This window comes from Panthera tigris, chromosome A1, assembly GCF_018350195.1.
Source record: "Panthera tigris isolate Pti1 chromosome A1, P.tigris_Pti1_mat1.1, whole genome shotgun sequence".
Lineage (NCBI taxonomy): Eukaryota > Metazoa > Chordata > Mammalia > Carnivora > Felidae > Panthera > Panthera tigris.
The window spans coordinates 38,960,514-39,032,602 of record NC_056660.1 but is presented as its reverse complement, the minus strand read 5'-3'; the positions used below and the strand labels follow the sequence as shown (position 1 = coordinate 39,032,602).

General features: G+C 34.1%; 1 long non-coding RNA gene across 1 annotated transcript; it reads right to left on the bottom strand.

Annotated features, from left to right (window-relative positions):
- Nucleotides 1–29,755: 29,755 nt before the first annotated feature.
- On the bottom strand, nt 29,756–59,125 carry LOC122236545. Its single transcript, XR_006214586.1, has 3 exons — nt 58,957–59,125; nt 40,767–40,883; nt 29,756–30,119 (listed from the first exon to the last, which is right to left on the bottom strand). It is a non-coding gene; the product is annotated as an uncharacterized LOC122236545 (long non-coding RNA).
- Between the last annotated feature and the right edge of the window lie 12,964 nt (nt 59,126–72,089).

The following is a 72,089-nucleotide window of genomic DNA, read 5'->3' as shown; positions in this document are numbered from 1 at the left end:
TCACTCTGTTAAGCATCCAACTTCAGCTCAGGTAATGATCTTGCAGTTAATGGGTTCAAGCCCCGTACCCGGCTCTGTGCTGTCAGCTCAGAGCCTGAAGCCTGCTTTGGATTCTGTGTCTCTCTCTCTGCCCCTCCCCTGCTCGAGCGCACTCTCCCTCTGTCTCAAAAATAAATAAACATTTAAAAACATTAAAAAATAAAAATAGCCTATCACTCTGTAATTTTGTTTATTTCCCTTTTCAAGCATGTCTTTTTCATTTAGCATATTTCATCTTAATTAGGAGAGGTGTTGAGAGCATAAAACTGGTTTTGCTCTTCTCAACCCAGCCCAAGTTCTTCTTCTTTTCTTTTTGACAACATTAAAACTCACCAGTGATGATTTTGAGCATGCTATTAACTGCCAAATTTTATTCTCTTTTTTTTAAAAAAAAATTACTACGTATATAATGTATGACTTTTTATATACAACCTAATGACTTTATATACAACCTAATGTTAGTGACTTTTATATACAACCTAATGCTATCTAGGAGAGATATAGTATCTCTTACTGAAGTTCATTTATTCATTCAGTCACTTATTGAAGTGCCTATTAAATAGAAAGACCAGTTATTCACATTTTCCTTTACTCTTACTTTAAAGCTACAGTAACTCATGTAGACCCAATGGTAATAGAAAATGAACCCTAAAGAATTATCTTTTCATATAGAAGATGAGAACCAAAGATTAAAACCTAGGGTTTAACTATCTCCCATTTATATTTAACATATTTCAATTTGTGTTAGCAATTATTTTATTTTATTATCACGTATTAATGATAGTATAATCACTATTATTAATAGCTATTATTACTTCTGCGATGACTGACAGTATGGGATTTGGCTAAAGTCACAAAAGCAATAGTAACAGTGGTAGGTTCACATTAGTCGAACCTCAAGATCTAACTCTAAATCTAATGCTTTTTGTATTATACCATAAAAACCTCAAATAATCACTTCTTTGTTACAGGTGCCCCTAAAATCTTATGAATTTATAAGGAAATGAGGAAAGTCTCATAGATGTAAAAGCATTTTTGATCTAACAAGGAGAATTGGGATTATGGAGAAATATCCTGCAGAATGAATGACAAGAGAAAAAAGCAGAGAATCAGGAAATTGCCAGATAGGTAGAGGAAATACCATATAATTCTCTTTAAATGGAATATTGAAAAATACCAGGAAGTAATGAGACACATATTGGGAAAGCAGGCTCGATAAAGAGTATGAGCATGGAGTATTTTATTTTTATTTTTTATTTATTTTTTAAAGTATTAAATTTATTTCATTAAATGTTGTAGAAGCTATTTTTCAACTATGATTAACAGCAAACACTATGATGTTCTTTTGATGTAGACTATATTAAAAAGTCAGAGTAAAATGAAACATTTCCAAAAGCTATACCTGATGTAAAATTCAGTTATGAAAGCAATAGCTTATTAGTGAATTTACTAATAACAACATAGGAAAGGATAACACCATAAGAAATATTTTTACATGATTGAAAGTATTAATAATGAAATAAAATAAAGAATGAGAAAAATATAAGAAAACAAGATTTGGGAGTTAAACGGAAAACTTCAATTCCAGAAGAGAAAAGACATTTCCATGCTTAGAAAGAAACTTATGTGAAGTGAATCTGATATTCAGCATTACCAATGGAGGAAAATATTTTGAAAAACTAATACAGAAATTCTCCAGGGAGAAAAAAAAGCAACATATTGATGAAATTCTTGGCTAATACTATGGTTTCTTACTAGAAAAAAAGGGTTCTTCATTATCATAAAGTTTTCATAATCTCATTTTACATATTTAATATTCTAATACTATTTTATTAGATTTTTATGCTTAAGCAATACGCATGAGAGTTTACATTTATACAACATCTGGTTATCTACATTGAATTACATCATTAATGGGCTTCTAAAAATTATTGACATGATATATCTATCCCATAAAGAAAAAGATTAAATCAGAACATTTAGAGATATTTTCAAAAGCTTCTTATGTGATGATCATGTTTAGGGAGAGCTGGGATACATGGCCATAAAAACTCTTCAGATTCAGCCAAGCAAATGAACTCATGGTCTTCCAATACAACTTAGTTGTTTTTTGTTTGTTTGTTTGTTTGTTTGTTTGTTTAGTTTGGTTTTTTCCAAGAGCCCCTCATACAAACAGGACACCATCTTTCATCTTGTTCTACAAGCCAGCCAGGGAGCTATTCATCATACTTCCCTTCTTTCACTTGAGCATGGAGTATGTTAAATAGCAGGCCAGGATTTTTTTCTAAATGTGTAGGGAAACCATTAACATTATTTGAAATCAAAAGAAAACAAAAGTAAGCTTAGAACCATGTTTCTAATAATTCATTTAGAGGTGAATTTAATTTAAATTGCAGGGGTGCCTGCATGGCTCAGTCGGTTAAGCATTGGACTCTTGAGTTCAGCTCAGGCCATGATCTCAGGGTTATGGGATTGAGCCCTGCATCGAACTCTGTGCTGACACTGTGGAGACTGCTTGGGGTTCTCTGTCTCCCTTTCTCTCTGTCCTTCCTCTGCTCGCACTCATGCTCTCTCTTTCTCCAAAAATAAACATTATAAATATATATTATATATATAATACATATATATATATAATATATATAATATATATGTTATATATTGGAATGGGAAAGGAAAAACACTAAAGATGTTGAGTTTAGGTAGTATGAGAAAAGTCCTGTGCTATGTAGTGATAACAGATATAGAAGAGCATGTCAATAGATGCACAAGATTAGTAATTGAGAAGAAGAAAATAACTCTGAATCTCTGTGCTTTGGAGAGTAGAAAAATGATGGGAACGCCAAGTGTAGGAAAATAGGAAGGAAGACAAATTTAGTTTGATACATATTGACTTTAAGACATTAGAGGACTATTCAAAAAAGAGATGATCACCAAGGACTTGGAAGTGTGCTAAGATATTGTGATTCCATTAATGTGTGAGTTCCTTAAGGGCATGACCTTTTTGTATTCTAAACAACAATCACAGAGTCTCAAAGTGATATGTGCCTAATACGTCTCTTATAGTATAGGTTCTAGACAGAACACAATCGACAAATAAGCACTACAACTGCTTCCTTTATGTCCTGTATATATTATACATGTTTCTACCTTAGCATCTATAATCTTACTGCTGTCATATATTTAAATAACTGTCTCTTCCTACTAAGTTATATATGCACTTTGAAGGCAGAGGACATTTCTGAGTCATTATGTTTCTTGCACATAATTTAATACTTGACACATAGAATACGCTTAATCAACTCTTAGTGAATAAATAAACGAATGAATGTCACATCAGAAAAACACCTGAGGTGTAGTAAACCTGACGTGGGGAACTGCACCACATTTTTAATTAGTATTGTTGTATACTGTCACAGTATGGAATGCCCAAGCTCTCTCGTATATGCATAAATAGATAAAACCGATTAGTCCTAACTTTTGTTTCCACTCCTCTTTGTTTCAGAAACAAGATTATTAGAATTAGGATTCTGATAATTAAGGATTACCAATGATTTTATGACTACTCTTACTTGTAAGAATAATTCTTTTTATCTGCCATTGCTTTTGAAAATTATGCTATCAAGCAAGATTACTCAGTTCTACTTTCCTTATTATAATTTTTTTCTAAATTATTATTTGGTGTTTGTGTACACAAGTCAATAACAGTTCCAACACTAAAAACATTAATTTTATTATCCAATACAAACTTTATTTTCACTTAACCTGACTGAAAATGAAACTAAAACTACATTTAAAATGTTAATGATCTTTGTCTATTTCCTAAACCTTTTTAGATCTCACTGAGAAAAGCATTAGTTTTGTCCTTTTTTCTTGGCTTATCAGCAGTTTTTTGAGTTCTTTACAGAAGCAGCAACAATGGAAAAAAATTCCAGTAACATATTAGCTGATATCTTCTCCAGATGGCAGTGACTCTATTAACAGCAGGAAAGCAAACTTAAGCACCCAGCTTGCATCCAATCCAATACAAAGATACTCTAAGAGAATATCTAAGTTGGGTCATCAATTAAATTCACTCTGAGGGGCCATTAAGGTATAATATATTGTCAGTTCAGCTAAATTACAGTCCTAAACAAAATCGGCTTCATTTGTCTTCTGTCTGTAGCTCCCCCTGTTGGCAATATCATGCTGTTTACCTACAGCAGATGGAATAATACCCAAGAGCAGTGGCGAGTAACTCATCATCGGCAAGGTCAAGCCATCTTCATATTTCTATCCAGATGCTTGTGGGTTCCAAGTTCTTATACCATCCCTCACAATTGAAATACATTGGTAATAAATAAATTCAGGGAAAGTATTGCCTCATTTAGAAGCTAGGTGAATTCTCTATCAGCATCTCTTATTTTTCAGATCAGCCCTTCATATAAATCTTCATGAAACATGTGTGCAGTTCATCTTTCAGAGTGTTAATGGCTAGCTGTGGCTTAAAATATTATATTGTGAGCATTTTATTCAAGAGCCACTGCAGTTGATTAATTCTCCAAAAAACTTTGTGGAAAGTTAGTAGGGATGAATTTAAATGTTGTTTGAATAAACTTCTCTTGTTTTTGCAGATAAATTCAAAAGATGAAACCAGGGATAGCTAACATATGAGATGATGCTTGAATTGTTAGAGCATTATGAAATACAAGATATTAATGTTTATTCTTCACCTCCTTGGTAATCTGCTAGATACCTAACTATTTAAAGAAAATGCATTGACAAACATCAGAGCTCAGAATCTGAACATTACACACAGTTCGCCATGCAAGGATAATTAAAAAGGAATTCTATTCTTAACTCACATCTGTCAAAGAACATTAAAAACATCTAATTCATAACCACAGCAATCCTTCTGAGTAGCTCCATTTCTTTTTTCCCCCAATTTTCTCATATATCACACCCTAAAGAACCTTTCATTTGCCAACTGTTCTTAGCAAATCCCTCAATTCTCAAGCATATGCTTCAAAATTTTGTGTAAATCTTATCTTTGTAAAGAAAAAAAAAAAGGTAGTTTTCTATCCCTCTTCTCCAGTTTATAAATTTGACTCACTGAATTAAGTTCCTTCTACCAAGACTGGTAGTAAGAACAGAGCCTACAGTGGTAACATTCTCTTTGTTAGGGAAAAATGGACACTTAAATGGTCAATTTAATACTTTATTCTGCTCACATGAATACATGTACTTTGGAATATTCTCTCAAGTTAAAGACAATCATGTTTAAACTTATTATCTTTGCCATTATGTTTATTAACTGAGGTGATAAAATATACCAAAGGATAAAACCTAATTGGATTTTGAAAGTTCTGTTTTCTTGAATTCTTATGCTTTATAAGAATTTTATTTTTAAGACTAGAAACGTTTGAATTTTTACCAAGCAAAATGTTTATAAGCCACTTGACATATCATTTATATCAAAGTCCACTCATTTAAAGTGTACATTTCAGTGGGTTTAAGTACATTTACAGAGTTGTGCAACCATGACCATATGAATTTTAGAAACTTAGTCTCCAAAAGAAATTTTGAACTCTTTATCAGTCATTCCCCATTTTCCCCCACCTCCACTATTTAGCAACCACTAATATACTTTCTATCTCTATAAATTTCCTATTCTGATCATGTCACATAAATGAAATTATTCAGTATGTGGCCTTTTTTGTCTGGCTTTTTAAATTTAGCATATTGCTTTCAAAGTTCATCTATATGGTAGAATATATCAGTATTTCATTTCTTTTTTTTATCACCTAATAATATTCCATTGTATAAATACACAATATTTTGTTAATCCATAAACATCTTAGGAAAAAAACAGGAATCAATGCTGGTGATCATGTGTTGAACAATAGCTTAGCTACAATTCAAAAAGTATAAGTGATAAAAGAGAAGACTGATTAATTGGACTTAATTAAAACTAAAACATACTGAGCTTCATAGATCACTATCAAAAAATGAAAATTTAATCCATAAAATGTGAGAAAATATTTGCAAATCATTTATCTGATAAGGGACTTGTATCTAGAATGTATTAAGAACTCTTACAACTCAATAATAATACAATATAATTTTAAAATTAGAAACACGATATGAGTAAACATATCTTCAAAGAAGACATATGGAAATACTCTCAACATCATTAGTTAATAGAGAAATGAGTAGCACCTGGGTGGCTCGGTCAGTTGAGCATCTGACTCTTGATTTCGGCTCAAGTCATGATCTCATGTTCATGGTGGGATTTAGCCCCATGTCAGACTCTGTGCTGAGTGTGGAGCTTCCTTGGGATTCTCCCTCTCCTCTCTTTGCCCTTCCCTCACTCACCCTCCCTCTTTCTCTCTCAAAATAAATAAATAAACATTAAAAAGAAATTAAAAAATAAAAAAATAGGTAAATGCAAACAATGAGTTACCACTTCACCCCTACTGAAAAGTCCATAATAAAAACATAGATAATAAAGTGTTGATCACGATGTGGAGTCATTGTAATTCTTATACACTGCTGGTGGGAATGTAAAATGGTGCAGCCATTCTGGATAACAGTTTAGCAGCTTCTCAAAATGTTCAACATAGAGTTACCATGACTTGCAAATTCCACTCCTAGAAATTCCACTCCTTGTGGCAACATGGATGGACTTAGAAGGTGTTATGCTAAATGAAACAGCAAAGACAAATACCATGGGATTTCCCTTGCATACGGAATCTAACAAAACAAAACAGAAACAGACTCTTCAATACAGAGAAGAAACTGGTAGTTGCCAAAGGAAAGGGGGTTGAGGGAATGGGCAAAATAGGTGAAGGGGATTAAGAGGTGCAAACTTTCAATTATAAAATAAGTAAGTCACAGGGATGAAAAGTACACCATAAAGAATATAGTCAGTAATATTGTAATAATGTTGCATGGTGATGGATGGTAACTAAATTTATCCTGGGGAACATTGCCTAGTGTATAGAATTGTTGTATCATTATGCTCTGAACACAAAACAAATGTATCATTGGTTAACTATACTTACATAATAAAAATTTAAAAAGTTTTCTAAAACAAATACATAATAGTTACTTTATCATAAAGCTAGCAAAATAAATCCTTTAAACCAATTTATTGTCTACATCCAAAGCTATTCTTCTACTCATTGGGTTTAGTTGGCACCCAGGTGGTTTATTATTGCTTCTCAAAATAAAGTAAAGGTACTTCATCAGTGTCAATCCCCTCTACATCTTTATCAAATGTCACTTCCCAAACCCTGCCTTGCCAGTATCTTTCTACAAACCCATGCATACATGCAAACATTCTGACATAATCATTATTGAGTATTCCATACAGAAATTACAATATATTTGCTTGTTTCCGTTCACCCTTTCTAAAATATGCATCCTCCCTTTTCACCCAAATATCCCTATGCATACCTCAAATATAACTTATTTTTCTTTTAAAAATTTATTGGTTCATATAGTCAAATTTTTTGAGTAACCTGTCTTGTTCCAGGATACAAATTTAGATGGAGGATACAACAGCTTAAAAGAAAGAAAGAAAGAAAGAAAGAAAGAAAGAAAGAAAGAAAGAAAGAAAGAAGTTATCTCTTCACAGAAATCAAATTCTAGTAATGCTAGATAATCCTCAGAGTACTTTGTCCATAAAGCAATATATGATCATACACATACACACACCCTGACACCAGAACCAGCACCCGCACCACTACCACCACCACTAAGCTTAGATATGACTCTCTTTATTTTTTTTAAGTTTTAATTTTATTTTTTTAAGTGGGTTCCTCACAACCACGAGATTAAGGTCACATGGTCTACCATGTGAGCCAGCCAGACACCCCTAGATATGATTGTCCTTAGATGAGTTCCTAGTATTTCATACTTCTTTCATCATGTCCTATATCACACTATAAATAATTTATTTGGTTACTTGTGCAAAAGAATGAGATGATAGAACTGAGACTTGATGGATGCCGAGGAATTTTCTAGAGTGAACTTGTATGGTGTCGGGTTCTTTCAGAAAATATACAGCAGCTGCACAATGCTCAAGTGGGAACAGATATTTCCATATAGTGCATCCTTATAAAACATTTGTTGATTTGGCTCCCTGATTTGATGTCATTAACTCAGTCAATAGCTCTGCAAGTCCTAAGTCTTCTTTCTGCATACAGATGACTCTTATGCTACCAAGTAACAGGTTTGATGCTCTACTTTTGAAATATTAACAAAGCTCTTTCGGAAAGAATACACACAATTTGCCACTTTTGCCAGGTTTCCAAGAGCTTTTAGGGAAGAGTTATTAATATGCCATTGCCATCCCTTGCCTTTGGCTAGAAGAGCATTAGAAAACTAAAAATATGTATCTGTAGACATTTTAATTGCTGAAAAAATGGATGTCTGAGCAACTGAAAAAAATCTATGTACTTAAAAATTTTTATATTCACATATGATGGATATCACCTCATCATGAATGTTTAGGCACTTAATGACCCAGATTTTTTCCACTTCATAAAATAGAATAAGTAATGTACATTTTCATAGTCCATTAATTCAGGTGACTCAGGTACCATTTAGTAAATTAATAGTTAAGTGCACTAAATTTGACATACTTACATAAAAGTAGATTTGATGAAATAAACATACATTTGAGTGCTGGCTATACTTATTACCTATCATGTTCTTACTTGATGTCTGTTCTATGAAATCTGTAGGTTTTTTGTGTGTGTGTTTTTTTTTTAATTTAAAAGGACAAGCGCCTCTCATCCTTTGTCTTACCAAAAACAAGACTAGACCAAATTCCAGAGAATAGAAAGACAATTATCTACCACAAAGCTTTACTTTATAATAGGGGGCAGGGATGATTTATCAGGTTAAAGAAGAGAATTCCACCTCAAATTGACTTAAAGCAAAACAAAACCAAAACCAATAAAAAAACAAAAACAAAACCGAAAAAAAACTAGGGTGTGGGAGAGGATTCATTGACTCACATAACTAAAAAATACTGATGTAGATTAGGTATAAATGAATCCAGGATTCCAACCATTTCATTATCATAGATCTCATTTTTCAGTTGTTCTGTGTCTGATGTGTTGACTTTAACCTGAGTTGGATTCTTCATGCCTAAGACCTATACATAGTTCCAAAGATAAGTGCTACCTCCTGTGGTATATCCTATTGTTTAGCAAAGTAAATGATAGGATCATGTTCTCCCTGATAATGTTAGCAAAGATAACTTCATGTTGAACAGAACTACTCATTGCAAGTGATTGTTGTATTCTCCTTTGATCAGATTATAGTCACCTCCTGGAAGGAGGTGTGAGAGTTACCTTAGCCAAACTACATAGGCTGAAAGTGGAGGAAGTGCAAGTTATCTACTAGAAAATGGATGCAGTATGGAAAAACTCAGAATTCTACCTCAAAGTCCAATATGCTATTAACATTTTAAGCTCACCCATACATAGAAAAAGAAATTATCCGTGTAATGATAAAAAACGACCCACTTTGACCCTTCTTTATCAAGTTGGGTGTCCACACTGACTGAGTTGAGTTTTGATGAATGTAAGTTTTGTACTTTGAATGCTTCCTTTCCTTCTTACCATTTGAAGTCACAAATGCCAACTGCTCTAGTTAGGAGTTCTATGTTAAGGGTTAAATTAAGGAGTAAATACTTGACACAGATTTCCTAAGCTAGGTAAGTAAAAGATTAAAGAATTAATTAAGATACCCCTGGCCCACAGTTTGAGGTAGGAATAAAGATGCTGCCAGTTTTATCCCTCACTCTTAGAAGGATCTGCTTATACGTAATTTGGTGAGCAATTTTTTGTTCTGCTGATATACCTTTACAGAGAATGCCCCATAAGAAGTGATAAATTCCATTTTTACTTCTTCAATATTGATATCAAGATTCCAAGGAGTAAAATATATTTGTCATGAATTCCAAGAAAAAAAAGGCTAAGAGATCAACAAAATATATCCAAAATATTTAATAAGTGAATTTCAATTGAGAAGAGGCTAAACATTTTACAACATTGGAAACAATTTTGTGCAGTTCATTGAAAACCTTTAAAAATGAGAAAAATATACAGATTTCTGTTACAAATTTTGGGAAGCTTTGGTGCCTACATGACATCTTTATGCTTCCCTCTGGTTTTGGCTACATAGCTACAGTTGACTGCTCAGTGCACACTGATTTGGACAGAGAAGTGAGTCTGTTTTCTGTCTCAGGGCTTTTTTCCAAACTTATACAGGAACTTGTTCAACATACATAGCTACAACCCTGAATGGGAGAAGAGTTAAATGTCTCTGAAGGAACATTTAGTAAAAGAGAGATGAGAGATGTTGGATGAGTATCTTTGCTTTGTGGATATGAGTACAATGGATGGAGTTTCTAAAAAACCAAATAGAAAACACCAATCACTAAGGGTTTAGAACAAAGCCATGCCTTTTACAATGGAGAAGAACCTAATTCTTGTAAAAGATTTCCTAAGTTTGTAATAGAGACAATACCTTCTCATTGGACCTCAAAGGATGGAACTAGCAAAAATGAGCTATGCATGTATTTTCTGATCCATCGAATCATAATTATCAGGCAATCATTGTAGCAAACCATTGTACCACGGAAATGATGCCTTTGTGGGGCGCCTGGGTGTCTCAGTCAGTTAAATGTCTGACTTCAACTCAGGTCATGATCTCACGGTTCGTGGCTTTGAGCCCCATGTCAGGCGCTGTGCTAACAGCTCAGAGCCTGGAGCCTGCTTCAGATTCTGTGTCTCCTTCTCTCTTTGCCCCTCCCCCACTCATGCTTTATCCCTGTCTCTCTCTCTCAAGAATAAACATTAAAAAAAAATGATGCATTTGGAATTGAAGCCAAGATTCAAAGGCAAAACATTTAAGTGATTTCAGTGACTAGCCCAGACCCCTTTGTAACTCACCCTTGTTACTTCCATGTATCCTTCAGCTCATTCCTTTAACCTTATGACTACAGTAGGCTAGCCAAGAAAACTAGGTTGGAATGAGCTACAGTTTTTACTTCTGCAGCTCATCTTGAGGCATTAATTGTTTTTATTTCTTCTTTCACCACCAATTCTAGATTTGGATGGCTGATAATGAGGGAAATCTAGACTGGGTGGGTGAAGGAAAAATGATGAATATCAATTACAGTTTCAGGAACAACAGCATAAGTAGGACTAACTTATTCATCTAGATTTTGATATTATCTGCATTTGAAATTGCAGCTAGGCAAAACTTGAAAAATGAATAACAGTGTGGACTTAGTATGGGTCATGAGACCATGTACACAAAGCTGGAGATGAACTCTAGCAAATGATTTGGTACAACTTTTCCATTCTCTTGGACCACTTCTGATTTCATCCATCAATGTGGAAAAGAGCTTGGTGCACTGACAAGTGATACCTAAAGCACTAATACAATGGATTGAATGTTTTCTGCCTCAAAGCTCCCCTCTGAAGTCCAAGATGCTGCTCAGTTTAAGCAGGCCCAACTCTGAAATGAGAAAGTTAACTCCAGGGACTATACTCAAATAATAGGAGAAGGGAGAAAAGGCACATATGCTCTAGCCTTTCATCCTTTGGAAGAAAGGATCAGGGAGGAGCTCTGCACATAACTCAGAGACCCTATGACAATGACTTTTGTAACATACATTTATTAACATTTTCTCCACCAGTACCTCACCCTACCTGTTCCATTTCCATATTCCTTCATTTTGTTTCACCCCACAAAGCAAATTCATGCAGCTAAGACAGTCTCAAGCTATTCTTTTGGGGGAATACAGAGAGTAATAGTATAATAATAGCTAGCATACATTATACTGTGATTGTCATTTCAAGCAATATTTTATTCTTGCTTGGAGAACACTGAAAGGGTAGGAAGAAATAGCTGCCTTAAATATGTGACTCTATCTTTAGTATTTTATAAACAGCCCAAATTCCCTGAAAGATTATGCATGATGGTTTGGAGGGAGTGGAGAAAGCAAAACACCCTGGGAAATGAACAGAAGTAAAGTTCTGAACCCTAGTATCTCAGTGGGTCTTGTGAAGAAAAGGGCTGTGGTATGACTTCAGAGAAGGTGTCTGTGTAGTAGGAGGGCATGGGTGTTTGTACTCAGTAAAGTTTCTCACTGGCCACGGAGAAGCAGAAAATTACTTGACATCAATGGAGCACTAAAGGTTTCCACAAAAGGTATTTTAGTAGTAATCATATTTGATGGATTAAAATTGCTTATAACAATTAAACATCCCATATTCTAGAAAGGAAAGTAGAAGTGGCTTCAATAATCAAAAATATGGATTTTTCCACATTATTATGCACAGGTGTTCTTAATCAGGATTATATTAATTTAAAGAAATTAAATATGAGTTTATAGATTGAGGTTCATCACGTTTAATGCTTTACTTGGATTAATTGATTTAGACTTCAAATAGTCTTAGTGGATTGTTGTTATTGATGCTTTCTGCGTGCCAGGCATTTTCTAGATCAGTACAGTCAATGCAGAATCATCAAAGGAAGGTATCTTCTATTTCACATAAGAATAAAAACCACAACAAAAGTGGGTAAACCTTTGAATATCAAATAATGTCTTTTTTAGAGTCCACATGATAAAATAGAATTTTTCAGTTCTAAGGGCCACATTTTTATATTTAAATATCTCTAAAATTGTAATGTCTGATAATAATTGATGACTTACCATACTTTATTTGACACTATTTTTAATAGTATTTTTTCTTAGAAGTACATAAACTATTAGTTTGTTTTACAACTGAAGTGGCTTAATTAGATAAAACAGAGAAAGACAAGATAAAACCACAAATAAATGGAGAAGAAGATGGAGAGAGAATATATAAATTAAGAAGATGAAAACTGATAAATGAAGGACAAAAGCATGAAGGTGAACACAACAAGAAAATATAGAGACCTTATCACTGGAAGGAAAGGAAGAAAGTAAAAGAAAGATAAAGGTATGAAAAAGGAGATGAAAGAAATCAATCCCACAAGAAATGGCACTCTTGTCAGTTACAGGTGGGAGAGATGTTTCATTTCAGACAGCAGGAAATGAAAGCTTGATAGGTCAAAGCTGTATGACCCTACCAAGAGTTTAAATTAAAAAAGTGACCATTTTGATAATAAAAGGAAAGTGAAATAATTTGTTTTATTTATGCTTAAGTCAAAGATCATTTTAGTGCTTCTATGTGCAATACATTTTCAGCAAAAAAAAAAAAATCAATATGTTAAAAATGAGATTTCATAGAACATATGCACAAACACTTAGGATAACTTTGCTGTATTAGATTGTACAGTTCTGAGGAGTTTGTTGTGAAATGTAAATTACTTTCCTTGATCTCTTTGGGTCTATCATGTAAACATTTGACACATATTACCTTTTGTGCCTTCTTAAGCTAAGGTAGTATAAACAGACTGAGACTTACCAAAGGGAGGAGAGAAAATCCAATGTATATTCATTCATGCATTTACTCATATACATTCTTAGTATATTCCCGTTACTATGCTAGGATCTGGATATTTAGAAATGAATTAGATACAGTTCTTGTCCTTAAATATTGTGAAGTTAAAAAAAAAAACAAAACTAGGAGAGATAGAAGTCAAGATCATTAGAGACAGTGATAAATGCTGTCACTGATATATGCACAGAGTAGTATGTTGGGGGAAAGGGCTGGGCAGGATGAAATTTCAAGACAAGAGTAGGAGGAGGCCAATCAGTGCAGGACTAAGAGGGCAACTGAAAAAGGGCAAATCTAATTCTATTTACATTTCAATGAAGATCAGGGTGACAATTATTAATGGGCCTTTAAGAATTCTTGTACCTTTGTTCTTTTCTATGTTATATTTACCATGGTTTTCACATAATTAGTTGTTTTTAAAAGAGTTTTGCAAAAACTGGTGGTGTTTTTTTCTTAAAGAGAAGGGAAGGACACAATTAGGAAGATATTTCAGGTGGACAAGTGCCACCTTTGACTTTCATTACCACATACATGTGTGTCTTAAGAGAAATATACTCTCTGCTCCTCAGGTACACAACACACACACACACACACACACACACACACACACACACACATTTATTTTCTGAGATTTTTGTGACGTTCCTTTGGGATCCTGGGAGCAGAAATATCTTCAGGTGTAATTATGCCCAGAATCAAAGACTATTGGAAAGATACACGTAAAAAGCATGGACGCATGTGAATATTTTCTGGTGCTAAAAAGTCATCCCTCCTGGTATGAAACTTGTGAAGATGTTATGTTACACCTCAAAAGGGACTTTGAATAATCTTCCTATTTTGAGGTATGTAACCTTAATTATATCCACAGTTGGGCTCAATCTAATTACATGAGATTAAAACAAAGATCTTGCTCCAGCTAGAGTCAAAAGATGTGACAAAAAGAAAATTCAGAGAGATTTCAAGTAGGAGAATGATTTGATACCCCTTTGTTATCTCTGAGACATAGGGGTCCATGAGTAAGAACCAGAGAAGGGCAATCAGAAGTTAAAGATGAACCCCAGGTGACAGCCAATGAAGAAATGAGGACTTCAGTTTTATATCTGAAAAGAATTAGATTCTGCCAACAACCTGAATAAGATTGGAAGGAGATTCATCCTCAGGGCCTCTAGATAAGAGCCTAGGCCAGCTGACACTTTCATTTTGACCCTGTCAGACTCTAGGCAAAGGAACCTGCCAAATTAATCTAGACTTCTGAACTACAGAACTGTGAGATAATAAATTTGTGTTTTTATGATCTGATTATGTTTTATAATAGCAATAAAAGCCTAATATAGCCTTAAAATCATGCTCCCCAAAGGAGGGCAGTGAATAGGTGTGGGTGTATGTATTCCACAGATTGTGTCCTTAATTGGCACAGTGCTCCAGAGTCCGTGTCATTGTCTGGCTTCCAGCTAGCTGCTGTAGGCAGCACTAATCTTTGCTCCATGAAATTGTGGCCTTGGAAGCAAAGTCACAGACCAAACAGCAATGCCATATATGCAAGGAAAACTACCTTAGCCACTTTGTTCAGAGAAAGGTCATTACCTTTACAGAATTTCATCTTCTGCCCGGAAAAAAAAAAAAAAAAAATCCTGAGTAAATGTGCTCACATTCCTTATGGTAGTTTGAAATATGCCCACACATTTTCTGAAACTCCCTTCAAAAAGAAGAAGCCTTCTTCTTTTGAGTGTAACTTGGACTTGATACTCACTTTCAAAAAATACATATATTGGAAGATAATAATAAAGTAAAAGTGTACAACTTTACAGACTAGGTCATAAAAGGCATCACACCTTCCTGTTTGTCCTTTCTTTTGGATCCCATGCTCTGGAGGAATGTGAGGCTACTCATATGCAGCAAGAGGCCCATGTAGCAAGGAACTCAGACCTCCTGTCAAGACCCTTGGGAGTGAAAGGAAACTTGAGCCCACGCAAGCTTATAGTTCACAGCAGCCCATCTCAAAGCCTGATTGCCACTCCATTAGACTCTCTGAAACAGTGAAAGACAGATGAGTCACTTCAGCTAAGCTACTTACGAGTTCTTGACCGAAAGAAAATTTGAGGTAGCAAAAGTTTGCTTTTTTAAAGGTTATGTTTGGGGCTGCTAAAGGTAAATAATATACCTACATAATCACAATTTCTATTTTTCAACCTCATATTTCATTCTGAATAAAATGACATCAAGTTGTTATTGGTATTTCATAATTTTTTATGTCCATATGAAGTGGAAAATACAAGATCAAATTATCCCAGTTTCTGTATCAGAGTGCTTATGACTTCCCATGTGCACTGCCATATTATATGCAAATAAAACCTGAAAAAATGATGTAAAGATCTGTTGGTTCAAAAAAGACTTTAGCATTTGTAATGTGATCCATCTTTCTTAAGTTGTTTGCTGTTTTTCCCCAAACTATGATATATGTGTATTAACTGCTATACACAAATCTCCACTTTCACTGATGCTAGTAGTTTGTAGAAAGAAAGTATGTAGAGCGAAAGAACAGGATCACTTACTACTTTAAATTAATATAGCTTAATGGAATTCAACAACTTTTTAAATCACATTGTTTTGCTATCCAGCGCCTAATATAAGAGTTTTATTATTTTATCTGAGTTATTTAAGGAATTCAAAAAGGACCTTTACGTAGATGCCAGCAAACGTAAGTGATAAAAGATAAGATTGGAACTCTGTCTGCTCCATGCAGGGTACAAACCAGGTAAAATGAGTAATAATTATGATATGTGACCTCATTTTTTATAAATCTTCCCCAGACATTGAAATATCATATAAAGGTCAATCATAGCAGCTACCATACTCATATTCTCTTAGCAAAGATGCTGCCCCACAGCAAGTTTTCTACCTGAGAGAAACTATTAGGGGCCACATTCCATCACATATGCTTTGGCCACAACTGAATGAATCCAGGAACCATAATCATAAGCCAGCCAGCACCAAATGAAGTGGTCTGGCATGAAAAGATTTATATCTTCAAGAGGGACAATGTTGGACACAGGGAGATCATCTCCTTTGGCAACTATAACTAGAAAATATGAAAGAGTCAAGCAATTCCTAATCAGAACAGACAGTGAGACTGGGTACATATGTAAAGCATGAAGCAGGAGAGGCAATGGTTGACAGTAAGTGGGCTTACGTTATGAGTATTTAGAAACTACAAATAAGCAAAAGCCAAAGGTCAGGAATCTATACAGGGTATCAGTGACAGATGTAGTAAAAAAAGAATAAGGGGACGAGAAATGCCAATGATGACAGAGATTTGCAAATTTCTAATGACAAAGAAATTATATAACGTAAAGTGATATTAAACACTTCCATTCCTGAGGGTATATTGTTATCTACATGCCAAGTTTTATTGCTATTGCTGTTAAGAGATTTTATGGCCATTGTGTCTACACATATTTTTAAAATACATCTGCATTACTTGAGTTAGACTAGGACTCTTTGGCTAGCAACCCTAAAATAAATGCAATACAATAACGTTTACTGAGTACAATCATTAGCTCTGTTTCTCTATATCCCCAAATGATGTGTGGATCTTCATGCATATATGTGTGCACAGACCAGTCCCCTTTTCTTTCCACCACATGTAATTATCCGAGTCATTATTTAGGTCCTTATGATGGAGAAGAGTATATAATTTCAAAAATACATTTTCACTACTTGGGAGAAATATATTAATAGTGTACTGATCAATCTCTATAAGGGCTTTCAAACTCTATGTTTAGAATATTCTAACAAGTATTTATTCAAAATATTGTGTGTGTCTGTGTATGTATGTATTTGAGTGAACATTGTGGGAAAATTTGGAACATTTAGATTCCTTTTGTGGTGGCAAAGTTATGCTTTAATTGATCTACTCACAAATATTGCTGAAGAGATATTATTCCTACAACAAACTAGAGTTCAGTGTACTAGATTTAAATCTGCTATAAATTTATCTACATGATCTTGGGCAATAATTCAATTTCCCTGAATCTAAAAAGAATAATTTGTAAGATTGGTTTGTAGGACTGTGCTGATTAATACATGGTGTTCTTATGAAAAACAAATATGGAGGTACTTCATAAATTTTAAAAGCACAGATATAAGACATTAGCATTGATGACACGCTACAAATGACCATCAGCATGCATACTTGCGAAGGAGTTTCTCACCTGCCATATGTAATGTCCACCTAACTCAGAACTAGGCAAGATGCTTCTACTAGGTACAATAATTCTATCACATCTCTATTCCCAATCTAGTTGCCTAATATATCATAGTATATAGAGTGGTATTATTTATTTCTATTTATTTTATGTTATTTTTTATATATTTATTTGTATAACAGCAGTTATTCATCTTATAAGTAGAATATTGTATTCAATAGAGAAATTGTTTTTCTTCTCTAAAAATAATTAATAAGGAATTTGTAAATTTGAGAAAATAATGTAAAATAACTTTTTTATTCAGTTTTAGTTTTATGATGTATTTATTTGTTTATAAATATATATTTAACAAATGTTTGGTGGCCAAACATGTCACATTTCCTTGTTTCAAGCTGATTTCAGTTAAAGAAGATAGAAATGTAATTACAGTGATATTGTAACTACATCAAGAGCTATAATAATCTATTGTCCTTGCTAACTTTCCATTTCCCTTTAGCCATATCATGTTCTTAGTTCTCTCTGTAAACAGATTAAATCCCTAATTCGGTAAACACCTTCAACTTTTCTGACCCTCTCCCATTTATCATATTTTCTATGCCAGAGACACCAACTAGTTCAGTATACATTTCTGCCTACTTCCATGCTAAATCTTCACCACCAAGCATGGCTGGAGAAAATCATATTGATTAGTTTCATTTTAAACTCATGATCTAACAATTAGGAGGACATAATGGAATTTTACCCCAATTTTCAGACCTCCAAAACTCCTGCTCCATTCTTACTCTTAGATGATGATCTTTATTCCAATCTTACTAAGAAGACCAAAATAATTTGAAGAGAACTTCCACAGTCCCCCATCACCAAATTCCCATCTCTGCCTCATCTATCGCTGAGGTACTTTTCCAGGTATCAGCAAAGGACAACCTCTTCTACACAAGAGATCCCATCTCCTCTTCCGATTAAAGGACATGCCTGAAGGAATTCTCAGCAACTTCTTCTATCTTTCCTAACAACATAAAAACCTTCTGTTATATCTCCACTATTTTTAAAGAGTCTTTTTCACCTTATTTCGGTATTTAGCTACTAAACGTTTTTTTTTATTACAGAAAAAATTCTTGGAACTACTTTACTTTGTATACTCTTTCTACGAGTATTCTTAGAGTATTCTAAGTATATCTAAGAGTATTATCTTTGAATCAATCAAATCAAGCTCTCATAATCATTACTTTGTCAAAAAATGCTCTTGTCAGGGTTTCCAGTGACCTTCATGTTGCCAAATCCAATAGTTAATTCTCTGCCTCCACCTTACCTGGTTTATCAGAAATATGTTATCACTCTCTTCTGCTAAAATTATTCTTTCACATGGTTTTGGAGACATATGCTTGCTCTGTCTTCCTTCTTTCTCAGTGATTACTTATCTTTTGTCATCTTTTTGGATTTCTCTCATCCCTCCTTGCAATCATTTTGATTTCTTCTATTTAAATGACCATATATATACGTATAACAATATGATACCACCAGCATTAAGTTCTTCCCTGATCACTCCCATCTTAAATATATAATTATCTATATAACATACTCACTTTGTTGTCTAATAGACATCTACACTTAACATGTCCAGAATTCAGCTGCCATTCTCCCTTCCCTATCAAACTGCTCTTCTTACAATCTTCCCTATCTTAGTTACTGACAAGGCCAGCCTTCCAGTTACTTTAAATAACAACCTCAGTTGACATTCTGGATATAGCCTTTTCCCTCAGAGCCTGCATTCACTCTATCAACATATGTTATAGGCCTTATCTCTAAAGCACTTCCCAAATCTGACCATTTTTCACCATCACACCTGCTACTTTCTTAATTTGAGCCACTCTCTTCTCTTGTCCAGATTATTACAATGGCCTCCTATTAATTTCCAGCTTCTTCCCTTACCTTTTCATTCTATTCTTAAACGTAGCTAGAGTGACTCTGACATAAAACAAGCCAACGAATGCCACTCCTTTGTCTTTATGTCCCCAATGCTTCTAATGTCACTAAGACTAAAGCAGAACTTCTTTAGCCTATTGTTCTTATTTTTCTGAAACTGAGTTTTATTATCTATAAAATTGGTGTCAATGATATACTTATTCCCTGAGGAAGCTGTGAGGATTAAATTAAGATTTTTTATTTATAAAACACATAGAAAGAAACAGTATTTGATGATTAACCCATTTTTATTATCTCATGTTTTTGCTCTGGCTCCCTATTTGGTCTGTGATATGTGTCTCAAGAATATCCTAATATTTCAGTATTTTCCTTTTGCTTTACAAACAGAGGCACAAAATAATTTCTACTTTTCCCTTAAGGCACTATTAGTGCAGTCAAACACATACCTGCATTCAAAATTTCAAGTCAAGGCAACTTCTTGTAGTGTTACTTGAGGTACTCACATACATTCTAGCAATGGTGCCTGTATTCATAATTACTTCTTATAATTCTGATTGATCAGAATCATGCCTAATAAATAAAGGGAAGTTTCCCTGCCATTTTAGCCAATCATGCCTCATTTGTACATGAGATTAGTCAGGCTGAATAGTGCAGTGAGGGAGTGAGACTTTTACTTAATTGACCAGTTAGAGAAATCGATTGGGAAAAGCAAAATGTGCTTTATAGTAATGAGGGAGCAATGGACATACAGGAATCTAAAGCAAATAGACAAAAAGATTAAGAATGAAGGAAGATTAACAAATATGGGGGTAAAGTAGATCAGAAAATACAAAGTGTTTTAAAAAAACAAAACAAGAACAATAACAACAAAAAAGATCATGCAAAACAGGAGAGGCAAAATCAGGGTAGATTTTGTCCTGTCCTGTAAGAAAATAGTAATACTAATTTTAATCATTGCTCATGAAGTGCAATTGAAGAAGAGACTTATGTACATGTGTCAATGTCAGAATAACCATAGAGACACGGTCAACATTAAAATGTTGCTTCTTGGTATACTGGCAGACACCTGTTGTCTCTGACTCTGGGAAAACAATTTAACTTAAGTCCATCCTTAAGATCATTCTTATGTCATATATATTCCACCAAAATTGAAATGGTATTCATTATGGAGATGGGTTTGGTAGCTTTCTTACTATATTAGTACAGTGAATCCATGTTGCCATTTTATTATTGGAGAGGAGATTTTTGGTAAAATTGTCATGATGTTTGCTTACTTACAAACTTCTTATTATAGTTAAATTTAGCCATGGAACCTTATTTTAGGAAAAAAGAATTTTTAATAGATTTTATTTAGTATCTGAGTGATATTTACATGTAAACAGTAGGATAAAATTAGTCATTACTAAGAATTAGAAATCATTAGTAAAGCAATGTAATCAATTAAAGAAAATCAATTTTCAATAAGTTATAAAAATATTTAAGATTATCATATCATAAATCTAAATTACCTTCCATATTTTAAGATCATTAGATTCTCTTTACCTATAGATAATAAAACTTCATGTATGAAATTCAATTTTTTAATTTCTCCAAATACATACACATATTCATATGAATATTATATTTATATCTGAATTGTCATCTTGGGATAAGGTTCCCTTTATTGATAGAGGTTAATAGGATGGAAGAAGGCCTAGTGTTTGAATATAGAAACAGCAACATAGATAAAAGACAACGCACATTTATTGAACATCCACTATCTACTAGGGATTGCATATTTCTTATAAATGTCCCACCTAATCAATGAGATGTGACATTTTTATCTATTAAAGAGATGACTAAAATGAGGTTTAGCAGTTGGGAGATGGATATAAAGTCACAATGGCATTAAGTTGGTATTTGAACCCAGACTATTATGACTCGTACATCTCTGCAATTAATATAAATTACACAGCTTCTAAGTTGCCCTTCTTGTACCTTCTAAAATGGTCTGGATCAAATTATTTTGGTTTTACCTCACAGCCTGCAAAATGTAAGAGGTTTTACACTCTGAAATTGCATTTAGAGGAAATACATATAGAAAGGCAAATATACCACATTAGTAAGCAAACACATCTTATTAGGCTCCAGCAGAAGCATAAGCAATTTTAGCCAGGTAGGCAAGAACTTGAAAAGCAGAATATTAAACCTGAATTTAAGTGAGCAAATAGCAAACATTTTATTGCAAAATTCATGGTAATAAAACCCAGAGGATTTGGTCTTTATCAATGGAGATCTTCTAAAGCAAAATGGAAAAAAATGTCATGTTTTTTCTGTTCTTGAAGAAGTGAGTATAGAGAACAAGGGATCATACTATGTGCAAAATAAGAACGGCCTGCAGACTATATCACCAGGAAAAACAACAACAACAACAACAAAACAAAAACAAAAACAAAAAAACACTGAACCAGCTGGCCCAAGGCCCTTCAAAGTTCTTGATGGCTTGGAGGTTAATAGGTTACTCGTGTGTGTGTGTGTGTGTGTGTGTGTGTGTGTGTGTGTATGTGCATGCACATACATGCACGGGAGAGAGAGACAGGGAGAAAGAGAGAGAGAGGAAGGGATCTGTCAAAAGGCCTGGGGTGTTTCATCACCAACTGTTGTGACCAGATTTCTGAGATTCAGAAATCTCAGTCTTCATCCATGTGCACTAAGCTACTTGTTCACATCAATGTTAAGGTTACCAAATCTTCATGTCTAGACCAGACCTCCTCTTCAGCTCCAAGTTGCTATTTCCAAATTGCTGGTACTGTCAATTCTCCTTGTGGATTTTTTATGTGTGTTATATTTGAACTAGAAATTGAAATAAAATAATTGATATATGTAGTAAAATAACAGTGTATTACTTTTCTGAGACAAATGACGTCTCCCCATATCTCTCACTTCAAGGAAATTATGAGAAAAGATGCACATCAAATATAGAAAATGTTAAGTATCAATCTTTGCCCTAAGAGTTTAGATCCTTTAAACTTTCAGGCAAACTTAACTGCAGAAATATAATTTTTACTTAGCTTTATTAAGTTGAATATAATGACTTCATTTCCTTGTTATTCAAAAGTGGCTGTTTTAGTTGCCATAAGAATAGAATAATAATTGAATGAAAAAAAGAAAAGAAAAGGAAGAAATAAATAGGCTAGATGTAATTTATCTAAAAGTCTTATAAACATTAATAAAGCACACAAGCTTGATAAAGAAAACCCCAGACACAGACATATTTTTCCTATCTTCACTGAGTGGAGAAAAAAAATAGGGTGAGATAAGCCTAATCTCCAGAAACAGGTTAAAAAAAGTCAATATTGCAGCTTGATAAATAGAGGGTAGAATTTTGAAAGGTTATGGAATCTTCTTTCTTTGAGGTCATTAGGAATAAGATTCTCATTCTCAGGGAGGACTCAGATTGTGTTTTATACTGAAGACAAGAGAAACACCAAGCAAAACTCAAGGTGACTTCCCATCCTATTTTTGTATTCCAAGGAATAATGCATTTATTTTTGAAACAATATTTATAATCAAATATAAGGAAGTCACAGAGACTGATCCAGCTGGCAATAGGGAGAAAATATTTCAATAATTCTTGTAAAGCAGCAGGGAAAGCAGGTTATTGTGTATGTGAGTAAGCAAGGGAAATAGTAGCCAGGCTTGATTATCCCCTGCCCCAAATGGACATGCCACTGCTATGAAGAAATTCCATCTAGTCTTCAAAATGAGTGTGAACTGAAGTAATGTAAAGAGGAGTTAGCCAAGCACAGCTAATCAAAATCCATCAGAGAGCGTTATACTTGGCATTGTGCTTTGTTCTGTATAGGATCAAATCAAATGAAACTTGTGCCTTACCCTACAAGGCTCCAGCCTCCATCTGTCAGTTACACTTTGGCCTGTTCTCCTGATATTAAAAAATAAAAATAAAAACAAACACAAACAAACAAAAAACACTTCAAGACTCAAAAGAGAGCACAAATTTTCTCTTAGGAAAGCACTGGTTGCTGGTTCAGTACAACTGATCCCATTCAGATAAGCATGGTCAAGACATAAGGAAAAGTATGGGGAAAATAGAAGATACAGAAAAATTCATCTTCCTTGTCAGAAACAAAAATGCACATGTGGCGCCTTCCTTTGCACAAAGGGGAATTAATTGCTTAGTACTGGATATCCATCAAGATTTTAATGAGATTTTGTTTATCTATTTGTCCTATCTTATAGATGATATAAAAAATTCCTGAAGCAGTGGCAATGCTAATGAGTTCATCACAACAATGCGCTGTTGCTTTAAGTATATCCAACACATCTCCCTATGATGACTCCTTCGCAATCTCACACAGGAGAATGGAATATTTTGTGACAAACTTGCATTGACGAGGACAAATTCTGAAGTGAACTTTGCTAATGGGGTTTCATCTCATGATGGATATGAAATGTGGGAGGTCAGCAACAGCATCTTAGTTGAAGGAGAACATAAGGACGCACTATTTATCCAGGTTCAAAATTCATGAACACAAGACATTCTATTTTCAATCATGATAAACTGTCAGCAGCAAACTCACAGAAGGGTATTTTCAAGTTTGTTCTTTCTGAATAGTCATTAAACTGACACACATATCACTTTGGTTTTGACATTTGAAAAACATATGATACCTTTATACCAGAGACTAATGAAGTTTAATTCACTATATTGCTGTTCATTCAGGTGTATTCAGTATTCAGCCTGTGTATATATCTGATGTATATATCTGATATACATCTGAGATATATATATATGTGTGCGTATATATATATACACACGCACATATATATATATATATCTCCACTCTCTCAGCTAAAGCACAGCAAGATCATAGCCACTAATGCACACAGGCCAGCTCACACTTCATGGCATAGTGCAAGCAGGGGCATAAACATCTATAAAGAGTCATAGAATTTTAGTGTCACAGTCTAATCAGAGCAAACTGCTTGACCTTTGTTTATCCTGGCATTGTAGCATGTTTGAGTATTACTGAATGACTGAGCCGATCAAGAAACCTAAATAAGAGGCTCTATGGTAGGTCAACCTTTATCCTGGGAGAGTGGCATACACACCTTTCAAGAAAAGAAAGAATGGCTAAGAGACGTTTAATAAAATGTTGTATCTAACACAAATGACCCTCAGATCCAGTTCTCATGCACTCATGTAGAAAGGCAAGAGGCCTACAAAAAGAGTTTAAAAAAAAAAAGTGAATGTTGGGATATTGAGAACCTCTGATTCTTATTATTTAATCCAACTGCAAGGCAGCAAGAGAATGCTCAGGGTTGCACTTTTAATGTAGGCTTTCAGTGACTTTACAAGACCATTCTTAGGCATTAGCAAGGTGTCAGCAGCTGCAGCACCTTTTCACTAGCCATTTCAGTTCAAAATATAGCGTTAAATTTCACTCTTGTGAAATTAAGCTGAAAAGGAGAATAGAGGATGCCAACTGGTAAAAAACCACTTAGATGATCAAACGATGATTTGGCAGAGGTGTGAAGGGAGCTCCAGTTCTCACAATTAACATCATATAAATCGCCTTTGTTTTCTATCATGAATGTTTGAGGGTCAAGATTAATAGTATCTCAGAAGCACAGATTACATAAAAATAAGAACATCAGGGGGCGCCTGGGCGGCTCAGTTGGTTAAACTTCCAACTCTTGATTTTGGCTCAGGTCATGACCTAATGGTTTCTGAGATCAACCCCGCATGGGGCTCTGCACTGACAGTGTAGAGCCTGATTGGGATTCTCTCTCCCTCTCTTCCTCTCCCTCCCTCAGAATAAATAAATTAATAAAAATAATAAAAAAGAAAAGAACAGCAAAGCCTACTACAGTTGTCAATGTGGAACCAGAATTTGGATGTTTTAACTCCCAGACTAATGTTTCCATCTTTTAGGTTCTCTGTCATTATCCAGAGGATACAAACACACATACTAAAGACCCCAGTTGGCCTGTAGGAGATGACATAAATGCCCTGTCCATAACCCTGTAGTCCACTTTGGCCAGTTCATGCATCTCTCTCTGTCTCCCTCTTTTCTGTCTAGAACACTAGATGCCTGCTCTCTCGGCCAGAGCGACAAAATGTGCTTGTAAATTACCAAGACCACCATCCAGCCAAGTTCTCTCTCCACCCTTTACCCTCCTAGTCTTTTACCTCTCAACCCACCCAAGTACCTGAATACTCAGACCGCTCAGACCTCAATGGTGTTTTACAGCATTCCCCAGAATTTCCCAATGGTATAAATAACATTCTTTTTTTGACTCCCTTCCTTTACCAGTTTTCCTTCCCACTTGCTCACCTCCTTAAGTGAGTTTCATGCAACTCCAAAATAATGTACATGCATTGACATTCTTTTCTCAGGGTCTCTTTTGGGGGAAACCCAGTCACAATGCTGTATGACTGTTTTCTTATTTTTTCATGGACTAGAATGTAGTGCAGAGCAAAACATACATGCTTATTGAAGGAATAAATGAATTATAATGATGTATATAAAATTAGGGCCTATTTTTTGAAGGAGGGTTGCCAGATTTTTATTTGTCTAGCTAAATAGCCCTAAATAAATAAATAAATAAATAAATAAATAAATAATAGGAGAAGATGATGCAGGCGAGTTTTGGTTTTTTTGGTGATGCTTCTTGTGACATCACTACAAATGTTTGAAACAAATCTGAAATATGTTTTTCTTTTGTTAAAGATTTTCTATAATATGGTGAGCACCCAACCATAAGCACAATATATGTTAGAAATTTTTAATGGGAATAAACAGCTTTGTTTGAAAGTGAGGATGGGTTCCCCATAAGGTTTCCATCTGTGTACACACAGAGATGCAGAAATAGTCCCAGATTTAATGAAGTGATTAAAGGGAAAGGATGCACTGGAATACATGATGATAGACAAAGTCAGCTTGTCATAGGGGTTCACTATGTTACTACCAAACTAATGACATGAAATGTCTCATTTACAAATGGAAAGAAGAGCTATTATGATCCATACAGCAAAAACAAAACAATAAATAAAAATTTAGATCTTTCATCTCCAGAAACAGATAGTGTAGTACTTGGATGTTAGCATGAGCTAGATTTCTCAAGATGGCTTCTTTTCATAACTTTTGGACCACCGCCTTAAGATGTAATCAGATATTAATGTCGCCATTAGACAAAAGAACATGTTTACCTCATCATGCTCTCATAGAAATACAGGGAATGTTTGTTTAGAAAATAAACTTAAGAAATACCAGATAACACACATTCTCAGCAATATCCAATAGTCTTAATGAATTAGACACATACCATTTGTGCATTATTATCACATAAACTCTGTACAACTAGACCTCTGATATATTTGACTTCCTCTAATGTTCACCCTCACAATGGAAATCCAGGCCATCTGTATAAAATGGCTAAAATCAGAATTTGTGTAGTAGAAAAATTTGGAATAACTCAAGCAATAAAGATTTCAGGTGAAAGTAGAGAGAGAATGAGAGAATATTACTGAAAGGAAGTTTGTGTGTGTATGTGTGCATTTCTATTCAAGGCAGCAGTAAATGCTCTCACTTTGCTTTAAAACTCTAAGGTAAAGTAATCATTTCCTCTTAATAAGTAATTCAAAGCTAATATTTGCCTTTATGATCTAAAATTAAATAATTTAGAATGCTTACTATCATTTTAAATCTATGTTTGAAAATTGCTTCATATTTTAATTGAGAAAGTGTCTGGAGATAGAGGAGGAAGAAAAAGAAGCTATGACATTCATATATGTGTTTCATTGTGGATATTTGAAAGAAATATGCCTTTCTAGTACCTATGAAGCATGCACGGGATACTTTGCTCCTGATACTACCTTGTAGGAAGAATCATACCTAAGAATTACCCAACATATTTGAGATTAGGAGATTTTTTGAATGTCTTTATTTTCAAAATGCACAAGAATGTCCTATACCTAGGTATCACAATAAAAGTATATTTCAGTAGTCTATGCCTTCATTTTGATATTTAATTTATCACAACAATGCTTTAGGAACTGAAAGAAAGACTGTGATTTTGGGGGAACTGAAAGGAAGACTGGGATTTCGGGGGAAATAGTGACCAAAACCAGTATTTTTGTACTAAGTAACATTTTACTAATAAAAACAGCTTATAATATATGGTGCCAAAACATTCTAAAAAACAGAGAAATTTTAAGTACATATTATTGAAAATTAATATTTAAGGCATACAAAATGACTTGTATGTAAAATAAATTACCCCAATCAAGCTAATTAACACATACATTACCTCATATAGTTACCTTTTTTAAAATACTGACATTTTGGGGCGCCTGGGTGGCTCAGTCGGTTAAGCGGCCGACTTCGGCTCAGGTCATGATCTCGTGGTCCGTGAGTTCGAGCCCCGCATCGGGCTCTGTGCTGACAGCTCAGAGCCTGGAGCCTGTTTCAGATTCTGTGTCTCCCTCTCTCTGACCCTCCCCCGTTCATGCTCTGTCTCTCTCTGTCTCAAAAATAAATAAACGTTAAAATTAAAAAAAAAATACTGACATTTTAAAACAGGCAAAATTCCTGCTTTCATGGAGCCTACAGCCTTGGGTATAAGAGAATACATATTTTCCTGGTCTTTTCTTCAGTGTCCAGTAATTTAATTGGGGTCCTGTTTGTGTTTTCCACATATCCACAGTAACCTTATACTCATGTCTGACCACTAGAAGAAAAGTACATTCTCAGTACTAACACAGAAAAATTTTCATTTGAATTATTAATAAGACCTATAGAGACAACTACCTAGCCAAGTCAGTGTTTGCAGATTGTGGAAATTTGAGACAGAGATATATCCTCAGTAGAACACAAGTCAAGGCTGGGGCGCCTGGGTGGCGCAGTCGGTTAAGCGTCCGACTTCAGCCAGGTCACGATCTCGCGGTCCGTGAGTTCGAGCCCCGCGTCAGGCTCTGGCCTGATGGCTCGGAGCCTGGAGCCTGTTTCCGATTCTGTGTCTCCCTCTCTCTCTGCCCCTCCCCCGTTCATGCTCTGTCTCTCTCTGTCCCAAAAATAAAAAACGTTGAAAAAAAATTAAAAAAAAAAAAAAAGAACAAAAGTCAAGGCAACATAGTGGGTCTAGTAAGAAGCCAGTTTACTTAAGAAACCTGAGGCCATCAAGTCTAATGAACTCTTCTAAACTATGGTATGCATCTCACTTGAATTACTACTTTGATTGAGTGGCATAAAATATCACAAAAGATTCAGAGCAGGGGGACTAAAGACTCAAACTAAGACATTTAAAGAGCAGTATTCACTTTTTAAGATCTAAGTAATTCAGCAAGTGTCAGGACAACCACAAATTTTGTAATTTCCCTCTGGCTTTCATTGAGGAAAATAAAACAATAGATTTATCCATAAAATAAGCTTTGTTCGGTTTTTTCAAGTGTATGTTATACTGGAAAGAAAATTTTGACACAGAGAAAACTGAATTCTAATAACTCTGAAAGCTGATAACATTTGGCAAGTAACTGAGCATCCCTAAAACCCACTGTCCTTACCTGTGATAAGGAAAACATATCTCATATACCTTTTCTTTTTTTTAAGGATTGGAGTCAGAAAGTACAAATATTCTAAACACTATGTGATATCCCATTGTGATCCAATAAATTTAAAAATACACATTAAAAGAGTGAGACTAATATAAATGATAGTCTTCATTTCCAATTTGAGTACCTAGCTACAGCTCATATCATTCTATCAATTCTATTATTCAGTTTTGTGACTTCAAAAGTGATTAAGATTTCTTATTCTGCTTAGGAAATTTGGGTGCTTCCCTGAGAAATAATGACTCAGTTAAGATCTGAAAGCAGAGTAGAAGAATGCCAAATGGAAGGGGCGAATTCATGCCAGGCAGATGTTAGACAATGTTCCTGTGTCAGAATGGAGTATGTAGGGAGTGATCAAGGACATAAGAGAGCCATTACTGTTGGAGCAGAGGAATCTGGGGGACGCTGGTGGAATGATCAGGTGTTAGATGTGAGTCAGTAAGGGGTAAGACTATGAGACATTCTCTAACCTCTGAATTAATTTTATTAGTTATGAAATCAAACTTCTTTCAAAAGATTTCATTGGCTGTAATATTTAGAATGGCTTGAGTTACAAAATATTCATTGGTATCGTGGAAAGAACTAGTGGTGATACAGCACAGTGGCTGGAAAATAAAGTACCAGATCATGACCAAAATCAGAAGTCAAAATGTGTCTCTCAGAATCAGTTAAATTTATGCTGCAGGAAAAAACAATATCAGAATCTCTGCAGCTTAACACAGCAGACGTAAAATTTTCATTTATGTTACAGAGCTATTACAGGTCAGCTGCATCTCGGTCCCTTGTCACCTTCACTTTGGGTCGTAGGTGATGGAGCTGCCTTTATCTGGAGTGCTGCTGGTAGTAGTCCTGGAAGGAGGAAATTGGCAGAGGGTATGTTGGCTCTTAAAGCTTCTGTTCTGCAATGACACATGTCATTTTCTCTCATATTTTATTGAGCAGGTCACAAAGTCAACACCGACATTAATGGGATGGGGAAGAATCAGGGAGAAGTACTGCAGGAAAGTGAATTGGAATAGACTAACAGTCTACCACATAGTAAGGATCTTAGTCTTTATGATGGAACCTATGGGGAACAAGTAAACAATCCCAAACAGAAATGCATTTTAAGGTAGTGCCTACACATAAAAGCATCAAAACTGAGTAAGGACTATACAGAGTCAGTATCTATTACTTAACAAACCACAACAAACCTATTATTCTGCTTTGTAGACTATGTACCTTAAGTGACATAATAGTTTCATATATAATTATGGGGTAGCAATTATGAATCAGGCATTCTCAGTGAACTGTCTGATTCACAATTGTCACCCCATTATTATAATTAACATTATCTAAGGATACATATATATCCTATATATCTCATCCCTTTAAACAAACAATGGAGGCTATATTTGCAGACTTTGTCTAGCTGGTGCCACCCTGCCTACTCTGTTGTTTTGGGCAAATGTAATGTAAACTGTACCTGTTTATCCTCTCACTTAAGTTTGTTCAGGCTACATCTCTTACTCGTCAGTGAAACTCTAGGTAGGCACTAGATGTTTCAGATTTCAAATTCCTCAAGCTTGAATTAAAACTTTTCTTAAGACTGCGAGGTGCCTGGGTGGCTCAGTTGGTTAAGCATACAACTTGATTTTGGCTCAGGTCATGATTCCATGGTTCATGAAACAGAGCCCCCCCCCCCCCCACCTTGGGCTCTGTGCTGACAGCCCAGAGCCTGCTTAGGATTCTCTCTCCCTCTCTCTCTGCCCCTCCCCAGCCCTCTCTTTTCTCTCTGTCTCCTTCTCTCTGAATAAATAAATATTAAAAAAACAAACACTTTTCTTAAGACTTTTTTTCTTTCATATCTCAAAATTCTTGAATTTCCATACATTTATATCAATGCATACATTTTATAGTAAAAAGTGTTAAGGATAAAACATTTCAGGGTGAGTCATTGCTCAAGGTCCCTGTGTACAGAGCTGCATAGTTTGTAAAGGTATTCACATTCTATCCATTATTTACTAATGGCATAATCAATGTGATTCAGCACCTAAGCAACTTTCAACACTTATTTTAAATATAAGTAAAAACTACTGTGAATATAATTACTGAGTCTAATGTAACTAGAATTTGTATTCACAATGACAACAGACATTAGTCATTATCTGCGAAAATCTCAGAGTTACCGTCTATCTACTCTTGTGTAGACAGACATTGATTCTGTTTTTGACAGGGTTCATGTAATGAGTCATTTATTGTATTTCAAACTTAACTGTACTGCCAGTGTAGGCAAGGAATGTGGTTGCACATGTTTACATCTGGGCCTACTGCTGAATCCAGAGCAGTGACATGCATATTAAAACAAAAACCACTCAAATTATTGAAAAGGGGAAGGATGTTTGATGCTCTTGCCATAACATAAGGAAGCCTATCAGCCAATGAGCGAGTTTATTAAATTGTGGTAATTCAATTAAAAACAAATTTTAAAATTCTATTATTTGTAGAATATTTTGGCTATGAGAAAACAAAAATGGAAGCTGCAACATTACAAATAGCAATAAATGATCAAAAAAGTTATTTTATGTGAATTTTAAAGTAAATTTTTTGTGTTTGTTTTTAGCCCAAATAGGAGGAATAATTTATCATCTATGTTTATCATTTAAATTTTCAAAAAGGGAGTTTGACTTTTCGTCAGATGTTGGGTGTAAATGGAGTGCTCTCATACAAGGTTGGGCACAGGTGAGTCTATGATTTGGTTAGACAGATTAATATGGGGGTAGCATCATGGTTGACCAAAGCAGTGGACACCAGGAGTCTACCTATGTGGGAGATCAGACTCTCATTTTAGTTCTTGGTTGGATCATTTTGTACTAAATTGTCCCAGTTCCTGGGAGGTAAGCACTAAATGCTTTGAGTTTCCCAAGTGATGGGAGTGTTATTCATGGAAGGTCTCTCTGACCATACCTGATAGACAGTTCATGCTAACAAGCTGACTCACAATGGACCCCTCAATAGTTATGCTAGGGAGATGATGTAGGGCAACAGCTGGCCTCACAAGACAGAATAACCTTAAGACTAGAGGATGGGTCTTAGGCCACAGGACATCTCTGGGGAAGGATGGGGTATTAGAGATTGAGTTTGACCATGTGGATAATGAATCAATATCCACTTGATGAAACCTCAATAAAAAACTCTCAAATTGAAGTTTCAGTGAGATTCTCGTGTTAGAAATGCTTCACACATATCGCCACACATCGATACATCGATACTTAGAAGAGTAAAGCATCCTTGAAGACAATGGAAGCTCCACATTTGGATACTTCCCAGAGTGCACCTTACACATCTCTTCCTTTGGCTCATTCTAATTTGTATTCTTTTACTATAATAAAACTGTAATCATTGGGTAAAACAGGACTTAAGCTCAAAGAAATTAGAAGTCTAATTACCGAAACTATGTTGCAAGACATGAGATTCAATGACAAGGCTTGGGTCACGTAGTTCGGATCTGACTGGTAATTTTATACTCTGAGGCCCACCTTCATTGCCCTTACCTCTGCTTGGTTGCTTGATTTCCGTATATTTTTTGGCCCATGCTATTTCAGATTTAGCTTTGCCTATGTAATGAAGTACGTTAATAAACCAACAGAGAGGATTCTCAGGGCAAAAATGGTGCAATATTTATATTTGTGGTTCAACAGTTAACAGAAAACTTAATTTTCTTATAAACTAGAAAGTCAGCTTATGTAATAGTCTACAGAATAGTTAAGAAAAAATATATTATGTTCTTCTGATGTCCTTTATATAAGCCAATGCTGGAAAACTATCACAAACACTTCATCAATACTAAATATAAATTAGGTTGTTATTACCCTGTAACTGGAAAGTTTTGTATGAAACCACATCTTTTTAATTATATGCATTTGAAGTCTATCTTTTAAGTATATAATATACATTTTTAAAAGTATATGCATATATTTTAAGTATATACATTGTGTACATTTGTATTAATAATATATAATTAAATTAATTTATATGCATTAAGTATATGCCTTTTAAGTATATGCATGTATTTTAACAACATGCATTTGAAATATAACTTGAGAAAATTTAAAGAGTAAATAGTAACATAATAATTAAATATGAAATATCATAGAAGTGTTTTCCAAGTTGATAATTTTATGAATAAAATGAAATATATTTGCTCTCATATATATATGTATATTTTCAATATATATACACATACAGATTCAGAGTTAAAGATGACTAAATTAGATATATCTTTAAGCATATGTGTATGGTATTATCATTTTATATTCTTTCATGAACTTTTCAATGTAAGGAGAAGTGTTTTCTCTGTGCTCTCTTCAAAATCTAATAAACGATCATTCTCATTGAAAACTAATACATATGTGGAGGTATAATTTATATGATACACAAAATATCAAAATCAGAAACATGTAAATCTTGTTTACAAGTATTGTTTTTAAGTAGGCATATAAAAATGTTGGCAAAGTGCTCCTAAGGAAACCGACCAAATGGATTACAAAGCAGACCATAGCGTACTCTAAACACATATTTCTGCAAAGCCAAAATCAAAAGTAGCAGTATTATTAGTATTTGAGATGAGGAAACATTCGAGTGTGTCCTGATGAATGCCAAGATTGAGCAGCTCACTGTCAAGGTACGTTTAGGTTTACTGGAGTAGAGGTACTGTAGCAAAATAACGGACTGTGTACGTAAAGACAATAGATTTAATTGAAGTATGCCAGCTGTGTGGCAGGTAATACAGTTCACGTATTAGTATATTCAGTTTCTTCAGAAGAGGCAACATTGTCCCTGAATGTGAAATAAAAATAGCTAATATGGCTTTTTAACCCCTGATCTTACTTCAAATGATTTTTAAATAGCTTGGGGAATGGCTCCACATACATATCTATATGAAAAATATGCTGAACATATAAAAAATAAGGATGCAACTGTAGAAGAATTATCATCTTATACACTGTTTACACAGAGTAAAAAATAGGTAAGAGTATAAAACTGTTTAAACTGCATTTTCACGAGTAATTTATATTCATCAGCTTCAGGTATTTAAACAGTAAAAGAACTAATGAAGCACTGGTGACTGAATACCTATTGCTATGTTCCTTATTATTTTTCTTCTTAAGCCTTAATGAGCTGTAATTCCAGTTGCTAGTATTTTGTATCAAACATGCTTTATTATAACAAAGAGTAGTGACAAGGAGCTCTATCTCACTTCATGAACACCAAACTTACTGCAGATATGTAAATGAGAAGCTACAAAGCTAGAGAAAAGCCTGGAGATATTAACATCTGTGTGAACGAAGCAGCCATTTCACAACCCAGTGGACCTTAAACACAGCAGACATTGAAATCTGTTCAGTACATGGGGTGGATATTTAAATATGTTCAATTACTGCTTGTCTCCCAGCTGCTGTCTGAACATGGCTTCAGTAATATTAGGGAGTCTACTTTGACATCACTGGCATATAAACATCATGGCCTTGATTAATAGTTACTACTAGACTAAGTGGCCATATTAAAACCTCAAGTACGAATTTGAATTGAATATGCTCAAAGCCTGTTCCTTGGAGTGAAGACGTTGGAATCCACTTACTAAGAAGAAAGGAAAGATGAGAAGAATGACTTCTGACAACTTTGCTTATTTTTTTGTGTCACTTTGAGAATGGATATTCCATAAGTTTGATTTATGCATGAATGTGTTTCAACAAAAACTTAAGTCAATGAATGGTTTAATATTTTTTCAAGAAAAAAATTGCATCGATGAATGTTACTTGGAAAATCAAGAACATTTCTGAGTAGAAACGTCAGTCATAAGAAGGAAATGAGCACTTTGAAAAACCATGTTTGCTTCTCTTCAAAGACCATTTTTAAAACATTTCTTTAATGTTTCTTTAAAAATAAATAAAATCTTCAGGAAACTTGTGATTATTTTTTAAAGTGTGTGAGGTTAGTACGTCAGGAATTTTTTTGAGGGAGGAGGAATAAATGAGAAAGATTCAATCCTTAATTTTCAATTATTGAGACACAACCATCATAATTTTTAAATTGATATGTCATAAAAGTTATAAGAACCTTTCACAGTATATAATGAATTCCAGTCTATTATTGATTTGAATGTTTGTAACTACTAATTTTTCCAATATAATTGACAGAATAACATTCTCTGCTCCTAACCTTTTTATCAAAACCATTATTGGAGCTGAGTATTTGTAAAAATGCCAGCGCTGCCATTTAAAAGGCCAATTTCATGGCTTTATGAGTATATAATGTTAGTAAATTAGCATTATTTTCTTTATGTTTGATGCCTTTGCAATTATAACACACTATTTTGTCATTAGTCACATTTTAAAAATCCAGGTGACACATATTTTAAAGTTTACACAAATCATTGTAAAAATGTCCTATATATTAGGCTGTAAGAATCCAGGGTAAGTGATAAATATTTTAAACAGTCACTGAGACTGCTTAAATTTCACCATTTACTTCAATAGTTGAGAGGCTCCTTTGGCACATTAGGGATGGCAGGCGGCATATGAATCTTCGGCTTTGTATGCGTTATCAGACCATGTAGGACTGGACAGTAGATAACACATTTTCAGAGGCTATAACTTCCTCAGAATTATGTGGCAAATTATTTTTATTACTTCCAAAGCATTTCTATAATGTCATTTCTTGGCCTTTAACAGATTAATATTTTTATTTCCTCCATGTGAAGGGGTTGTGGGTTTGTATGTAAAATAAGTTGAAGTTAATTAGTGCAGCTAAACTTTAAGGAAGCCTGGGCAGGTGACCCAAGATTTGAAGGGTATTATGTTAATCATAATTTCCACAGCTTAAACCTCTTCGTTTTCCCTAAGATGTAGAAAATCTGTAGTGAAATAGTATAACAGAGATTCTAAAACACGATAATAACTCAAACATAATCATCATTTATTTGAAGCAGTATGTTGCTGACTGTCAAAGGTCAGGTCTGTCAATATCTCAAGAAAAGTATTTCTCTCAAAAGATGATTCCGTAAAGTAGTTAGTTATTGCATCTGGTGTTGATGCATTCCAACAAAAGTGGTTGTAAAATTATACTCTTATTGTTTAATGTTATAGAAACTAAGACACTAAGGGCAGTAAATAATAAGCAAATTCTCACAATGGACTAAGTATGCCAAAAACTTTTTTTATCACATGTGTATTTATTTCTAAGCAAGATGTTCTTCCTCTTTTTTTTTTTTAACTTTACAATACAGCTTTCATTCATTCATTCATTCATTCAGCAAGTGTTTCATATTATCTCCTATACATAAGGTACATTTGCAGATTTTGGAGACTGAGAAAAATATTTGCCTTCATGAAGTTTACTTGCAGCATAACATGGCAAAAAGATGAATAAACAAATAAGCAAATATGATTTAATTAATGGCTAGTTTTTAATGAGGTGGATAGGGAAGGTCCTTCTGAGTACATACCATTTAAGCAAGGATTTGAAGAAAAGATGAGTGAGTCAGGTGGAGAGCTGTGAAAATAGTGCTAAGCAGACAGAACGGCAAGTGCAAAGTCCCAGTACGGAAATGTGCCTGGTTTGCACCTACTGAGGATTCTCCTTATGATTGTTCTCTTGATAGAAACACATTTAATTTCATAATTAAATATTTACCAAAAGAAAAGACAAAAAAACAGGGAATATTGAAGTTAAAAATAACTGAGAGAGAGAAATAATTTCTAGAAAATTTAATAGTGATTTAAAAAAACGGTCTGCTGTAAGTCACAAAATTAATTGTCAGTGTATTTACCAAAATATTCTGTGACTTCATTTCAACTGATCTCACAAATGACATACCCCTTGCAAAGATAAAATCAAACTAAGATGCAAAGTTTATAGTTACATCAGTAACAAATCATTGGTTATGAATATATATTGTGTTATGTGGGAAAAAATGCCAAAAATACTTGTGTGTAGTTATTGGTTTAAGACAGACAGAGACAGAGACAGAGAGAGAGATGGGGGCAGAGGCAGGGCTGGTGGCTTCTACAGTGTTTGATGAAAATCCAAAATGTAAATATGCATTTAAATAGCTACAGAAGTCATTCCATCGCAGGTAAGAGGATAATGTCCATCATATATACGTTTACCTTTTTTCTTTATTTCTTGTGAGTGTCAGGTATACAGTATTAAGTTAATCAACTCATGAGGTCATTGTGTAATTGCCATATTGATCCAACCAAAGCATAACTAAATTATTTTAATACTGTAGTATTTTTATCTCTCTTTCCTACTTCCCATTATCTGCTCCTTCACATACTTAGCACTCACTCTGAAATAAAGTGTGAACATATCAGTATATATTCTTAAAAAACAGATACATACATTTATTGATTTATGTATGGTTATAATTAGTACCATATATGTATTTTTTAACTTTCATCTAATAATTTCACAGTCCTATTGAAGTTGTTCTATATAAACAAATTTCATTGATTTTTTGTGACATCGTGTTCCACAATTTGCCAACACTACCACATTATAGTCATTCAATCCTACGCTGATAGACTCTAGCCTGACTCCAAAGGCCCGCTACTATACCCTATACAAACATAACCACACCTATGCATGGCCTGTGTAAGAATTTCTCCTGCTTGTTTTCCGACGCAAATGAAACATGAATGATCCTATGAATCCACAACCTTACCTAAGTTTGTATTATTTCATATTCAAAATTTGGATTTAAAAACAAAATATAAAACAGGGGCACCTGGGTGGCTCAGCTGAGACAACAAAAATCATTATTCATAGGCTGTGTCTCAGGCTGCATGAGCGCATGTGTGTGTGCTTGTGTGCATGTGTGTATATGTGTGTGTGTGAGAGAGATTGGATAAAAAGACTTCTATCTTTCCTGAGCTAGGCTTTACTCCACATAATCATTTTACATTGCTATAGGATGAGACATTGGAACGATTTTCCAACACAAGTTCAGTCATGAACCTTTTACTCAAAATGATAAAAACCTCTGTAGGCATTTATTTCTGCATTATCTCTTCTCTATGCTAAAGTTGCTTTTACTTCCCTTCTTGCCATGAGAAGAAAAGCTTATGAATTCTGACCATAATATTAATGCAAATTTTTAGAGACAGATAATGGTGCCTCAGTTCCTCTACATCCTATCTCTACTATTTTTTTAATATCACTTATTCTTTTTTGCCCTTTACTTATCTTAAATCTCACATCCCAGTAGATCCAAACTCCAATCCTCTTTTCACAGGTAGATCATTTTTTGTTATCATGAATCCCATGTTGCACTTGCTTTACCCCCTTCGATGGCTTCCCATTACTGTTACAGTAAAATCTAGAATTGTCATGGTGTATTAGACCACACATTACCTAGCTCCTTGTTTATTTTAACCTCATTTCACTTCACTCATGTGTCCACACACAACACATCAGTTATACTAGTCTTTCTTTTCTTAAATATATACAGAAATGGAGGCAGTTTTGTGCATGCCTGTGTGTGTGTGTGTGTGTGTGTGTGTGTATTTATACATCTATTTTCTACCTCTGTCCATTAAGGGGCCTTACGAAAAATGGCATCCTGCAATTAATGAGAACATCTAGCATTTAAATATTGGTTTCTAAATACCATTTCCCAATAAAATGAACAAAATTCCAGGACTGTGGCTGGGAAAGTCCCAGATAAGCCTGGAACATCTTGGCATACCAGAAAATAAGAAATTTCTTTAAAAATGATAGAAGCATATCAAAAAATTACAGGAATCACTAGGAAGGATCTATCAAATGACCAAATAAGAGTTTTTTTGAACAAAAAAATAAACAACACTGCTATAGGATTATAATGCATAGAATAAAGTAAATATCCATGACTAAATACTGATACCAATAATGAAGCAAATGAATTAATGAATAAGAAAGAAGCATTCTTCCTTAGAGTAGAATTCAAATTAATGAATGTGGAAAGAATGATGGACATAGACAATCACAATTTGGCAAATACCAGTTATAAATGTTGGAAGGCAAGAATAATTGATGGATGTTAAATTAGGTGGGTAAAATGTATAAAGATGAACAGAATACTTTCATAGCCTCAAAATATCTCCCCACAAGATAGTGATTAATTACTAATGGAATACAGTAATTTATAGGAGAGAATCTTGAGAGGTACCATCTGAACAAAATTTAATATTACCAGTAAAAAGTGATAGGTAGTATGAACATTATGTACTTCCTGATATGATACTGTGAGAAGAGCAAAGCATCATTTCTTTACATTACTGCCAAAATTGCACAATTCATTCTAGTCTAAAGACACGTCATATAGATCCATATCAGGGGATGGTCTATGAAATAATCAGCCAGTGCTTTTCAAATGTGTCAAGGCTGTGAAAGACAAACAAAACTGAGAAACTGTCCCACACTGAAGGGCACTAAGGAAATGTGACAGCTATGAGCGATGTGAAGTCCTGAGTTAAACTCTAGATCAGAAAAAGTACATTATTGGAGCAATTGGTAAAATCTGAATAATATCTGTGAATAGTTAATAATACTGTAACAATGTTAATTTCTTAGTTTGATAAGTGTCCTATAATTATTTAAAATGTGAAATTAGGGGAACTGAGTGAAGGATATACATATATATACCATATATATATGGTTCTTGGAATATCATGTATATTCTTAGAATATCATTTTTCCAACTTTTTTGTAAGATCATATTACTTTTCTGCTTAAAATCATCTTACAACTTTCCACTTCACTCAGAGCAAATTATAAAATGTTTTTACCTGGTCTACAAGGTGCTCCACGATCCAGACCTAGCTACATATCTGATCAACCCCCTTCCATACTCACCTCACTGTTTTTACTACACTATCCTTTTTTTAAATTTCTCCTCCAGAATTCTAAGCCTGACTTGCCTAAAGGTCTTTGTGCTGTTATATCTGTCTGGAAGGCATTTCCCGAAGTACCTCAGTGGATCCCTTACCCTCTGAGATAAAATAATAGCCCCCTTTCCCATTATCACTTATTATCCATTTAACCAACTCTGTTTTGCTTTGTAGTATGTCTCATATTTTGACATACTTATGTAATCCTTATTAATATTTTTAAAATTTATTTTAAATAAGATCTATGCCCAACGTGGGGCTAGAATTCATGACCTGAGATCGAGAGTTGTATGCTCTACCAACTGAGAGAAACAGGCATCCCGTATTTTAAATTTTCATGTCTTTATTCAATGTTAAAAGCAACTAACTGATCAGACTCAGACTCCACTCATTAATAAGATTGGTGATTGAAAGATGGTGCTAATTTGTGATTATATTCCCAAACACCTATTATATCTAGATGATTATTTGTAGCAAATGAAATTTAAGTATACATGATATTTGTGTGTCTTCTGAATTAACAAGCACGTGTGCTGTCCTGAGAGGTGTGTTTTTTTGTTTGGTTTTGTTTTGTTTTTTTTACCTGTTACTTAGGGGAGAGGACTCTGAAGACCAAGAAGAGGACTGAGCCACAGTATGGAAGATCATTTTCCAAAAATAGCCAAGCGAAGACCCCTCAACCAGGAGGATTCTTGGTAGACTGTGACATAAAAACAAAATAAAGATTGACTGTGTTAAATTGCTGAGGATTTAGAATCTATATTTTACAACATCTAGAATTACCTCAATTATAATGAATAATAATGAAATGTGTTCCTTAAAGTTTAGCTATATCATTGGCTTAGTTTTTGACATGAAATGAAACAAAGTTTCTGATATAACATTCAAGGTTCAACACGCACTCACTAAACTACAGATCTAAGCAAAGAGGTTGGAAAGTGGAATGCTAGTTATGTCTCTTGTTTATCCTAGTCAAAGATAAACCTTTGACTTTTGAGCATTAAAACAATTCTCAGGCATGGAACTTGCTAAGGCCAGAAGCTGAAAAAGTTTGCAGCACCTCATGAAGGCACACTTTATTTACTTCATTAAAATATGTGTTTTATTTTTTATTTTTAAAGTTTTTATTTAAGTTCCAGTTAGTTCACATATAGTGTTATACTAGTTTCAAGTGTACAAATCAGTGATTCAACACTTCCATAGAACACCAGGTGCTCATCACAACAAGTACACTCCTTAATCCCCTTCATCCATTTAACCCATCCCCCACTTCCTCCCCTCTGGTAACCATCACATTGTTCTCTGTAAGTAAGAGTCTGTTTCTTGGTTTGGAAGGCACCCTTTCTTGCTACAGCTTTAGATGTTACAAAGGAGGATAATGCAAAAGGAAGAACTGCTCCCCTTGCCATCCAGAGCAAGGACTCACAGAGAAAAATGGATTAAAGAATTTCTACCAAAAATAAGAAATAATATCTACTCTAAAAGGTAAGGCTGTCATCCTTTGCAACTCAGATTTCATCATCCCTGTGAATAAGTGCTACGTGGTCCCAGTTCTTTGCTTTTCTCAAATGTGTTATTTGTTTTGTTTTAATTACAGTTTTACCTTGTCTCAGCTCCACTCCTGTATATTTGGAATTTTGGAGCTGCAGACATGTATCTATTCTAGCTCACACTTTGCCGGTTCAAGAAGAACCACATCCAGATCTTATGGAGACGACTTCTCATTACTTGGACCTTAAATCAGATGCAGTTATTAGAGGCAATTTGTGTTGTATTCTTTGGAGAAAGTACAAGACATTCTGTGTTTCAGAAGAAAAGTAGAAGACAGATTTGCTTATCACCATGGTGGACAGTGGCAACGACAGTTAGTTGATCATACGCATCTTGCTGTTTTCACAGGGTTTAATTTTGCTTGGAATCAGTTGTAAAGTCAGGAGTCCTATTCCCACGTCTTGCTCCCCATGTTGGGAACTTGAGCCATGTTCTCAATGATGGAACAAGAGCAAAAATGATTTGTCTCTTTCAATCTGAAGTAGTTAAGAGGATGCTGTACTTTCTCGATGTTCTCTTTCCCCATTGGTCAGATGAATGGAAAGTAACCCATGACTTTGAGGGATGCCTCTGGATGAAAGAAAACTGTTTGCTTGATTTAACCACGTGGAAGGCCCCAACCAGGAATACACTCACTGTTCAGTGACATAAATAAGAAACAAACCTTAAGCTGTTTAACCCATTAAGTATTTTAGATTTAGCTGTTACAGCAGCCAGAATTACCTGAACCACTCATCTATTAGAGTGTTAGTTTCATGAAAACTATTATGTTGTTGTTCACTGCTTTAACCACAACATGTAGAACAGTTACTCATTCTAAATGAATAAATGTAATAATGAAAGAGTAAAAGAAGAAAATAAGGAAGAAAGGAATGAATGAAAACAGAAGAGGACTAAATATATTTAATTCTATCAACTTTTTATTTTCCTATGTGAAAACATTAAAAAATAACAATAACAATATACCATTCAATATCAGTCACTGAACATGTTGTTATTATCCCAGTATTATAAGAACAACTAGCACTAAAATAAATCCCAGTTCTTAAAATTGCACGCATTTAATTATATGTGTGTATATATAGTTTTTTGTTTTTCCGTAAACTTGCCAATGGCAGATTTAAAATAAAACAAAACAGAACAAAACAAAACAGCCTTACTGAAAAACCTATGAGTGTGTGCAGTGCTATTTAGGACAGACCTTTTGCAAAGGCATCACACTCAGGATATTTTAGTGAATTAAGGGTAGACTTGGAATTCTTTACCTTTTAACAAAATGTGAAAATCTCAGCACATTGCCTGATATGTAGTAAGCATTACATCAAATTTGTAAAATTTTATTCACTTCCTATAATATTAACTAGTGAGGAAACAGCCCCTCTAATTTATTTATATTTTTATGGAAAATGAAAATTATATTCATGTATTACTTATTAAGTTCCATGTACATCTCATTTATCATATCATTTAAGAAACACAGGCACACAGTCACATAGCTAGTCTGTGGTACAGTGATCTTGAAACCTAAGTGTAGTTTTACCCACTATATCACTTAGCTTGAAGAGTTATTATGCTTCCATAACAGAATGAATGATAAGCTGTCTCTCTCCTAACTGTAATACAAAGGGTTGCAAACAGTTATTTTCCATAGTTCCTTAAACTAAGGTAAGAGAATCAGTTAAAGTTCATTCTAATATTGGTACATGATTACAAATTCATCAACCAAAGATGAAAATGAGTTTAAAAAAAAAGATTCTATTCCTCTACCAAGATTCAAAAATAATAACAATATATTTCTATCAGAAACCTAAAAGACAGTAAGACCTAAACAGTTTTGCAATAGAATTGCCGAATGTTTTCATCTTGAGGAAAAACATTTAAACTTTAAGATTATTAAGTAAACCTAAAAATAACTTTAACAGCAAAGAGAAAAGAATTAATTCTATACCCAAACACAGAAAGAAATGCACTGAATATTATTTTCCCTAAAATTCAAAACGATACTTTTGCTATTTGAAATCAATTAAAAGTAAAAAGTCACGGTTTTTATTTTATAAACCTGAAATAATTATAATGCAGCTGGGTAAAATATATCTAACTGTTGAAGCAATTTTTTTAATATAGAAATCAATGATTTTCCTCCAAAGGAAAGCATTAATCACACAATTATAGAAAATTAGATTATAAAATTTTATAACAAAGACGATAATTCTGAATCATAGAGAAACAGAAATTATTCACATCAAAAAGAATGCTTTCAGAAAACTCAGCATTCTGAATGTTAATTTCATAACATCAAATTGATTGAGGCATGACTAACGTAATAAAAGCTAAAGCAGAAAGCACCTAGGGCGTTAAGCATTAGAATCAGAGTGAGAATTGAAATAGAGAAGCAGATATACAGAGAATTATTGAAAGTATAATGTTCTTATCAATGCTACTGCAGAATTTTTTAATCTTTTTAATATAATAATCTCCTTAAAATATCTATGTTGAAATATATCATATAGGCAAGCATGTATGTGTGCATGGTATAATCTATAAATTTATATTTTAGAAAATTTATATTGCCAAGTTGTTACTTTGGCTTTATAGACCCTGCAATGAAGGTTAATATTATGTGGTATACAGTTCTCTGTGAAGAGAAACATAATTACCGAGCATTCTCATACTTACCATGACATAGCTTCATACCAGAATTAATTATTTAGTTGTTTTTACTAAAAATACTAGAATATGTTTAGCTTTAAAAATTACATAGACAAGTAAGGAAATACCTTTGTGTCACATAAAATATATTTCTAAATTCATTATACCTTGCAACACAATTAACTAGGCCAGTTATCTCACTGCCCCTGCTATATAATTTTTACATTACTTTTATACCTTATGTCATACAACCGTTCTTGACTGTAATGATCTTCCAATTTCTTGGGCAGTTTATCATCATGACAACAAAAAGTCAAGCTCTAAATTCACACATTCCATGGAGCCTTCTCTGAATTACCTCATTTATTTTGCTCAACTCTTTAGTGTTTTGTTCCAAAGAGTATTCTTCCAAAATAAATTTCTAATTAACTCTGAAATGGATTTTAACTTGCTTGAGTGCAAATTGATATCTTTATATGAGCACCTATACATTTATACATATATATATGCAGGTTGTACATAGTCTCTTTACTACCTGACCAGATTTCTGGTCCTCAGATAATTGCTTGGCATTTATTGGTAGAAACCAATTAAGTATTTATCAATTGGCATCATTCCCTTATTTCTTCTATTCCCTGAAGTTCATTAATATCCAGTTCTCAAAATATGCTATTTCTCACAAATCTGGAATTTTTCACACTTTTCTTCTTATTGTTATTATTTATCCTAGATAATTGTTCATAATTTATTTTGTGACTAAACACCACCAAAATGATTTTCAGTGATTCACTCAAGTATGTATATAGGTGTGCCTCAGAATTTATCAATTATAAGAAAGTGTACTCCAAGGAAAGGCAAATCAAAATCTTCAGGGATTTTGCTAGGAATTTAATTACATAATTTTTAAATAAAAGTATTTGTTTCATGCAAACTGAAGGGAGCAATGGTTAACAAATTTCTCTCAGTTGGTGATAAGAAGCTGAATATCAAGCACCAATTTTAAACTTGGAATTGATTTTTGACCAGGGAGGGGTTCTTCCCATGAAGAGAAGAAATGGATGCAATTCTGAGAAAGTTCAACATTTTAAGTTACCATAAAGGAATACATGTTTTAAAAATATTATTTTTTTAAAGGTTTTGAAAAATTTATTTAGTTAGAGAAAAAGAGCACGAGCGGGGGAGGGGTAGAGAGAGAAGGAGCGAGAGAATCTCAAGCAGGCTCCACGCCCAGTGTGGAGCCGATGCTGGGCTTGATCTCATGATCATGAGATCATGACCTGAACTGAAATCAAGAGTTGGATGCTTTATTGACTGAGCCACCTAGGTGACCCCACCACCACCAAATTATGATATTCTAGGGGCGCCTGGGTGACTCAGTTGGTTAAGTGACTGACTGTTGATCTCTGTTCAGGTCTTCATCTCAGAATTATGAGTTCAAACCCGGCACTAGGGTCTGCACTGGGTGTGAAGCCTACTTATAGAAAGAAAATTGTATATTTTAATAAAACGGGCATAACATAATTTTTGGAATGAGATGTAACTTAATTTGCAAACAATTACAAAACTTCTGACTCTACCTTTTAATTACTAGATGAACCTTTAGGAGCAGTGAAAGTCACTAAATTTCTGAGCTTCCAAATATTCCTTAAAATAAATGGGTGTCCCCTTCTTTTCTATATATGGTTACTGATTCAACAATATGTGATATGTGTCAACACTTGGAAAATAATCAACTAATGTTAGTTTCTTCTCTACAACCTGAACCATAATCTCCTTTAATAATAAACAAATGTTGAATATCTACTGTGTGTTTAGCACCGTGATAGGCCATGAAGACACAAATCTTAACAAGATCTATTCCTTTCTCATAAGAAGCTTATAAGCTTCTGACAACAGCAAATAGCCTTGAACAGTATCTCTAATTTCTATCTTCTCTGCTATCCAAGGATAATAACTACTTGTACTCATTTTTCAAATAGCAAATTATGCATATTTAGGTTATAACACTTACTAGATAATTTGGCAAATATGTATTAACTTTTCTGTACATCCCGATATTATGGAGGTTTCCACAGTAGAAAATTTGACTTACTTAACATGCATCCCTAGAAACTTGCATTGGTGGACACATGGCATCAACATCAAAAAATCAAAGATAATATTATCTAGATGAAGGAATAAATCAATATTTATGTCCTGTGAATTATACAGTCTCCAATTTAATGTTTACTTTATAGCAGGTTCTCAAAGTATTATTTTTTATCTTGTATTGCTTTCTTTTTTTTCAATTATAACTCCTCCATTATAGCCTGAAGAGATTTAAACGAAGTGATTGAAAAATCCCCAAATATGTAGAAGTTCCTTTATGTTCATTTTTTTCTATATCTACTCTCTAGGCATTTTCTCACATAACCTAAACTGTAAGGTTGTACCATTCACTTAATGTAAATTTTAAGAAAATATATTTATTAAAATAAAGTAGGTAAGTTTTAATAAAGTAAACACTTTTTTGCTCTAAAATCATAATAGAAAAAAAAGAAGAAGAAACTACAATGGATTTTATGTGAGGTAGAAAGAATAACAAACCTTCCAAAGATATCCATGCCTTAATCCCAGGAATTTTTAAATATGTTACTTAACATGGCAAAAACAAAACATACCAAACCAAACAAAGCAACAAATTACAGATGAGTTTAAGGTTAAGGACTTTAAGAAGCTACCTTGTTGGAGGAAAGAGGTCATGAATGAAGGAATGCGGAAAGCCTTTCAAAGCTGGAAAAGGCAAGGAAATCCCTGGTAGAGACTCCTGAAGAAATGCATCTGTACAATACCTTGATTTTAGTCCAGTGAGACTTGTGGGGGATTCTAACCTACAAAGCTATTCAGTGATAAATCTGGCTTGTTTTATATCACTAAGTGTGTAGAAATCTATTATGGCAACAATACAAAATGTATATATAGTTGTAAGACTCAATTTCCAGTTAACTAATTTTCCACACATGAGCAAATGAAATTTTGAGTCTCAGTAAAATTACAAATTCAATGTGAAATATAATTTTAGGTTTATACATTAATGATTAAAACTCAAATAATAAGCCCATGTATTTCATTGATTTACTACATTTAATAAATACTTATGGAAACAACTTGCATAAAATCTTGACTAAAAACATAAATAGATTTGGAGAGTTTATACCATGTTTCCTTGGGTGTAGTTTCACTACTATTAGAACTCTAATTCTTTTGCTCAACAAGGCTATCAAAGACTTAATTTGATTAAAATAACATTACTAAAAGTAATTTAAACTATTAGAAAATATAAGAATATTTAAAAGATCATTATAATATATAAGTGATACAAATTAAATGAATTTTAAATTAAGGCTTACTCTCTTTTTCACCCTAAGTTTCATTAAAGCCAAAATAGTTTAGCACTCTAAAACATAAAAAAAAAAAAAAAAAAGTTTGCCAACCTTAAAAAACCTCTTGCAAGGTAACAGCTGCATTAACAGATACTTTCAGTTCTATTTATAATGAAAGAATATGAAATTGCCTCCTGGAAAATTGATATTGGCTGTTCTGACTTCACCATTGTCTAGACATTTAGCATGGTTCATGAGGAACAAATTATTCTGAATGTTAAATTTAAACTTTCTAGTATTGATTTTTTTTTTTTTTTTTGCCAAAGAGAAATAGAAGAAAGGATATACAGTACATGAGACACATGGTCTTATTATACCTGCTTCCATTTCCATGTCTTTATCGTCCCACTTCCCTATCGTGGATTTACTGACAGTTTTAACCAAAGTATCAGTTTTAACATATTGTTTGAGTCAATATCATTAAATATGTATTTATGCTTAAATGAATGTGCTACTGGACAACTAAAGTATTAACCAAACTACTTAATAAACATCATATTCAATTCATGTGTACAATAAAAAAAGTAATGGTTAATTCAAATAGAAAATGAATCAAATTAAAGCTTATTTATAAATGATTAATAGAGTTTGGTGCATAGTTTGCCATATAATTTTATTCATTTGTTTACATATCCCTTCATTTATTCACTAGACAATATTTTAGGGGATAAATATCTGGGAATACATAGATAAGTGTGGCACCACTAACTGGGAGCTCTGCATGTAGCATAAGAGAGAACATCAAAACACAATATCCAACATTACCACAATGAAAAACCAAAACAAATCAACCCTACCATTATCACATAGTGTTCATATTCCCAATGCATTCAGGGTCAAGGACAGAAAATACCTATCACTGGAGATAAATGTCAATCCTTTTTTAAAAAGTTTTAAGACTTTTGGATGAAATCATATAAAATAGAAGGTTAAACAATATATTAGTGTGGAATAAAGGTTTTAAATTTGAAATTAAATATAAATTATTTATTAAAAATTTCTAAAGAATAATTTTGCTAAATATCCAACACAATAATAGCATCTAATAGTTGAAATATAGATGCACTAAGGGATAAAATTTGAAACATCCCTAGTATGCTCTGTGATGACTCTGAAGTTAGTAGAAATAAGATTATTCATTTTGTACACTACATTCAAAGCGAATATTGATAAACTAGAATTCTTTCTGTGGAATGCAGGCAGTATATTAAGTGCTCTTAAAAATTTATTTCACACACCAAAAAATGATTGGAAGAACTGGGTAGAGTTAACATTGAATATTTAAAATGGGCCAAATAACTCTCTTCAAATTTTTGGGAAACTGTCATTGGGATAATGGAATCCACTTAATCTATATTTCATCAGAGACAAAAGTAAGAAGAGAAGGCATAATCAATAAGGAGACTCTTCTCCTTAGTTTTTTTTAATGAATTTCTAACTAATAAATCTACTCTCCAAATGAACAGGAGGCTGCCTAAAGTAGTCAGCACCATGCTGAAAGAGTTCCCTGAGAGGGTCTGGATGCATTTTCATGGCAATGACATTACACAAGAAAATGATGATATGCTCTTCAATTTAACTTGAGAAAAACTGGGATTCCATTCATCACTGAAAGGCTGTTAGTTGGTCTCTGGTTAGTTCCTATAGATAAATATTGCTTTCCTAAATTTATTATACCTATTCTATACACTTATTTCAACATAACAAATGAGGGAGTAGTATCGGGTATGAGACATTTCAGGGGATTAATGGGTTATATTTTTTGCTCAGTGGAATCACGAGTATGCCTATCTATTTCTTATGCTTAGAACAAGTAAGCACAACTGTTTTTTAAAGAACTTTTGTCTCCTTAATTTTTCTACCCAAGAGAATGCTGAGATAGAGATAACTAAGAAAATATTAAAGACAAAACCTAAACTGTACCAGGGACACGAAGGAGGTTAAAAACCTCTCGAATCTTTGTCATTTTATTCAAGTGGTAAAAAGTTTTCATCTTCAGTTTGTGACTTTTTAATATTTATTATACCACCACAACAGCTCATCAATTGAAAGGAATACTTTTGGAAAGGTCCCTTAAAATTGTTAATAATAATATTAATGATCCTTTCCATAACAAGATGAGCTACTCGATTTTGACAAAGGGTGCATAGTTATTAAATTACTCCCTTATTCTTTTCCTCCTCCATACCCCATAACCACAAAAAGGCAAAGTCTAGAGTGTGATCAGTGTTATCAGCCAGACTTAAGAAATATATGAGAACAGTTACAGCCTTTGTGACTTTGGTAATGTCATTTTTATGGGTTAAACATCAATAAAAATGTGTATTTCATATTCTTAAATTATAATGCCAGCCATATTTTAGGTAACTCAATTAATTCAATTTTGTATTAGTTAAATAAGTCTACATTTCCATCAATAGCATGAATGATTATAACTTAAGGAATATATAACTTAATGAATACATTGTTAACAAGTTATTAATAAACATTACAATACTAACAGTGTGTTCTTTTCAGTCTTACTCCTAACAATTTCTACTGGCTTCTTGAGGGCCCTGCTTCAATATTTCTTTCTTTCTTTTTTTCTTTTTCCACACATACACTTGCAAACACATTTTTTTCTTTTTTCAAGTTTTTATATAAATTCTGGTTAGTTAAAATATATGGTAAAATTGATTTCAGGTGTAGAATTTAGTGATTCATCACTTATATATTAACATCCAGTGCTTATCACAATAAGTGCCCTCTTTAATACCCATCACCCATTTAGCTCATCCCCACCCACCTCCATCAAACTTCCATGTGTTCTCTATAGTTAAGTCTCTTATGGCTTGCTTCCCTCTGTCTCTCTCTTTTTTCCTTCCCATATGTTCATCTGCTTTGTTTCTTAAATTCCACATACGACTGAAATCATATGGTATTTTTCTTTCTCTGAGATTTTGCTTAGCATAGCTCCATCCATGTCCTTGCAAATGGCAAGATTTCATTCTGTTTTTTGTTTGTCTGAGAGAGAGAAAGAAGCAAGCAAAGGAGGGGCAGAAGGACAGGAACACACAGACTCTTAAGCAGACTGTGCACCCAGCAAGGAGCCCAGTGTGGGGTTTGATATCACAACAGTGAGATCATGACCTGAGCTGAAATCAAGAGTTGGACACTTAACTGAGTGAGGTTCCCAGGTGCCCTGAAATTTCATTCTTTTTAATGGCTGGGTAATATTCTGTTTACATATATATATATATATATATATATATATATATATATATAATAGATATAGATATAGATATAGATACAGATATAGATATAGATATAGATATAGATGAGAGAGAGTAGTATCAGGTAAGTGTGTGACATTCAGGGGATTAAGGGATATATATATCCATTATATATTATTATATATTATTTATTATACCATATATATATATATACATATATATATATATCCATTGTTGATTCGATATCACAACGAGATCATTACCTGAACTGAGGTTCCCAGGCGCCCTGAAATTTCACTCTCTCTCTCTCTCTCTCTCTCTATATATATATATATATATAATGAGAGTAGTATCAGGTAAGTGTGTGACATTGAAGGGATTAATTGATATAGATATATCCATTATATACTATATATATTATATATTATATCATATATAAATATATCCATTGTTGATTTGAGAGTCTTCTTACTCATTGAGGTAGGCCTATATTGCTATATACTTCCTTCTTATGTCCCCCTTTGCTGCATCCCAGAGGTTTTGGACTGTCGTGTTTTTAGTTTCATTTGCTTCCATGCGTTTTTTTTTTTTTTATTTCTTCTTTAATTTCCTGGTTAATCCATTTGTTCTTTAGTAGGATGTTCTCTTTTCTAAATTATTATTATTATTATTATTTATTATTATTGTTATTATTATTATTATTTTGTTTGAGAGAGAGAGAGAGAACAGGGGAGGGGCAGAGAGAGAAAGAGAGAGAGAATCCCACACAGGCTCTGCATCCAGAGCGAAAACTGATGTGGGGCTTCATCCCACAACTGTGAGATCATGACCTGAGCCAAAATCAAGAGTTGGATGCTTAACTGACTGAGTCACTCAGGTGCCCAGAGTAGGATGTTCTTTAACCTCCATTTATTTGTGGTCTTTCCAAATTTTTTTGTGTGGTTGACTTCAAGTTTCATGGTGTAATGGTCTGAAAATATGCCTGGTATGATCTCAATCTTTTTGTACTTGAGGGCTGATTTGTGACCCAGTATGTGATCTATTTTAGTGAGTGTTCCATCTGTACTCTAAAGGAATGTGTATTCTGATACTTTAGGATGAAAAGTTCTGAATATGTCTGTTAAGTCCCCCTGGTCCAGTATATCATTTAAAGCCAGTTTCCTTGTCGATTTACTGCTTAGATGATCTGTCCATTGCTTGTAGGTGGGGTGCTAAAGTCTTTGGGGTGCCTGGGTGGCTCAGTCGGTTGGGCATCTCACTTCAGCTCAGGTCATGGTCTCACCACTCGTTAGTTCAAGCCCTGCTTTGGGCTCTGTGCTGACAGCTCAGAGACTGGAGCCTGCTTTCAATTCTGTGTCTCCCTCTCTCTCTCTGCTCCTTTCCTGCTCATGCTCTGTCTCTTTCTTTCAAAAATAAATAAAAGTCTAAAAAAACAGGTCCCTTTCTATTATTGTATTATTATCAATAAGTTTCTTTGTGCTTGTTACTAATTGATTTATATATCTGGGAACTCAAATTGGAGGCATAAGTATTTATAAATGTTAGATATTCTTGTTGGATAGGCCCCTTAATTATGATATACTGCCCTTCTTCATCTCTTGTTACAGTCTTTGGTTTAAAATCTAATTTGTCTGGGGGCGCCTGGGTGGCGCAGTCGGTTAAGTGTCCGACTTCAGCCAGGTCACGACCTCGCGGTCCGTGAGTTCGAGCCCCGCGTCAGGCTCTGGGCTGATGGCTCGGAGCCTGGAGCCTGTTTCCGATTCTGTGTCTCCCTCTCTCTCTGACCCTCCCCCGTTCATGCTCTGTCTCTCTCTGTCCCCAAAATAAATAAAAAACGTTGAAAAAAATTAAAAAAAAAAATCTAATTTGTCTGATAGAAGTATGGCTACTCTGGCTTTTTCTTTTCTTTTTTTTTGAAATCTATTAGCATGATAGATGGTGCTCCATCCCCTCACTTTCAACCTGCATTTGTCTTTATGTATAAAATTAGTCTCTTGGGGGCACCTGAGTGGCTCAGTCGATTCAGCATCTGATTTGGCTCAGGTCCTGACCTCACAGTTTGTGAGTTTGAGCCCCACATTGGGCTCTGTGCTGACAGCTCAGAGCCTGGAGGCTGCTTCGGATTCTGTGTCTCCCTCTCTCTCTGACCCTCCCCCACTCACATTCTGTGTCTCTCTCTACCCCCAAAATAAATAAACATTATTTTTTTTAATAAAATGAGTCTCTTGTAGTCAGCATATAGATGGGTCTTTTTTTTTAATCCATCCTGATACCTTGTATCTTTTGATTGAGCATTCAGTCTATTTACATTTAGAGTAATTGTTAATAGATAAGAATTTAGTACCATTATATTACCTGTGGAGTTGCTGTTTCTGGAGATTTTTATCTGTTCCTATCTAGTCTTTGTTGCTTTTGGTCTTTCTCATCTTAAGTGTTCCTTTTAGTATTTCTTGCAGGGTTGGCTTAGTGGTCATGAACTCCTTCAGTTTTTGTTTGTCTGGGAAGCTCTTTATTTTTCCTTCTATCCTGAATGATAGCATTGCTGGATAAAGTATTCTTTGCTGCATATTTTTCCCCCTTCAAAATGTTAAATATATACTGCCATTCCTTTACATCCTACCAGGTTTCTGTGGGAATATCTACTGCTAGCCTCATTTGTATTTCCCTGTAGGTTAAGGATTTATCTTCCCTTGCTGCTTTCAGGATTCTTTCCTTATCTCTATATTTTGCAAATTGTACTATGATATGTCTCAGGTTTGGCTAGCTTTTGTTGAATTTGATGTGTGTTCTCTGTGCTACCTGGAGTTAGAGGACTGTTTCCTTCCCCAGATTAGAGAAGTTTTCAGCTAAAATTTGCTCAAATAAACATTCTGCCCCTTATCCTTCTTTTCTTCTGGGACTCCTATGATATATATGTTATTATGCTTTATGGAGTTGTTGTGTCCCCTAAGTCTTCATTTGTGATCCAATACTTTTCTTTCTCTCTCCTTTTCAGCTTCATTATTTTCCATAATTGTATCTACTATATCATTGTTTCCTCTGCTTCGTCTATCTTTGTTTTCATTGCATCCAGTTGTTTTTTGCCTTTTGGTCATAGCATTTTTTTTTTTTTAATTTCAGCTTTACTAGCTCTTAGTTCATTTATCTCTGCAGAAAGGTTTAGTGTCTTCCATGCTTTTCTCAAGCTTAGTTAGTATCCTTATGATTGTTTTTTTTTAAATTCTGGTTCAGACATATTACTTATATCTGTTCTGATTAGATCCTCAGCCCTGATGTCTTCCAGTTCTTTCTTTTGGGATGAATTCCTCTGTCTTGGCATTTTGCCTAGATCTCTGTCTACTGTGTGTTAGGAAAACCTGTTACATTTCCTGCTCCTGAAAGTAATGGCTATATTAAGAAGAGGTCATATACTGACCAGGATCTGGTGCTTCAGGAGTTTTTTTTTTTTTTTGGGGGGGGGGGTGGCATATGCTGTGTGTATTCTGCTGTTGTGTTTTGGCTGTTCTTTCCCTCAGATCAGATCTCTGCAGAGTTTCTCCTTGCCTGCAGTGTGGAGTGTTTGGATTTGGTCCAGTGTGTGGTGAGTTTTAATTAGGTGTGTTTTGGTCTGCTTGTTAGAAAAAGCTAGATCCTATTTCCCCTAGAGCTGACACTTTATGGCACTATATCATCAGTAGACTTGGTGTGTGCAGGGCAGGAGGGGGGTTGTGCTCGTATTCTGAGAGATGGATGGGCTTACTGCACAGGTTCTCAGGCAGACTTGCCTAGGAAAAATGCACCTGCAGTTGCAGTGGGGCGGGACTTGATGTAAGCAGCTCCAGTCTCCACTGGGTGGCATTGTGTTGCTCACTGAAGTTGGTCAGTGCTGATGGGCAAGGGGGGAAATTGAGTTGCCTCATGCTCTAGTCCCCAGAGTGAGGAGTTCGTGCCCACCACTGTTCAGGAAACCCTAACAGAAAAGCAGTTTCCCCTCTTTTGTCCCTAGCTTTTGTCAGAACCCTGTCTTCACCCTATCTGTGTCCAAGCCATCCCTCTGCCATAACAAAACACTCCTGTGTTTTAACTCAGGCTCATGACTGGTTTTCAAAGCTCCAAATTTTAGGGACCAGGTGCAGCACAGACCCATGCTGATCCTCTAAGGGGAAGGTCTGATGACACTGTAGCTGGTGCTGGTTTGTGCCAGAAAAATAGTTGCATAACTGCATGGTGCTAGGAGTTTGTGGTAAGGTGCAGCCAAAAGCTGGGTAGCTGCCTTCAGCAGACGCCTCTGCTGCTATGCTAATTAATGGGTCCACTCGATGTTATCTGCCTTCTCTTTTGTCCCCTGAGAGGCAGTACTACCTCTCCCAAATGCACACCAAGAAGGAGAACTGTTTTTCCCTGTGTGACCAAGGGGATCCTCAGACCATACTACCCGCTCCTGGGTCTCTACCCTCTTTCTCCACAGGAGCACCTCTACACCCACCAGACACAACCCTAGCAATTGGGGCAGGGGTCTTCTAAAACTTCAGACTTTGAGCTCCACTGCTTATAAAAATTTGCAATAGTAAGCCCCTATCCTTTTCAACTTCTCATTTACTTGTCCCTGAATTTCCTGAGTGACTACATTCCAATATTAATTAAATCATTTGCTTATGTTTCTATTATTGTGACAATATAAATACTGTACAATATTGAGAGGCTACGTTTCTTACTCTCAATGGTGTCTCTGCTCCCTTAACATTTTTTTGTTTTTAATGTTTATTATTGAGACAGCACAAGTAGGGAGGGGCACAGAGAGAGGGAGGACAGAGGATTCGAAGTAGGCTCTGCGCTGATAGCCGCAAGCCAGTTGTGGGGCTTGAACGATCATGACCTGAGCTGAAGTCCCACGCATAACCAACTGAGCCACCTGAATGCCCCTAACATTTCTTTTATCATGGTAGTAGTTTTCTTGTTCCTCTCTCATTGGAGAGTTTTTTGAAATGCTAGTGATACTTGTGGTCATTTAACTGACTTCATATTTAAAAGCCAGAACTCAATGTCTGATTGAAAGTCTGCTTTCAGAGGAAAAACACAAGTACTTTCAGGGTACAGTGATAGAGTGAGGGAAGTTCTTTTGTCAAGAGACCACCAAATACTACTGCATCTTTGAGTGCTTTCCTTTGTGATTCCAGCTGTCTTATGTCTGCAGGCCAATCTCTCAGGTGCTGTTATTCAGTATAAGTGACTGATTTTTTTCTCCTGTTCATCATATAGAACTTTACATATCATCAGAATCTACAGCAGGACTGTTCGCTGCAAGTTTTAAGCCTGTTTTGTGACTGTAGGAAGCCAGAAGCTAATTGGTTCACTTCAGTCACTTGGATGGCTGCCTATAAGTCATTTATATTATTGCATCTGTCTTCTATCATCCAACATTTTTTGTAATTATTTGTTTACTCTGTTTCATAATCCTATTGTTCCCTGTGTACTAATAATATCTTCAACTTTATTTTCAATTTAGTGGAATTTAAAGAGGGAAAATAATATATATGTCAAATTGTCATCATTAATTAGAAGTTAGATTCCTTTTCGACCTTAAAAGCTCACATTGTACAAGGACAGAAGACAAATCAGGAGAAGACAAGGGACTACTTATTTGATATATGGCTCTTAATAAACACAACTGTGGATGTAATCACAGATCTTCTCCACTCAGAGGAACCTTTGCTTAGCAGTTTAAAAAGCCTTATCAAATTCATATCAAAATTAAGTTAGTTTTAAAAAATTAATATCCTTCTTATACTGAGTTATATGCATACCACATAACAACTTAAGTATGTGCTATTGAATCGCATAATATATAAAGAATATTAATATAAATCATAAGTAAATAATGTAATTGCTTAAACTACCCAACTCGACTTCAAATGGAAACACTTATTTGCAAAAGAGGAGATACATCCAATTCAAGCTATTATTTTTCTGTCTTAGTCTACAAATATAAGATAAAAAATAGATAATACAATTCATTTACAAAAAAATATTGAAGAAAACTCCTGACAATATTACAGTAACCAGTGGACGGGGCTTCAGAAGTTATGTGAATGAAATAAAGTTCTTTTCCTATAATGGCTTAAAAATTTACTAAAATTGAAAATGTAGCTAGTTATTATGGAATATTAATTTGTGACAGTATGGTATATTTACAGATAGAATTAAAGTCACAGAAAGTGAATATTTCCACTAGTGAGTAGCATTTATATTCTGAAGAATAAAGTCTAAACATGAATAATAATGTTTACAAGCCATTCTAGACCATTTCTTTTCTTGGAAGTTCATTCTTCCAGAGTATTTTGTTTCAGCTTCCTGCTGAAAGCCTTGCAATGTGGTTGACCCTTCTGTAGGTATCTCATTCTGCTGCTCTGAGCTGCATGATCATGAGTAATGGCAACTGGGGATTTTATCACATGATAAAATACTATATCATGTGCAAGTTGTCCAGCAGATGATGGAGGCAATAAAAAATAGACTGAGATTAAAAACTCTACGCATTCTCCTGCATATAAGTCTATCTGACTATAAAACAAGTAGACCAAGACAAAACAAAACAAACAAAAACCCCTGCATTTCTACAAAAAATTCATTATCTAGAAAAAATACATCACCTTCTTATCTTCATTCCATTTTGAGGATGAACTGGATGAATCTGTGACTCAATAACTTAACTTGCCCTGGATGAAAGTGATGCCATGAATCCTGATGACTGACTCATATTTAATTCAATTTGAATCAGTTCAACAAATATTCATTGCATGCCAAGTACAAGGCATTAGACAAGTCCTTTTGGGACGTATGTTGGTGAATAAAATGTACAATGATAAATAATGAGATACCATTTCCTCCACCAAAGGAGATGAAATATATTTATGTATATGGCAATATGAAATGTAATAGGTGTTGTAAAAAAACAAAGGTTTGGAGAATATGGAATTATGTAAGTAAGGTGTACATCAACATAAAGGGAAAGGCTTCACAGGTATATCATCTACCTGGATGAGCACAATCAAGGAATTAGAATACTGACTATGACATCATCTGAAGAGCTTTTCTAACTTATCACCTTACCTTATAAAGGTAATAAAAAGTAAACAAATAAAACAATTGTAAATGACTAGTTGCATTGTACTCATGGTGTTGCGTCAGAGCTCTGATAATTAATTTGGACTTTTCATTTTAACATTGCTAGTATGGTTTAGGAAATCACAGTGTTACCATGGCACTTGTAGAAGTTGTCATGGGAACAATTTAAAGTGGCACTTCCCTCTACTTTAAAGGATAAAGGAAAGTTTAAGAATTGTGTAGAGGGTTTTTTATGACCTCAGCAACAAATAGGAGCTATTCAGAAAAAGAACACAAGGGAAAGGACCAGATGGAACTTGTTCAAAAACCAGGAAAAAGAAAAATCATAAAATTTTCTGCAAACTGCAATGTAATGCTGGATGGGGTGAAAGCATAAAGGTTTTATAAAGCTTTTTAAGAAATATGAACATTTTTTCAAGAGGGAGGATTTTAAGTGGAAGAAAATAAATGATGAGGCTTTTCTTCAGGAAGGAACATATGCATTTGCCAAATACTGTAATATAGTTCAAGGAATATCATTATGCACAGACAGATTTAGCAATACTGTGAATAAAATATTTTCCAAATTTATTGACAGTGAGTTTCAAATATTGACTGTAATAGGTATAGTTCTAAAGCACTCAGATTAATAGCATTTAGTTGTAATCATATACCAGTAGGAAACATATCAGTTTTATATAGAAGAGCTTTTCCATATTTCTATAAATCTTGTAGTTCACTATGTGCCCCAAATAAGGATTTGAAGTTGGATGGAAATCAGTAAAAGTATTAAACAGATATTTAGATTTTATAATCTTTCCTGAGAATGAAGCAACAAATGAAGAATTATTTATACCTTTATATACAGTTCTTGAGATTCCCCCAAAAGTAACTGATTATTTCTCCTATCTTCTTTTCCCAAAGGAATGGGCTCTGTTTTCTTCTTTCTTCTTTCTGCCTGGCTGTTTTATCCTATACCAATCCACCTTTTTTCATCTTGGGACTATCTTCCACATTTTTCTTTGATGGCTGGAGTTTCAAGAAAAAAAAAATGATCTTTGATTTTAGTAAATTTGCTCAATCACCACACTACTTTTGGCCTTTTATTATAACAATGACAATCTGGATCATTTCATGTTTAAATATGTTGATGTCTCCAAATATCATATAAATTCCAATTTAAATGGGCTCAGGTTTTTTTTAACATTTTCATCTATTTTTAGGGTGAAAGCCATAGGGAGCTCACTGCCACTGCTAAATGGCATTCCTTTCTAGAGAATGATTTGTAGATTTAACTCTATATTTAAATGTGAGTACATAAACTCAAGTCCCAGTTGCTTCACTCCAACTGTAAAGTCTGCAAACTACTGTGTTTTTAGATATCCCTGATGTAACATTTTTCATTTCTCCATGAAATGGTTAAAAATATAATAGGCACAAAGCCTTCGAGTTTTCTCATTGAGAGGTGAAGTCTGTACATCCTCTTCTTGACTGAGTGAACTTGTGACTTCTTAAATCATTAGAGTCCTGTGGAAATTGAGCTATGTAACTTCAGAGGCTGAGTAAAAAAAAAAAAAAAAAAAAAAAGGTAATGGGGCTTTCACTTTGTTCACTGGAAAATTTGCTAGAGCCCTAAGCTTCCCTCCAGGAAGCTTCATTATCAAAAAGCCACCATGATATAAGGAGGCCCAAGACTTATTATGGTGGTACCTTGTGTAGACACTCATGAAGGGCCCCAGATGAGCTGAAGGCTGACAGCCAGCATCAACTGCTGGCCATGTAAATGATTTCCCTAGCTGAGCCTACAGATGAACCAGCTTCCACTAAGATTTGGTTATAATTTCATGGAAGATCCCAAGAAAAATCGAACATCTAAGCTCTTTCCAAACTCCTGACCTACAACATCTTGAGCAAAATAAAATTGTTATTTTAAGTTGCTAAGTTTCACAGTATTTGTTACACAAAAGTAGTTATTATATACACCCACCCTTCATCAGCTCACAATATGGACTTGTAATTTACTACTAAAAACCCAATTTATAGAAATATAAAGTATTAAACCAAAAAATTAAATCCTGATATTTATAAATAAAAGTAATGCCTCTGTGTACACCATGAATAAAATATGCAATTTTTGCATATAAAAATGATATATTATAACTGCATATGCAAACATAACATTATAAGGAACATTCATGTAAATGTTGCTTTTATCTACACTTGACTAAATAATTTGATTATCTTCCACTAAAGTGACTGTTTATATATCGCATAGGTTGTTTTCTAATAAAAATATATATAAGTTTATAGTTAGAATTAGGCTTTATAAATTGTAGACATGACGAGATGTAGGTAGCAGTTTATATCAATGAACAGTGTAGTTTTCCACAATATGCAATGATACACTAAATGATGCTGAAGGTGGTATATTTCTTTTGAATCTCAGAGTTCCTATAATACCTAAAAGTAAAGTGGCTCCACAAGTTTCAAGATAAAGACTACCTGTTCCAACATGGTAAATTATTGTGGCAGATGCTAAGCCATGATTTTTGGCAGAAACATAGAACTCTGGTGTTGACACTTCTAATAAGCCAGAATCTTTACAAAGAGCAAAGCACATCACCAAGCCCCAGCAGATACATAAAACAAGTGATTATGTTACCTGTTTATTTGATTCCAGTGTATACAAATAATAGCATGATGTTGAGCTTCTGTGATTTCCACTTACTCCCTCTATGAATAGCTCTGTTTCTAGCAATTACAAATGAGCCGAGTCATTCTAATCAGATCACCCTCACTGGAGCATCCTACTGCTTGCACTGATTGTGGCAATCTGTTGTGGGATGCACAGAGAAGTAAAGACCTTTCTGAACTTAGCTAGCCTCGCTAAACAGGAGCACTTCTGATTAGAAATATAATGTACTATTACAAAATTATAATGATTAAAATGTCCATATTGCCTCAATGCAGCTTAAACTTTACTCTATAAAACACTATAACTTAATTCCAAAAAATAATGTATTATTGCTAATTAATGCAATGGCATTAGAAAATATCAAATATAAATAAATTATAATTTAATAATATTTCAATAAGCTCTTCTGCTATTTCAATGCACTTGGTCCATCAGATTCTAATTCTTATATAGAAATTACTTGTCATACACAGGCATACATGTTAAAATCATTCATGGACGCATGTGCTTTACTTTTTCCCCTTTATTGACTGTAATAAAATTTGATATTGATATTTACAGCCCAGATGCTTGCATATATGCACAAAAAATCAAGTGTCAAGCTTTATAAAGGAAACTACAAAGTGATTTATTAGATCATTATGGATTTATTTTACATGTTAAATGATAGTTGAAAATGACATATTAGAAATTTTCCAATTTACAAATATTTATTTTAATTCCAGTGTAGTTATCATACAGTGTTGGTTTCAGGTGTATAATGCAGCGATTCAACAGTTTCATATATTACTCAGTGCTCATCAAGATAAGTGTACTCTTCTTTTTCTTTTCTTTTTTTTTTTTTTTTTTAGAGAGAGAGAGAGAGCCAAGCTGGGGGTGGGGCAGGGGGAGAGAGGGAGAAAATCTCCAGCAGGCTCCCTACTCTGCGTGCAGCCCTACACAGGGCTCCATCCCAAGAACCGAAAGATCATGCCCTGAGCTGAAATCAAGTGGGATACTCAACCCACTGAGCGACCCACATGACCTCAAGATAAGTGTACTCTTAAACAAATAATTTCTTATACTGAAAAAGCCCATATAACACCTTTTGTGTTATAGGTGTATAATATGCAGAATTTGAAAACCCATAAGAGAGTACATTTCTAGCACTCTCTGCAACTTGAATAAAGGTAACTAATTCAAAGTAGCTACATGTTTTTGTTTAACATTTTAATCCTTTTTATTATTGAAATAAAGGAAGTATATGTGTGTCTATACACAAACACAAAATTAATTGTTTCTTTTAATAGAATTTGAGTGACTATGATGTCACATGAAAAATGAAAAAAATACATTTTAGCTACAGGTATGAAATATCCACACTACCATATTTCTAATGCAGAAATATACTGAACTATCTACAGGCATTTATACCTATCACCCTTCAACTCAGTTTCTTTAAATTTTTGAGTGACAGTATAAAAATTTGTGTTATATGAATTTACTGAACTGAAATATAGCTAATCTACATAAATACTAGCAGCTTTTTGTTCAGGAAAAGAACCTATAGAACTAAGAAAAATAATCAAGATTATTTATTTTGCTTAGCATCAATGTATGTATGTATGTGTCTTGAAATTTTATTTTTAAATATAATAAGTTGTTTTAAATTGCTGCCTAAATATCAAACGCACAAAAACACACTAGCTAAAAAAGTCTGTCAACATGTTTATAGAAGGATTGTATTAGTAAATGTTTTGGAGCAGACTTTACTGTGTGCTGTTCCTACTACAAAAAGATGCATGTTAAGTTTCTTTAGATTTGATAATCCTACAATAATTTATTCCAAAATATGAAGAAGGCAATTAGGAGAACATTAGTTAGACTACTGGAATTTTCTTTTTACAGTCACTTAAAAAATATGTTACTTGTTAATTAGCTCTTGTCAGAGCATAATTTTATGATAATCAGGATTTTTAGGTTATATTTTAATCAAAGATCACTGACAGAACTTAAATTGCTTGATTGAATGTTGCCCTCTGTGCATGAACAAACCTGACCCCGAGTCTTGCTGACAAGACTAAAGACTACTCAAAAATCTAAAGATTTTAGACAAGTGCTAAAATATTTAATTCTAAACTCTTTAATTTTAATTAAAGAGCTTGCTTTTTTCATGAAATTTTAAGGAGATAAAGAACTGTGGATCCTCTATCTTCAAATAATATAACTTTGTAATGATGAAAAATACAAATTAGAAAATGATGAACTTTAAACTTCATTGTCTGTACTGTTTTAGTTCCGTCAAATGTAGACTGTGATTTAAACCCATATTAAGAATTATTATCTGAGCAACAGATTTGTAGATGTGCATATTGTACAAATTCAGTCTACGGATCCTGTTTGCTGAAGAGTGATTGAGATACTGGTGACTGAAAAAAAAAAGTTTATTCTGAGACCAATACATTAGTTCAATTCTTTTTGAGAAGGTGTCTTATCATGGAAAACAGCTCTGGGAAAGACCTGCCTCACTCCTCAGTGAGGCTGAGGGACTTATGGAGAGCTCTATGTTCCTCTGCTTTGCTGCAGGTCAAAAGGTTATACAAAATGTGGAGTCTGGATTACAGGATAGTCAGTGCCAAGTTTTAATTGAGTGAGTGAAAAGTTATTAGGCAGGGTAATCTCCCAGGGACCCTGACAAAACCAAAGAGACTTTTAAAAAGAAATAATATCTCAAACTGATGGATTATTTTTGTAAAGAGAAGATTAATTAGCTTCTATAGAGAAGGAGCAAAATAGTACCCAAGGGTTTCAAAATTTATAATGTTAGCAATAATTAGGAGTAATTCCAATCAAGATTGTGAAACCCAGATGGCTGTAGAATCTCTCTTTAAAGTTGTTTATAAAATTTTATATTTTTCTTAATTATTTGAAGAACTGCTTGCAGAAAGAGCATGCGAAGTAACAACGGCACTCAAACACACATTCTGCTTTAACTTAACCTTTGAATGCTAAGATGTTCCTTGCTGTTCTGACATGGAGAGTAGATCAAGTTACTTGTTGTCACTAACATATCAAGTCACTTGACATAGCAACTGGAAAATAGTTTCAAAGACACAGCGGCTAAGAAAGTAAACAAACTCATCCAAAAAATACGGGTCTTAAAAAAAACCAAAAAACAAAAAACATTACCTATCTCTATCTAAAACAATGAAAAATAAATACTGTTCCACAAACTTACCAATTTACTACTTTCAAGGGTAAATGCCAAGGAGTTTTTAAAAATTATATTGTGAAATTGGGGCGCCTGGGTGGCTCAGTCAGTTAAGGGTCTGACTTTGGCTCAGGTCATGATCTCGCAGTTTGTGACTTTGAGCCCTGTATCAGGCTCTGTGTTGACAGCTCAGCTCCTGGAGCCTGCTTCAGATTCTGTGTCTCCCTCTCTCTCTGCCCCTACCCCACTTGTGCTCTGTCTTTATTGAAAATAAATAAAATGTAAAAAAAAAATTTTTTTTAATTACATTGTGAAATTTTATTTTCTCCCTGTCATTGTCTGTTGTTTCCCAGTTGTCCTATACAGAGGCAACTATTTCTTCAATATCTCCTTAGTTACATGGTTAGCCTTTCAGAGATATTCTTGGCATAGGCATGTATATGCTATTAAAAAGTAGCAATTATAAAAAAAATTAAAACTTTAGCAAAATCCATTAAGAATAAACAGAGAGAGTCCTTATTTTATATTCTATGTCTAACATGGATTTTATCTCAAGAGTTTTTGAAAATAGAAAGTTCTTCTTGGTTCTGTCCCTGAATATTTGTTTTATAGAATTCCCCCTGTCCTTCTCCAAAACCAATGGCATTTTAACTGCAACCTTCACTAATGGGATTATCACATTTAAGATTTAAATGACACCCAAAATGCTTACTGATGATATTACACAAAAGCAAATGGTCCACGCATTTTTTCATTCTTCATCTTCCTCCTTTTCTCCTTTCTCGTCCTCTTGTTTTTTTTTTCTCTCTCTAATGCTTTTGAACTTTTATTGCCACAGTTCATTTTATCCTCCCCATCCTTATTTCTTTCTTTTCCTTCCTTCCTTCTTTCCATCCTCCCTTGCTTCCTTTTTACCATGCTTTTCCCGACTTTATGAAGTTATTCACATCTTTCAGAATATTATCACAGCACTTCCACTCTCCGTTAAAATTATTTAATATCATGTCTCGGTTTATATTACTCTTCCCCCATATTGTTAGTTCACTGAAGAGAAATTCTGTATCTGTCATACAGGATAACATTAGCGTCTTTTATATTATTTGGCAAATAGAATGTTTGCAATTTATATTGGCTGAAATGATGGATGATTAAATGTGATAAAGCAAGAATATGAAGATATCTCTATTACATAATAGAAATATTAGAATTGTACTGCATGCCCACAAAAAGGTTAAGTACAACTAGTTGATGGAATCTAAAGGGAGACAGACAACAACTTAATATGGTGATTATGAAATGAAAAGCATTGTGTGAGAAAAATAATTCATCCACTATGAACCTTGACACCTTCTCTAGACAATCACAGAGCATATAGTATAGATGGGATATCAGCGCTAAGCTGGGTGGAACAGCTGTCTAAGAGTAGATTGAGTTTTTATTCTATTTTATTCTATTTCATCATAAAAAGGAGGGCCTGAGAAAAAGGCTATGTCTGGGTAATTTATTTAAGATTATATTAGGATATGGTGCTAAGGGGGTCCGGTATATTATAGAGGTACTCATCTGTTTTTGGACTTTATGTTTCCTTAATCCTTCAAAACCTTCTGAGAATTCAGATGAAAAGTATGTCTGAATAAAGAAAGGGTGAAGAATTTATCCATCAGTCCTAATCGGCCCTGACTAAATGTTGCACTTAATGGTAAGAATTTCTAAGCAATCAGGGGCACCTGGGTGGCTCAGTCTGTTACGTGTCCGACTTCGGCTCAGGCCATGATCTCACAGTTAGTGAGTTCGAGACCCGAGTCAGGCTCTGTGCTGACAGCTCAGAGCCTGGAGCCTGCTTCAGATTCTGTGTCTCCCTCTGTCTTTGCTCCTCCCCCACTCACGCTCTGTCCTCTCTCTCTCAAAATAAATAAATATTAAAAAAAAAAAATTAAACAAACCCACAGTGCTCCTGCCTAGAGTTCTCTCAGGTTTCTGGCCTTTCTCACCTCAACTTCTGAATCTTGGACAGGATTCCAAGCTCTCTGGTTATACCTTCATAAAAATAGCCAATGCTTTTCTGAATTCCTCTCTGGTTCAGCTGCTAACATTAGAGGTGAGATTAAGAGGCCATGAGGTGCTGCCCAAGAGCCAGGCAATTCCATCAAATACTGGGATTCTATGCCTTTTTTTAGTGATTTCCTGGGCAATTAATCAATAGATTGGCTTGCTAATTATCCCACTTCTACTTGGACCTTTTTGTCTTCCTCATTTCCCAAGTAACTATAAACTACTATATATAAGTATGGAGAAAAATATGAGTGTCGGCTACAACCAGCCTACACTTGAACTCTGGCTCTCCTTTATGAACTGGGTTCCCTTGGCAAGTCAATCCATTCCACTGAGTCTCAGTTTAAATGCCTTTACAAAAATAATAGCAATTAATCTGAAAGTATTGGTATGAGTATCCAATATGATTAGGAAGACCACGTGGCTAGCCTATAGTCAGTGGACCATAAATGTTAGATTATTTCTCTTCTCCAATCATTCAATCTATTTTCAACTCCCACCTCTACAAAGTTCTCTCAGCATCTTGCATCGAGAATGAATATTTCCTATTGTCCTATTTATCACAGAATGCTATGTTCCATTTAACATTATCTGTATTTTTTTCACAGTTAAAAAGAAGCAAACAAACAAAATAAGAAACACCTTTCTGGTTTTTAGGCTCAGTGTCCCTGAAGTAGAAACTATTGTTTCATTCTTAAACGAGTAGGCACATTAACACAAACTCTATACTCAACAACGTATCCTGATGACAACTATTTTTCAAGATGATTGCATATTGCAATGAATATAAGAGAAATAAAAATCTAAGTTTAAAAAATAATTTCTGTATGGCAAACGAGCAACAGAATGCATAATGGACACTAATTACTACACTGTTTTCACTCTCAGTTTTTACAATAATGCCCATAATAAGACAAGTTAGCATAAAACATTTTAATAAAATTAGGCCTTTCAAAATAAGTTTGACACTTTTAGCACAACATGAAACAGAGAACTTTTGCAGAATCATCTTGTATTCTAAATAAAAAGTAACTTATGTTCTTATTCCCTGCTAATTACCTTGTTGTAATTATTTTTGTCTGTAATTGGTAACAGTCTCTTTTTATCACTTTATTCCAAATTCTTAGAAATACAAGAATAAAATTGTATTTTTTTACAATTAAATAAATATAATTCTTTACTCATTAACATTCTAAAATTTCAATGTAGCTATTCAATGAGAAATCCCTGTTTCTGGGTTTTATTTATTTATTTATTTTCAGATACAAAATAAAAGGAGAATTTGCAGAATAACAGCAACATCAGCAATAATAATAGCAGCAACAAAATAACAAGAAAGTACCCAATTATTTTCCTCATGATACAACAAATAAGAATGCTTTGCCCTTTTTAACAAAATTTAACAGAGTTTATATTTTAGAGCAGTTTTAGGCTCACACCATAATTGAGCAGAAGGCACAGAAATTTCCCACTCCTGCTGCCATACATGCAGAGTCTTCCATTATCAACACCCCCCACCAGAGGTACATTTGTTACAACTAAGGAACCTACACTGACACATCATTATCATCCAATTCCATAGTTTACATTAGAGTTCACCATTGGGGTTGCGCATTCTATGGGTTTTGGCATATGTATAATGACATGTATCTGTAATTACTATACTATACAGAGTTTTTCACTGACATGAAAGTACTCAGAGCTCTATCTAGCTATCTCTCCCCCACCCCAACTCCTGGCAATCATTGAAAAGACCTGTTTTTTATTTGTTTATGGGTTATTTTTTCTTTCAGAATGTCATATTGTTGTAATCATATGGTTTGTAGCCTTTTCAATTGGCTTCTTTCACTTAGTAATACACATTTAGGTTTCCTCCATGTCTTCTCATGGCTTGATAGTTCCTTTCTTTTCTAACACCAAATAATAACCACTGTCTAGATGTACCACAGTTTACTTATCCCTTCCCCTACTGAGGGACATCTTGGTTGCTGCCATGTTTTGGCAATGAATAAAGCTCTCATAAACATCCATGTTCAGGTTTGTGTATGGATATGTTTCCAACTCTTTCGGGTAAATACTAACAAGTACAATTACTGGATCATATGCTAAGGGTATGTTTAGTTTGGTTAAGACACTGTCAAACTGTCTTCCGAAGTGGCTGTACCATTTTGTATTTCCAGCAGCAGTGAATGAGAGTTCTTGCTCCATAGCTTCACCAGCATTTGGTGTTGTCAGTGTTCTCAATTTTGGCCATTCTCGTGAGTAGGTACAAATATCTCATTGTCTTCATTTGCATTTCTCTAATGACAAATGTTTTTATATGCGTATGTGTCATCTGTATATCTTCTTTGGTGAGGTATCTGTTAAAGTCTTTGGCTCATTTTTTAATCAGGTGTTTTGTTTCCTTATTGATGATTTTAAGGTTTTATTTTTCTTTCTTTTGTGTATTTTGGATGAATCGTTCATCAGATATAGCTCTTGCAAATATTTTCTCCCAATCTGACTTACATAACTTTTATTTACTCTTGTGTTTTTTTTTAATTAACTAGGACTTCCAGTATGATGCTGAAATGTTGAAAAGCAGTGGTAAGAAGGGACATAACTTTTCTTGTTCTTGATCTTACTGGGAAGACTTTAAACTTCTGTCACTATTAAGTATGATGGTGTCTGTAGATGCTATGTAGATACACTTTATCAGTTGAAGAATTTCCCTTTTATTCCTGATTTACTGAAAAATTTTAACATGAATTCCTGTTGGATTTTGTAAAATTCTTTTTCTGCTTTAATATATGACCATGTGATTTTTGAATACTTCATTTCTAATATGTATATCATGTTTGGAAGTAACAGACATCTCAGAGATAACATAATACACAAAGGCAGTGTGGAACACAGGTTTAGAATATAAACTTTTAAGCCCAGAATGTTGAGATTCAAGTCCTGGCACTGGCACTTACTATCTGTAAGTCTCTCGCCAAGTTACTTTATCTCTCTATGCCTTAGCTTCTTGTCTGAAAAATGGGGACAATAACGTGCCAGCCTCTTAGGATTATAATGAGATTAAATTATTTAATATATGCAAAACACTTAGATGTTTGGCACCTTTGCACACTACAAAAATGTGTTTTAATTTTCCTTCAAATGCTATATAAATACCAGAAAGGCTGAAATATTTTTAACTATTTATTCGTTACTGTAACCACTGTGCCTAGAACAATGTATAGTTCCTAGTCACATTTGAATGTCACAGATAAAATTAACTACTAAATGACAAAGATGTATGAGGACTGTAAAATAGCACTCTAAACTCACATTGATATTTTTTTACATAAATATTTTGTACAAACTGATTCATCACCAAACAAGGCTGCTGCTAGCACAAATTGGCATCTTTGTGCGAATTAGATAAAAGAGAGCCCCTTCATATAGGACAAAGTAGCACTGAGCCAGACAATATAGCTTAGTGAGAACATTATTTTATTATTTGGAAACACCCATTATGCCCATATCAGACCATTCTCAATTGAGAAAGACAACTGAAGTTTGAAGGATATTACTAACTGAAAGAAAGATAGAGAAAAGATGGTTAATAGTTAATAAAATCATTGTCACTTCTTGATTTCCTCCTTTAGAGAGATCATTTCAGGGAACAGAATAAAAGGAGAAAAATAAGAGTCTGCAAGTGTGTGTGTGTGTGTGTGGGGGGTATGTAGGTAGGTAGGTAGGTAGGTAGTTGGGCTACTATGAGAGGGTAATATACTTGTGAGAAAATATTGCCCATAGACTGAAATAATATTATTGCTTGAAGCTATAACTTCAGGTAATTACTTTTATCTTTAAATGAACAGATATATCTTCCATTTCATACCAGAGTCTGAAAGAATTGAAGTTATAAACAGATTTATAAAATTAAAATTTTTACTGTGTTCATTTTCTTCTTGACTTACTTTTCTCACTAAAGTTCCATCCTCTTTTAATTAACTTCTGTTTCCATCAAATCAAAACGTCAGAGGGTACTCTTCAACCTGATCCATTTTCTTCCTACTCCATATGCGTTAAGAAGTCTATCTCATTTTCTTTGACCACTAGTTTCTATTTCTTGTTATAGGTTCACTATATTATAATTGTTTATTGATTATGACAAGTTCCAAACTTTTCTTCCTTAAAAAAAAAAATTTCCTACAATAAAAAGCTTATTTTATGTATTATGATGGTTTAAGTGATATAACTTAGAAAGTTATAAATAATTATGTAAAGTACGTACTATATTGGTAATGTGAAGAAGATAAAAATGTTGCTCCCTCAACAATGATAATGCCTGACTAAAAAGTGTGCCTAACTGGGGTGACTGGTTGGCTCAGTTGGCTAAGCATCCGACTGGATCTCACCTCAGGTCTTGATCTCAAGGTCTTGAGTCTAAGCCTGATCCTGGGTGTGGAGCCTACTTAGAAAAAACTTGTAAATAAAGATTAAACATTTATTAGAGACCATTTCATTAATGTTAAGAGGTAAATGCATTAAAAAAAAAGCTGTTATAAGATGTTTGGCCTGATCAAATGTAAGAAAAGAGGCAAGAGAAGATATTTGCTTATGTACCCTATATTGGCTAGAATAATTCTGACCATGACACCTTTTGGGTCTAAGGTTCTAGGACATTAAAAATTTAGCTGGTACATCTCTATTTTAATTCTATGAAACATTATGCTTATAAATATTATATATTTATATACATAAGAAATAATTCTAGGTCAACTCTATGTACTAATGTATGAATGGAAGGGAATTAAAACAATTAAATCATAATTATATTTTCAGCCATATATGTTATGCATTTCTTCAAAATATTTATCAATTATTTATGATAACTAGAAGCACTGTGTTACTTGCTGTGATACAGAAATAAACAAAAGAAAGTATATTCACTTAAATTCAGTTTTCAGGGAAGATTGATAATTAAGTAGATATTTACTCATTCTTTCATTCCATAGATTCTTCAATTTGTGGGATTAGAACTAAAATAGCAGATTACAGTAGCATGCATGTGGATGGAGAGAGTCAGAGTCAATACATTCGAAAGGCCAATATCCAAAGATACTGGTCAACTTTTTATTAAAATAAACATGAATATTAGCATTTCTACAAAGCAAAGAGAAAATCCTAAAAATATTAAAGCAAGAAAATTCAATGTGGCAGAGACAGAGAATAAATTTATGAAACAACATAAAGCAAAACAAGCCTTATAATGAAAAAAAAAAAGAAAAACTGCAAGAAAAAGTAAAAGAAACACACACACAAACACACACACAGAGGTAAAATGTTGTATAAATTCAAACAACAGAAATGAATCCAAATATATCAGTAATCACAGACAAATGTCCTTTCCTGTTAAATGATTGAAATTATAAATTTGGAGTACGTGAAATATAGCTATAAACTATTCAGAAGAGATACAAAGAGACATAGAAAGCTCACCATAAAAGTTGGAGGGAAATATAATAACCAAAAAGAAACTTTAATATTACAAAATAAACCTTAGGGAAAATAAACTATTAATAGAAAACTTTTAATGATGGAGATAAAATAATCCTGAAATTATGTAATTTATGACAAATTTAATTACCTGAGAACAAAATTTATAGAACTATAAAGAGAAACTGACAAATCCATCTTACACTTGTAAATATTCAGATGGTTCTCTTAAGTGATTTATGGATGAAACAGAAAAAATTCTTTTTTTTAATGGTTATTTTGAGAGAGAGAGAGAGCACAGTGGAGGAGGGACAGAGAGAGAGGTAGAGAGAATCCCAAGCAGACTCCACACTGTCAGTGCAGAGCCCAATGCGGACTCAAACTCACAAACCGTGAGATCATGATCTGAGCTGAAATCGAGTCAGACACTAAATTGACTAAGCCACCCAGGAAATACCAGAAAAAATAATTTTTAAGGAGAAAAGTTTTTTCAAATGTAGCAAATAAGCTTATATACTATATAACTTTGTTATATATATAACATAATTTAAGCTCATTATATATGTTACATATATATAATGCA